The 72,089-nt window shown below is 43.6% G+C and overlaps 1 protein-coding gene across 3 annotated transcripts; it reads right to left on the bottom strand.

Annotated features, from left to right (window-relative positions):
* Positions 1-26,090: 26,090 nt before the first annotated feature.
* sox10 (SRY-box transcription factor 10) lies at positions 26,091-43,420 on the bottom strand. 3 transcript variants are annotated; one of them, XM_033013431.1, is made up of 5 exons: positions 43,374-43,420; positions 42,487-42,998; positions 32,858-33,114; positions 29,390-30,986; positions 26,091-29,293 (listed from the first exon to the last, which is right to left on the bottom strand). In XM_033013431.1, the coding sequence occupies exons 2-4, from the start codon at positions 42,876-42,878 to the stop codon at positions 30,280-30,282; spliced, it is 1,356 nt and encodes a 451-aa protein (XP_032869322.1). In that variant the 5' UTR covers positions 42,879-42,998; positions 43,374-43,420; the 3' UTR covers positions 26,091-29,293; positions 29,390-30,279. The 3 variants fall into 3 exon arrangements, with proteins under 3 accessions (XP_032869322.1, XP_032869323.1, XP_032869324.1); XM_033013432.1 differs by having other exon boundaries at positions 29,415-30,986; positions 42,487-43,409; XM_033013433.1 differs by having other exon boundaries at positions 32,870-33,114; positions 42,487-43,409.
* Positions 43,421-72,089: the final 28,669 nt, after the last annotated feature.

The following is a 72,089-nucleotide window of genomic DNA, read 5'->3' as shown; positions in this document are numbered from 1 at the left end:
ACCTCACAATATTGTTAGCTCACTCTAACAAATGCTAACCACCTGCATCCTATCTTCCACTAATCCTAGCCCATCGTGTATGAATTGGGGGTGGGTGATTGCAACCTTCACGTGGTCCGCCCTGTTTCAACGAATGCAATCAACCCGGTGTGCACAATCAAATAAGATCAAATAGAACAAGTTGTCCGACAACTTTAGGCTGTGCACGCCATATACGCAAGAAGAAGAAGATGAAAGAATTGGAGTAATATCCAGTTGTCCAGAAACATCTGCTAGTCCAGCACTACCAATGTACCAAGGGTGTTGGATTATCAGATATTTACTGTATTTAATAATAATAATAATGGATGGGATTTATATAGCGCCTTTCTAATACTCAAGGCGCTTTACATCGCATTATTCATTCACTCCTCAGTCACACTCGGTGGTGGTAAGCTACTTCTGTAGCCACAGCTGCCCTGGGGCAGACTGACGGAAGCGTGGCTGCCAATCTGCGCCTACGGCCCCTCCGACCACCACCAATCACTCACACACATTCACACACATTCACACACAGGCAAAGGTGGGTGAAGTGTCTTGCCCAAGGACACAACGACAGTATGCACTCCAAGCGGGATTCGAACCGGCTACCTTCCGGTTGCCAGCCGAACACTTAGCCCATTGTGCCATCTGTCGTCCCTACAAATAGAAGGGGGAAATGTTAACCCTGTGAGAGAGGTTGCAGCTATATTGGAGCAGTTATTATTCACAATACATAGAATTAATCTGCGAACAGGATCAAGATCTCCTGTGGAATCAAATTCCAAACTGTAAAAAAGCTACTGAGGTGGGAGTTGGGCAAATTAGTGGCAGGTCCAGTTCTGTATGGAGAAGTTTTTAATACTATGATTTGACTGAAGAACCATGTGCATTTCCTAAATACTACAGTATTAAGTAGACAGAATGAAAAAGGGACACCATCTAAGGCCATGGAAAAAAGACATTTCAATTGAGTCTCTGGAGTCTCTGGTCCACATAACCCAAATATGATATGAGGAGGTAGACAAAATTGCTGGAGAAACTCAGCGGGTGAGGCAGCATCTATGGAGCGAAGGAAAGGGCCTGATAAAAATGCTGGAGAAACTCAGCAGGTGAGGCAGCATCTATGGAGCGAAGGAAAGGGCGTGATAAAAATGCTGGAGAAACTCAGCGGGTGAGGCAGCATCTATGGAGCGAAGGAAATAGGAAATAATGAGGAGGTAGTGAAGGATTTTGCAGGATGTTAGGGATATAAAGAGACATTATATTTTGGGTCTGCCAGAGGAGGTGGTCGATGCAGATATAATACAATATTTTAAACAGGAACATGGATAGGAAATGTTGACAGGGTTTTGGACCAAATGCAGGCAAATAGGATTAGTGTAGTAAGGCATCTTGGTCACCACGGACAAGGCGGGCCAAAGGGTCTGTGTTGTATAACTCTCTGAATCTATTGTAGGATTAAAAACAAGCAGAGTTGAAAAGCTCAATTCATGCAGATGTTACCAGGGACAAGGGGCGAAGTTAAAAAGAAGCTGGAGTGTTGTTGTAGAAGGTTGTAAGGTTTGATGCAGGGAGGGGGATGGAGAAACTTCCCGATTGAGAGAAGGGTAATAGCGAGCGGATCCCTTGTACAATGAGATGGTAATGGGAGAATACTGTTGGGCTCTAGACTCATTCAGTGAGATTGGATAAGCATGTTGTGGGCAGCAAGTAAACTGATTGGGGAATAACTTCAGCAGAATGTAAATTAACAGAATGAGCAGTGGCAAGATATTCAATAATACATTTTAAAAGGCAATTGCATGAAAACTTCAATAGGAAAACAATTATATTATGACATGGAAAGAATAAAGAGAGTGGGTGATTCTATTCATGGGGTAACAGGACACCCTGGGTCACAAAGATCTCCTCTACCTTCAGATTCCATCGATTGTTGCTTGAAAATAAGTGGTCTAAGGATATTTCACGAACTACGGAGTGAGGACAGAGGAGGGCTAGCCCTGGCAGGGTGGTAAAGGGTGTGGAATTAAACTGGTGGGATATTTAAAGGGTGCAGTGATTGAAGGGAGAGTGGGATTACATTTATGGGATATTTAAAGCGTGAGGCAAGGGTTGAGTTTAGTTTGTTGTCACGTGTACCGAGGTACAGTGAAAAGCTTTTGTTGCGTGCTAACCAGTCAGTGGTCAGACAATGCATGATTACAATCGAGCCGCCCACAGTGTACAGATACATGATAGAGTGAATAACATGAAATGCAAGATAAAGCCAGCAGGAGTGAGCAAGAGTGTGACATTATTGGATTCTCGTGTGGAATGCTGAATTGGCACAAATTGAGTGGCCTGAGTTTTCGACCAACCTGAAATTTGTAAAAATGAATGCTCCTTTAATTCAGAATAAAGTGAGGCTACATTTGCACAAATAACTGGTGGATACACACTAATGGTGTGCAGTGCAAGGAATAGCACACATACAATGCACATAGTATACTAGTGATGCAAAGTGCAGACGGTAAAGCATTAAAGATGTACAATGCACCCGTGGTACACTTCAATGGCGTTACAAGGTGTAATAACAAATAGCAAGATGTTGGTTTACCAAAGAAATACACAAAATGCTGGAGTAACTCAGCGGCTCAGGCAGCATCTCCGAAGAACATGGATAGTTGATGTTTCGGGTCAGGACCCTTCTTCAGACTGACCCGAAATATCACCTAGGATCCATGTTCTCCAGAGATGCTGCCTGACTGCTGAGTTACTCCAGCACTTTGAGCCTTCCTTCGGTGTTACAGGACGAGCTGGTTGTGTTGTCTATTTCTTAATTTGTCTGTGTGGTGAAACGTACTCTGGAAGTATTCGTGGTCTTCTCTCTGTGGTTGTCTATAATCATTGCGCATTTGCTTTTTGTTGAAACTTGTATTAAAAATACACCATGTTTATTTACTGGTGGCTGAAGGTGAAGTTTTGTTAACTTGTTTCTGTGGAGCCAGTAACCACTCTGATATTTGGGATAAATTCCATCTGTTACTTCAATACAGCAAAACTTAAGGAGATTTCATAAAATAAATTAATAAAGCCAGGAAAATGTATCAAATGATTTTCTATTTCTGGAATACATGGGAAAATCAACTATTTTACGGCAACAATAATGGGTATTCATATAACATTTTTGATTGCTTCAGTTGAAATTTGATTGAAAGATACAGCATGTAAACAGGCCCTTCGGCCCATCGAGTCCATCGATCGCCCGTTCACACTAGGGGCAAGTTACAGAGGGCCAATTAACCTACATACCCTGACGTTCATGGGATGTGGGAAGAAACTAGAGGAAATTAATGTGGTCACATGGAGAATGTGCAAACTCCACACATGGACATCACCCGCGATCAGGATCGGACCCGGGTCTCTGGCGCTGTGAGGCAGCAGCTCGACAAATTACATCACAGCGCCACCCTAAATTTAACACGTTTTAATGCCTACATTTTCAATATATCAAAGATGATCCATCAGGGAATTTATATCGAAGCTAATTTGCCAAAATGCCACAGAAGGAAAAAACTGGGACAGAGGAGCAGGCTAAAGGGTAACGTTTCAAGGACTACCCTCTCTGGAGGAAAGAGCGATAGTTGGAGAGGTTTAGGGAGGAAATTTCAGAGCTTACGCCCCATCAGTCAAAGGTACGTCCTTCAAACGTGGAGCGATTGAATTCGGAGATGTCTTAAATAATGTTGAAGATGCATTGAGTATTATAGGGCTGGAGGAGCTTGTGGAGGTAGGAAGGAGTAAGGATGGCGAATGATTACAAAGCAAGGGATGTGAATTTTAAAAATGGAGGCTTTGCTTAAGTGGGAGCTAGCAATGGGCCAGCTTGTTTGGTGGGTTAATAAGACTTGTAATTAGGACACAGTTGGTGGATACTTGAAAAGCAGGCCAAGGCTAGGAGTGGGTTGGAATAGTTGAGCCTGAAGGTTTAGGTACTGAGGTACAGTGAAAAGTTCTAATTTTGCATGCTATCCGAACAGCTCAGATATACCATTCACAGATACAATCAGTTCAAACTCAAGTACAATTGATTGAACAAAGGGGAAGGTACAGAGTGCAGAATATAGTTGATACTTTATGTTTAAGAAAGAACTGCAGATGCCGGAAAAATCGAAGGTAGACAAAAATGCTGGAGAAACTCAGCGGGAGAGGCAGCATCTATGGAGCGAAGGAATTGGTGATGTTTTCGGGTCGAGACCCTTCTTCTGATACTTTATTGTCACTTCTACCTAGGTACAGTGAAAATCTTTGTTCATTGCCAAGTACACAAAAGAGTTTCCACGAAGGTGTCGACAAAGTTACAAAAAGTGGTCATCCCTTCTTCGTTATCCCCCCCCCCCCCCGGTCAGGTCCCCCTAGGTTCCCGGTGGCCGCCCCCCCCCACACTGGACCCCTCTTTGTTCTTGGCGGTGGCACGGCCTGTCCACCACGGCTGACTTCGAACTCGAGGCCCCGATCTCGGCCACACTACAACGTCCTCGGACAATGGTAGGGCATCAGTTCCTTAGAAGAAGTCCCTTGTCCTGAATGGGGTTGAGGTAAATCAAGCATACCATAGCTTATGGAAGGACCGTTACGAAGCCTGATAATGGAGGGCACCGACAAGGGTTACATCAGCGAGGATGACCATACAGGAATGGGTAGCTGAGCTGAATTTATAACCATATAACCATATAACAATTACAGCACGGAAACAGGCCATCTCGGCCCTACAAGTCCGTGCCGAACAACTTTTTTCCCTTAGACCCACCTGCCTGCACTCATACCATAACCCTCCATTCCCTTCTCACCCATATGCCTATCCAATTTATTTTTAAATGATACTAACGAACCTGCCGCCACCACTTCCACTGGAAGCTCATTCCACACAGCTACCACTCTCTGAGTAAAGAAGTTCCCCCTCATGTTACCCCTAAACTTCTGTCCATTAATTCTGAAGTAATGTCCTCTTGTTTGAATCTTCCCTATTCTCAAAGGGAAAAGCTTGATCACATCAACTCTGTCTATCCCTCTCATCATTTTAAAGACCTCTATCAAGTCCCCCCTTAACCTTCTGTGCTCCAGAGAATAAAGACCTAACTTATTCAACCTATCTCTGTAACTTAGTTGTTGAAACCCAGGCAACATTTTAGTAAATCTCCTCTGTACTCTCTCTATTTTGTTGACATCCTTCCTATAATTGGGCGACCAAAATTGTACACCATACTCCAGATTTGGTCTCACCAATGCCTTGTACAATTTTAACATTACATCCCAGCTTCTATACTCAATACTCTGATTTATAAAGGCTAGCATACCAAAAGCTTTCTTTACCACCCTATCTATATGAGATTCCACCTTCAAGGAACTATGCACGGTTATTCCCAGATCCCTCTTTATGGGTTGCAGTTGAGTTCCCTCTGGCTGAGGTGTTTGTCTTACTTGTGATCATCGTATCATCTGCCAGAGGGGCCTTGGAGTTTTTTGATATTATTGATATCCATTCTCAGGCTGCCCTCTCATCAAATTGCTGTGGTTAAGAGGTACTCCAACGACATACAGGTTTGTAGGTTAATTGGCTTTGAAAAAATTGTGAAATTGTCCCTAGTGTTGGGTAGTGTTAAGGGCCTGTCCCAGTTGGGCGTCATTTGCATGTCACGCAGGTCACTGCCTACGTCACCACGCAACATGTGCGCATCACGTGCACGGCACGATGCGCGCGCCGTGACGCCTAAATGATGTCGCGTAAATGACGCGCAAATTACGCCCGTGGGACAGGCCAATTACGTAGGGATCGCTGGTCAGCATGGACACGATGGGCCGAAGGGCCTGTTTCCACACTGTATCTCTAAAGTAAAAGTAAAGGGGTTTTGCGTAACTGGTTACAGAGATGTGAAAACTCGGGGAGCTTGGGTTATTCTCAGAGCGGAGAAGGTGAAGAGGAGATTCATAGAGGCATTCAAAATCATGAAGCATTTTGGAGGGCCATGTAAGGATTTCCCAGTGGAACAGTTCAGTTCAGTTTCATTTATTGTCACGTGAACAGTGAAAAACTCTTTGTCGAGTGCTAACCAGTCAGCGGAAAGACAATACATGCAGCTTCAATAACTCTGAGTCACCGACTGAAATGATCAACAAGAGAAACAGCAGGACAAAAAGATGGACACAAAATGCCTGAGTCAGGCAGCATCTCTGGAGGAAAATGGACGTTTTGGGTCCGGACCCTTATTCAGAGAAACAGAAAGGTTGGGGTGAATAAACATTTTGCCCAGATTTAGGAAATGCAGTCTGAGAGGATGGTGGAAGGAGATTTAATAGGAAGTTTCTAAAGAGAACTCAATGTATACTGTAAAATAGAACGTGTAGGAACAAACCAGAACCAGGGGCCACAGTTTAAGAATAAGGAGTAAGCCATTTAGAACGGAGACGAGGAAACACTTTTTCTCACAGAAAGTTGTGAGTCTGTGGAATTCTCTGCCTCGATGGAGGCAGGTTCTCTGGATGCTTTCAAGAGAGAGCTAGATAGGGCTCTTAAAAATAGCGGAGTCAAGGGATATGGGGAGAAGGCAGGAGCGGGGTACTGATTGGGGATGATCAGCCATGATCACATTGAATGGCGGTGCTGGCTCGAAGGGCCGAATGGCCTCAACTCCTGCACCTATTGTCTACTATCAAACTGCAGATGCTGGTTTCAATCAATGGTAGACACAATGGAACGTGTTGTCAGGAATCGGGGAAAAAGAGTAAATATGAGTGACTCTGAGTGAAGCCACTCCTAGACTGGCAGATGGGCCAAATGGCTTCCCTCTGTGCTCTGTGCCTATTGATGAGACACTTGCAGCTCCAAGCACGACATTGCCTCAGCAATCCGTTCCTGGCTGGCTTCCCCGCTCCTTTTGTTTATCACTTTTTCTCCCCTTGCCTGTCACAGGCAGCGCATTGTGCTCGGGAGGCCTTAAAGCGGTTGCCATGGCAACGCCCAATTTCCTCTCGGAGAGAGAGAGAGGGAGAGCGAGCGAGAAGTTGGCTCCAGGGCCTTCTCAGGGATATCAGCGCACAGCCACCATAAAACCAGCCATTGTTCCACCTTACACTGATACCAGAGCCAGCCTTTATCAAATGGAAATATCGCTTACAGCCCACATCCACGAGGGAGAGTTCAGTGTGAGGGCTGCTGTCACACGGACCACGGGCTGACTCTTCTTCAGGGCACCTATGGGCCAGTTTGTCCGCATGTTTTTATTTAACTGTTTGAGGAATAACTGGGTGAAGAGCAAGAGATTTGACATTCTGACAATCAATTTCTGGGACAAAAATTAACTTGCCCGTAGATTGGGGATGACTGAAGATTGGGCGTCTTTTGGAAAGAGAAGGCTACGAGATGGCCCAATAGAGGTCTTTAAAAGGATAAATCGGTTTGATACAATAAGTGTGGTGAAGATGTTTCCACTTCTGCGAGAAAACAAGCTGAGGGTCATCAAGTAATTAAAATAAGGTTGCTGGTTTAAACCAAAGATAGACACAAAAAGCTGTAGTTATTCAGCGGGTCAGGCAGCATCTCTGGAGAAAATGGATAGATGACGTTTCGGACCGGGATCAGGAAGTCTGAAGAAGGATCCCAACCCGAAACGTCATCTATCCATTTTCTTCAGAGATGCTGCCTGACCCACTGAGTTATTGCAGCAGTTTGTATCTATCTTTAGGAGTCTTGACCACAAGACAGTCACTAATAAATCCATTTGGGAATTTGGGAGAAATGTCTTCATCCTAAAAAACAGGGAAAATGTGGAACTTGACCCCATAGGCACTGGCAAATGTGAACAGGAGAGAGGGATTTAATAACATAAGAAAATAAGAAATAGAAGAGGCCGAGGCCATTCGGCCCCTTGCCTGCTCTACTATTCAATAAGAGTGATCTTTCTACCTCAACGTCACATTCCCACATTAATCCCATATCCTTGGATCCCAATAAACACCACTAATACCTTTCCTATGGAAAACTCTTTCCATTAGGATTCTCCAATAATAAAAAAACAGCCAATGAAGGCCCTTGAAGTGCAATTTATTTAGGAAGGTTTAACGGCAGCAGACAATTTATTATTGTCATGTGTGCCCAAGTACAGGAGAGCTTTTGTTTGCGTGTTATCCCATCAAACCAGTTAATACTATACATAAATACAATCAAGCCAAACATAAGTACGAAAGGTAGAGAAAGATACCAGAGTGCAGAATATAGGGGAGAGGGTTTGGGGCTGAAGGTGTCCTGTTTGGGTTGCTCCTGGGCCTGGCCAAGCCGGGCCATCCGCGAGTCACGGCATCCAGGCGGTGGAGGGCTTTACCCGAGCCGGCTGTCTGCCCCTTTTCCGGGGTTACGTCCGCGCCCGGGTGGGGTTAGAAAGGGAATATGCCCTGTCTACGGGCACCCTGAGGGAGTTCCGGGACCGCAGGGTGTTGAATGCATCCTCAATTGGGACGACAGATGGCACAATGGGCTAAGTGTTCGGCTGGCAACCGGAAGGTAGCTGGTTCGAATCCCGCTTGGAGTGCATACTGTCGTTGTGTCCTTGGGCAAGACACTTCACCCACCTTTGCCTGTGTGTGTGGATGTAATTATGTGAAGCACTTTGGGGTCAATGCAAGTTGACTAAAAATGTGCTATATAAATAAAGAAATTTAATTTAATTTAATTTCAATAAGGATTATAACATAGTTGTATAGCAGTTTATTAAGGATATATCATGTGATCAGCCATGATCACATTGAATGGCGGTGCTGGCTCGAAGGGCCAAATGGCCTACTCCTGCACCTATTGTCTATTGTCTATATGTTTGTATTGTATTATGGTGGTAGGTTCTGGTTTGTTTTATTGTAGTGTAATATTATTTTTTAATAATTGAATAAATTTGTTGATTAAAAAAAGAGTGCAGAATATAGTTCTCATCATTATATTTTCAGAGAAAAAGACTAATGTCTCCATAAATGCTGCCTCACCCGCTGAGTTTCTCCAGCATTTTTATCTACCTTCCATTTTTCCAGCATCTGCAGTTCCTTCTTAAACAAAATGTCGGCAATGAGATAGTTTGGAGAATAGGGACTGTAACCTAGCTTAAGGAAGGACCGTTCAGAAATCTGTAACAGAGAGGTAGAAACTGTTCCTGAGCCTGATGATATGCACTTCTTTATCTTCTGCCTGACAGGCGTGGGGAGAAGAGGAATGAGGGGGGGGTGGGAAAGGTCCTTGATTATGCTGCCTGCTGCTTTCCCCGAGGCAGCTTTAAGTGTAGATGGAGTCAACGGTGCGAAGACTGATCTGTGTGATGGACTAAATCCACAACTCTCTGCAATTTCTTGCGGTCTTGAATAGAGCTATGGTGCATCTGTGGACGTTTGCAAGACTCGTACAAACAATATTGGCTGCAGGGCAATGGAAGAATTTCCCTGGCCTTTCCTTGAAATATTGGCATTCATTTCTTACGTCAGTTTTAACATATCAGTTTGATAACAGGGAGCTGAATAAACATACAAAGATGAAGGGAAGATGAAGATGGGTGGGAGGAATCTTGTAGAGAGCATCAATACTGGCTCTTTGGGCCAAATGGCCTTTTTCTGATGTTGATGGAATGGATTGAGATGTTTTCAGGACAGGCGATCTCATGAGCAAAAGACCAACCTTTTTTCTCCACAGATGCTGACTGACCCACTAAGTTTCTTCAGCAGCTTGTTTCTGCTCCAGATTCTAGCAGCTAGCAGATATATAAACACAAGTTTGAAACAGGAAATCCTTTTTTTCTGATCTCCAGCTTAGGTTTCTTTAGGGTCTCTCCCCCCCCCCCCCCCCAACTGAGACAGTAAGAGGAAGGAGAAAAGTCTGCTAATCGGGATGCAAAGAACTGCAGGTGCTTTAATGTGGCGCAAAACAAAAAACTGCTGAAGAAACTCAGTGGGTCAATCAGCATCTGTGGAGAAAAAGTGTTGGTCTTTTGCTCGTGTTTATGCAGATCACCTGTCTTGAATACATCTCAATCAATTCCATTTCTAAACATCAGAACAAGGCCATTCGACCCAAAGAGCCAGTATTCATGCTCCCCACAAGTTTCCTCCGACCCCTCTTCATGTTTATTCAGCTTCCTGTTATTAAACTGAGATGTTAAACTGATGTCACATTTGTTGGACAAAAGAAATGAATGCCAATATTTTAAGGGTGGAGCAGGGGGCAACACAGTGGTACAGCTGCTGCCTCATGGTGGCAATGACCTGGGTTCAATCCTAACCTGTTGTCAATGTGGAGTTTGCAGTGCTCTCCCTTTGACCGTGTGGATTTCCTCCGGGTGTTCCGGTTTCCTCTCACATTCCAAAGACATGTTGCTTTGTAGGTCCATTTTCCTCTGTAATTTGTACCTAGTGTGTCGGGAGTGCATGGAAAAGTGGGATAAGATAGAACCGGTGTGAAAAGATGATCGCTGGCCGGTGTGGATTAGGTGGGCCGAAGAGCCTGTTTCCGTGCTGTAACTTTCTACCAAGGTTGGCCATTCTCCATCAATTGCTCTCGTCAGGCAAAAGGCATTACAAGCAATGAGCAAACTTCTCAGTTTAAGAAGGAACTGCAGATGCTGGAAAATCGAAGGTTTGGAGAAATGCTGGAGAAACTCAGCGGGTGAGGCAGCATCTATGGAGCGAAGGAAACAGGCAACGTTTCGGGTCGAAACCCTTCTTCAGACTGATGCCTATTTCCTTCGCTCCATAGATGTTGTCTCACCCGCTGAGTTTCTCCAGCATGTTTGTCTACAGTAAACTTCTCAGTCCTGACTCACCGGGTCTCTAAGGGTTGTGGTTTCTAGACACACAAACACAAAGATCCAGTCTGATGCTCCCAGTACACTACTAGAGCTGCATCTTTCTGATTATATGTTAAACCAAGGCCCTATCTGCCCTGTTAGCGGGACATAAAAGATCCAAGGGACATCATTTTAAATAGGAGTGGGTATAATGGTTTCTTTATTATCACGTGTACCACGGTACAGTGATAAAAAAAATGTGAATACAGACCAGCAAGCCTATCACCACATACATAAGCAGCATTCCCCAGTTAGTACAGAATGTACAGGGCAGCCCACTGAGTCCATATGCAATAGGAGCCATTTTGGTGCTATTTTACAGGCCCAGCTGCAGCTTGTAACAACGGCCCCTAGCAGCCGGCGCCTCCATTCTGATCGTCCCGTGAACCATTGTCCCTCTCTTCGCACGCCCCTCTTCAGCCCTTGTTCCCCAGGGCTACCTCCTGTAGCTGACCGTCCGGTTCTTCTTACTGGCCTCAACTCAAATCAACTCAGTGTCTGGGTTAACATCACTAAAACTACAGCATGTCATTGCTAAGTGTGAATCAGCTGCCATGTTTCCAACATTACAATAGGCAATAGACAATAGGTGCAGGAGTAGGCCATTCGGTCCTTCGAGCCAGCACCGCCATTCACTGTGATCATGGCTGATCATCCCCAATCAGTATCCCGTTCCTGCCTTCTCCCCATATCCCCTGACTCCGTTATTTTTAAGAGCCCTATCTAGCTCTCTCTTGAACGCATCCAAATCATCTCCAACTGAAACAAACCCAAGAAGCTTGCGGTTCATATCTTGCCTCCACCGCCCTCTGGGGCAGAGAATTCCACAGACTCACAACTCTCTGTGAGAAAAAGTGTTTCCTCGTCTCCGTTCTAAATGGCTTTTATTCTGAAACTGTGGCCCCTGGTTCTGGACTCCCCAAACATCAGGAACATATTTCCTGCCTCTAGCGTGTCCAAACCCGTAACAATCTTATATGTTTCAATGAGATGCCCTCTCATCCTTCTAAACTCCAGAGTGTACAAGCCCAGCTGCTCCATTCTCTCAGCATATGACAGTCCCGCCATCCCGGGAATTAACCTTGTAAACCTACGCTGCACTCCCTCAACAGCAAGAATGTCCTTCCACAAACAACAATGAACACACTTCACTAATACATTTGAATACAATAATACATCTGAAGAAGGGTTTCGGCCCGAAACGTTGCCTATTTCCTTCGCTCCATAGATGCTGCTGCACCCGCTGAGTTTCTCCAGCTTTTTTGTGTACCTTCACTAATACATTACTGGCTATAAAGTGCTTTGGTAGGGGCAAAGAAGATATGAAAGGCAAGTTTCTTGGGTTTGTTTCAGTTGGAGATGATTTCAGTGTTTTTAATCTTTTCTTTCAAGAGATAGACTCATTAGTTGGTGACAGGCTCTCAGTTGGTGTTAAGATCTCTCGACTAGTTTTTGTGTACTCTTGAATGTCTTTTGAGTTTGTACTAAAGTTAAACCAAATTCCCCCACCAAAAGATCAGGTAAATGGCCATAACAGTGATTTGTATCCCAATATTATGCTAAAATAGTATCTGTGTGCTTCCTGACAGCAGCAATGCTTGATGTGGCTCAACTCCGAACTACTCACAGAAGGACATCCAGCACTTAAAGGCACATTGTCCACAGCAAGCAAGCATCAACTAAGGGTCTCAACCTGAAATGTTGTCTGTCCATTCCCTCCACAGATGCTGCCTGACCCGCTGAGTTCCTCCAGCACTTTGTGTTGAGTGTGTTTAGCATCAAAAAGCCTTGGAGGAGAGAGGAGCTGCTGCAAGAGAGGAAGACAGCTCCCACTACAGGTGTAAGAATGCAAGTACAGGCCCTCGGACATACATGTACCACAAGCAATCAGCACAAATGGGTTGATTCTGTAATGTTTGTGATACATTTACAAATGTACCAAAAAAAATGTTACTTTCATGCCTGGCTCCCTTGAGACGATATGCAGGAGCCACTCAGTGAGATACTTGCCAAGAGGGAAATCTGGTGTCAATAGGGCCATCCCTCCAGAGTCTGAAGCAGGTTATGGCCTAATTGAGTGGTGAGGATTATTCGGGGCAGATTGTTGCTCTTGATATACAGAGAGATGCTTTATTGCAATGTCCGGAGACATGAGCAGCTCACAGTTCTTTGGGTGCAAAAGAGTGCCAGATTGGTGGTCCTCCACATTCTGCTGCAGAAGCAGTGATAGTGTATTGGGATAAATTGGCCTTTCTTCCGTATGTACGAGCAGTGCCATGAACCCAGCCCCACACATTCCAATCACTCTTCATAGTTGGCAAGGCCCCATTCAATGCTGTGCAGAGAACTGACGCTCAAGAAAAGAATTAAAGGAAAGATACACAAAATGCTGGAGTAACTCAGTGGGTCAGGCAGCATCTCCAGAGAACAGGTGATGATTCTGGTCGGAGGCATACTCCAGCACTTTGCCTTTCCTTAGTAAACCAGCATCTGCAGTTGTAGATGTAGGGGGGGGGGGGTGGAGAAGAGCTGGAGGTGAGCAGGAGGAATCACAGAGGGGGAGCAGTGAGAGGGTCTTGCAGAACTCATGTCGGAGAGTGGAAGAGAACTTCTTCAGTGCCTACTTTGAAGAAGGGTGGGTTGACTGGGGTTCTGACATAAATGCTATGTCGATTTTTCTGTTTTTTTATATGAATGATGTTGAATGAACTAGCAATGTTCAAATGCATCCTTATTAAGGACAAATAGAATAAGTGACACTGCTGTGGCAGCTGCTGGCATTATTGCAGACCCTGGAAATGCCCCACTTCACACAATTGTTAATGAAATGCTGATAGCCATGTCACCCATTGCATGAATATGTTAGCAACCAAATGATGGAGAAAGTCCTCCCGGTTCGTTTTAGGCTATTCTGTGGGCTTCTGAAGGCGTGAAACAGCCCACAGTGAGTTGGGAAGCTGCCAGTCAGGACTCCCCATATCAGTAGTGCATCCCTTCAAATAAAGATAGCAGCCTGAGGAACCCTGAGTTCAGAAGACCTCACATGGTCCACAAACACCGCCGCGCTGGTCAAGAAGGCACAGCAACGACTGTTCTTCCTGAGGACATTAAAAAAGACTGGTCTGCCCCAACAGCTGCTGACAACGTTCTACCGCTGCACCACAGAGAGCATACTAACGTATGGCATCTCTGTGTGGTATCTCAGCTGCACGGAGGCGGAGAGGAGAGCTCTTCAGCGCGTCGTCAACAGAGCGCAGCGGATCATCGGGACAGAGCTACCAGCCTTGGAGGGCATCTACCACACGCGGTGCCTCAGGAAGGCCCTCAGCATCCATAAGGACTCATCACACCCCTGCCACGGTCTGTTTCAACTACTTCCCTCCGGCAGACGTTACAAGGCCTTCTACGCCCGAACCTCCAGACTCAGGAACAGTTTCATCCCAAGAACTATAGCAGCTCTGAACCGGCCCTAATGAGTGCCCCCCCACCCACCCCTTTTGGACAGTCTCCCTCAGATGGTCACGTCAATCAATTCAGCTTGTTTATTTATGTATTGTATTTATTTACCTTTCTTGTACATCAGTGGAGCTGCACACTAAATCTCGTTGCACTGACGTGCAATGACAATAAAAGATATATTATTATTATTATTATTATTATTATTATATTGAGACTGTTTTATGAGTCGTAGATTGCACCTTTCTGTTTCAATAAGGGAGCAAATAGGCTTAGTACAAGCAGTGACATCAAAGCAGATGCATGATTCTGGGTAAACTTATATGTTGATCGTGGACAGTATGATGGACATAATATCACTACTCTGGGATAAATCAATGTTTGTGGTTTCTGCATGTAAAAAATGGGCACCAATTTATCCAATTTCTGCTCTCCTGTCCTTGGAACCTTTTGGTATTGGATATATGGCAAATCATCCCTTTAACCTGTGATCCTATACTTAATATTACCATGATTCCAATTTTCCATTGTTAGAAAAAACGCACCCTCGTTTCACTCCCAGACGGATGAATCTAATTTTAAGTTTAAGAAGGAACTGCAGATGCTGGAAAATCGAAGGTAGACAAAAGTGCTGGAGAAACTCAGCGGGTACGGCAGCATCTATGGAGCGAAACTCAGCCGGTTTTAAATCTAATTTTAAGGTTTTTTTTTCTATTGAAACATTATGCATGTGGAGTTAGTTGCCAAGAGCAGTATTATTGCCCATATCTGATTACCCTTGAGAAACTGCAGGTGAGCCACCTCCTTGATTCTGGTGAAGGTGCTCCCGTGGTTCTATTGTGTTGGGCGTTTCAAGATTTAGACCCATCGATTATGAAGGAACTACAAGATGGTGGTACCAGCTGAAGGTGGAGGCGTTCCCTTGTGGTGTTTTCTTTGTTTTACTTGGTGGTTGGGTGTGCAGGTTTGGGAGGTGTTGTTCAAGGTACCTTGGCGAGCAACTGCACTACATCTTGTAGTTGGTACACTCAGTAGCTGTAGTGCACAGTGGTGGAGGAAATTAATGTTTAGGGTGAAGTTAGACACAAAAAGCTGGAGTAACAGGGTGTCAGAGCATCCCTGGAAACAAGAAATAAGTGTCATTTCGGGTCAAGACCCTTCTTCAGATGTTTAGGGTGATGGATGGGGCACCAATCTAACGGGCTCTATCCTGTCTCCATTTGTATGCAGAAATACAAATAATTACAGCAGACTTCCAGACCTTTCAACCTGCGTCTATGCTGATCGTCCCATGCCTTTCTAACTCCCCCATCACCAAATCTTTTTATTAATTTTTCCTTGTGTATTTATCTCCTTAAACTCATTTCTGCTATTTGCCTTAGATTACATCCTGGCCCCTCTCCCCACTCTCTGCAGAGGTTTTCCTCCTGAATTCCTGATTAGATTTATTAGTGAATACATTAGATTTATTTATTCCCTGCCCACTAAGAGTAATAATTCTGTGTTCTATGCTCCAAATCCCAGACTTTCCCACCGACAGCCTCGCCTCTTTGTAAGTGGGCACGTTTCTGCCAGTTAGAATTCATCCCCGATCTGGGGGCTAGTCTTGTGTAATTGATTTCAACATCCCATGGATTGGAAGCCTCCTATCCTCGCACTGTCATTGCCATATGGACCTTGTGTGAATCCATAAGGTCTCCCACAATCGCATCACGAATTGGTGCAATCAGATGGCAAGCAGAGTCACATCAGTGGCTCCAGGAGGGTGTTAGCACTGCTGGAAAAAGAGAGATGAGAGCAAGGAATACGGGATGATACTAACTGTGAGTCCATCAAGAACCATGCAGAGCCAAAGGGTCGGGGTTTATTCCAGTTGGGGCACTGGTTGGGCTTTTGAACGAAAGAGTTAATTTGTGCCCAGGCGACACTGTATCTAACCTGGTTATTTTGAAATCCTGTAATCGTATTAGTGGTGTGGGATTTGCTGCCTGCTATAAGGGAACCCATTGTGTAGGTGCAGAGCTTAAGCTTGCAGTCAGTCCTGACCACAGTGCAGCACTCTAAATGGCCTCTTTGTTCCCCATGGTCTCAAGAGCAAGTCTGCAAATTGCAGACTCACGTTTAGCTGAGCGTCGAGGAGTCCTACCTATTGCTCCTACCTACAGTATACCCCCCACACCCCTACCACTGTAAGGCTTCATTCCTGAGAGGAAGTATGTGGCGGGGAGAGCAACGGCTCAAACATCCATCTGTCAAGATCTTCACAAGAGATGGTGTCTTAGGATTTTGACTTTGTAGCTTAAAATTGTAGTTAAATTAATTTATCATGTTAGATTTTCTCCCACACCAATCTTTATTCAACAGAAATTCTGTGTCTGGGAGTGTTATAGTGATATTCCTAAATCAATAAGCTACCTAATGAGTGTTCAAATCCTATCTAGGGTAGCTGGAGGATTTTAATTCAGGGTAAAGATTGTGGAAATGAAGAAAAAGGGTACAGGCAGATGAGATCAGTTTAACATGGCATCATGTTCGGCCAAATATTGTTGGATTAATGTAAGAATTCTGCTTACATTACATGGTTTGCTCCTAAGTATGACACTGGATCCAATATCATATCAATATCGTCACCTGAAGCAAAGTATGTGGAGTCCTGGTATTCAACATTCAATGGTACTTTATTGTCACGTGTACCTGAGTACAGTGATATTCTTTTTTTGCTTACAGTTTCGTGACAATCCTATTATACAAAAGGTACAATCATACCAAATATAAGAGTGTAAGGTAGTCCAGGTCAGTACACAAGAGTTGTCACATTTTAGGCGCCATCTTGTACCCTTCAACTTTGAATTTTTTTTTAAATGTCAGTCTCAACTTGGCCGTGGGGTGGGAAGGTTGCAATCTTCACGTAGTCCGCCCTGTTTCGACGAATGCAATCAACCTGGCGTGCACAATCAAATAGAACAATTTGTCCAACAACTTTAGGCTGTGCATGCCATACGCAAGAAGAAGAAGAACTTGGCCACAAAGGCCTGTTTAGACTAAAAACAGCCAGGTTACATTGAACCTGTATGAAACCATGGTTGGGCCAAAACTAGAGTTTGCATCCAATCCTAATCTCCACACTTTCGGAAGGATGTGAAAGGAATACTAAAAGACCTGCACGCATAATTCGGAGGATGAGGGATTCCAGTTACAAGGTTAGACTGGAGAAACGGCTGTTCTTTGAACAAAGACGTTGGGGAGGGATTCGATGGGAGTGTGGAACATCAGGACTGGTTTAGACAGAGGCATTGAGTGAAACATGTCCGATTAGATAATGATTCAAGGTCAAAGGAATGCAGACTGAAAATGAAGGGCATAGAACACTCTAGGATAACAAGGGGAACATATTTTTTATACATGGTACAGAAGCATAATCAGCTAGAGGTTTCATGAGGGAAATGGAAAAGCACTAAGAAGAAGAATTAGCAGGGCAATGAGGAAAGAGCAGGAGAGTTAGATGATTAGATTTTACTGCTGGAAGCTTGAATTGCCTGTCTTTGTGCCATAGTGATTGTATGAACCTATCAAGTGAACTGGCACAGTTAGCATCTCAAAGATAACGCCGGACAAGTCATCACTGTATTCTCTCAGACTCATGGCCTCTGAAGAACAAGGGCAGGACCAGGATGCATCATCACCTGCATGTTCTCCACCAAGTCGCACACCATCTCAATGGCAAAATGGACCAGGAGAATTAGAATAGAATTGGATCTTCAATTGATATTGACGATGTAGGGAGATTACAATATCTATTGGGACGACAGATGGCACAATGGGCTAAGTGTTCGGCTGGCAACCGGAAGGTAGCCGGTTCGAATCCCGCTTGGAGTGCATACTGTCGTTGTGTCCTTGGGCAAGACACTTCACCCACCTTTGCCTGTGTGTGAATGTGTGTGAATGTGTGTGAGTGATTGGTTGTGGTCGGAGGGGCCGTAGGCGCAGATTGGCAGCCACGCTTCCGTCAGTCTGCCCCAGGGCAGCTGTGGCTACAGAAGTAGCTTACCACCACCGAGTGTGACTGAGGAGTGAATGAATAATGCGATGTAAAGCGCCTTGAGTATTAGAAAGGCGCTATATAAATCCCATCCATTATTATTAAGCCTATTTATCTCTCTCTCTCTCTCTCTCTCCACGAAGACTGTGGTTACAATAAGACTGCATCCCAGTAAGGAGAGTAAATGGGAGAGGATATGTCATAAACTGCGTATTGCCGGAAAAGAAGAATGTGGCTTTGACATTTACATAAATGAACACATGGATGTTTGTGTATGTGTGTATTTGTAGTCTTTTGAGAAGATGTGTATGCTTTATTGCCAACTTGAATGTGTGAGGCTGTATGTGGCGAGAGTCTGTGTGTGTGTGTGTGAGACTGCATGAGTTATTGTGAATGTGTGAGCACACTTGAGTGCATGCTGTGTGGGTATTATGAATGTATATGTAAGTATAAGAGAAGGTGAGTGTTTGCGTCTGAGCCTGTACAAGAAGTGAGTGTGTAAGATTGTACAAGGTGGTGTGTGTGTGTGTGTGTGTGTGTGTGTGTGTGTGTCATTGTGTATTTATGTGAAGATATGTGAGAGAGAGTGTGTCTGTGTGTGGTGCCCTAACTGAAAACCTGAGACAGAGATTTCCACTGACTACCTTGCATGGCACTACTTCCTTGGCTCCCTGCCATGAAATATATTTTTCCAAGGAAGTTTTTGCCTGCTGCTGGGCTGATTTGAGGGCTCCCCACCTCTTCCAGTCTCGATCCCCTGCTGCACCCACCCCTTTGCGGACTCTCTCTCTCGGCCCCAGCGCTGTCTGCGTGTGTGCCTATAAAAAAATAAACCCTACAGGTTTATTAAAATAACAGACAGCATCCAAGGGAGTAACAGGCCCACAGTTCTATCTGGGTGATGTTATAGACCGCAACGGCAGTTTAGGAAAGAGCATCCAAGTCCTTGGTCTAAACTCCAGCCAGCACCCTCCCTCCCAGGTATTTACTTTACAGAACAGAGCCTCACTGTGTGGTGTCAGCTCAGGGAAAGGTTGAGAAATCACACAACCTCCAGCCCATCAAGGCCACTGTCGAGCTATGTTAGACTGGGTCGGTTTCAGTGCCATGGCTACATGGTACAGACCTCAATTTTCATTCACCACTGCACCCCCCCCCCCCCCCCCCCCACAAACATTTATCCATCAAAACTCTTTATACCCCCCTCTGTGGCCTAGTCCTTTGAGAACTGTAAAGATTTTTTTAATATAGTTGTGTGTGCAGAGGGTAGTTTTTAATCTATCCTGCTGAGAGACATTAGAGGTGGAGTGAGTGTGTGATTAAAAAGAGTGACACCTGAACAATTGGATAATGAGGGCAGGAATGTAGGCAGTGCTAGGGGAATGCGCGCTTGTAGCATCAATGTTGTAAAATTCAAGCAATTACCCTTCCTAATAAAGAGCAGGTAACTCCGGCAATTTAACCTCACATCCAGCTGAAACTTGGGCACCGGAGAAGGGACTAAGAGCAGAAATTGGCGAAGTTTCCTAAGGTGTACCTATTAACTTTGATAAAATTACATCTCGTTTCAAACAGGGAACTAAATGCAAATGTCACCAATGCCTGCTGATGATGGCCTGTCAATTTTGCAGCCTTTACTAGTCTGAATCTGGTATCTCACGTCCAACAATAAACAGTGTTAAACTGACTCCATTTTCTGGACAGTAGGGACAACCACAACTCTCGACGGGAGTCAACTCAACTTGCATGAATCTGGATAATTGGGATGAAATATATGATATATAAATGTACATGTGATATATTCTGCTTCAAATTATTTCAGCAGAATCAAATTTCAGAAGCTCATGTTACTGTATGGATCTTCAAGCACTTAACAAAGGAGACTGGACCCCAGGAGGTACAGAAATGGAGCTGTCAGAATGTGGACCACTGGGTTTGGTATCATCAAGGGACAGAATATGTCAGGTGGTACATGTTAACATTCAGAGATGCGGCATGACCTATGTAAATGGTTAGCAGTTTTGTGTAAATCAAGAAGTTGAAAGTACAAGTCTTGCTTGAGCAGGAAAATCTAGCTTTACACTCCCACTGAGTATAGTACTGAGGGGTACTGCACAGTCCAAGATGGTATCGTCAAATGAGACTTTAAAGTAAGGCCTGCTCTATCAAATGGAAAATCTCATGGACACTAATTCAATAAGATCAGGGCATGCCCTCTTATGTCCTTAGGTCAATATCGATCCCTCAATCAATCCCACTGTAAAATATTATTTGGTCATTGTTACAATGCATGTTGCACTATCAACTGCTGAGCATTTCCAGCATTAAAGCACCTGTTCTGTGTCAGACAAAGGAATTTACAACCCAAGAAAATAAGACATTTGATTGGTTGAAAGATACATCATGGAAATGGGCCCTTCAGCCCATCTGTTGGCGCCAGTTCTATGTTATCCCACTTTCGCATCCACTCCCTACACACTTGGGGCGGGCAATTTACAGAAGTCAATTAACCTACAAACCTGCACGTCTTTGGGACTGTGAGAGGGGACCGGAGTACCAAAAGGAAACCCATGCAGTCACAGGTAGAATGTTATAAAGAACAAGAGCAGGAGTGGGCTACTTGACACTTCGAGCCTGCTCTATCATTCATCACGCTTATGGCTGATCTTCCACTTCCATTTTGTCTGCACTACCCCCGTATCCCTTAATATCCAGAAATCGATCACTCGGTGTTGAATAAACTCAATATCTAAGCCTTGACAGCCCTTTCGGGCAGAGAATTCCAAGGACTCTCATCCCTTTACCAGGGAGATTTCATCTCAGTTCTAAACATCCAAACCCTCTTTCTGAAACTGTTTCAGCCTGGGGAAGCATCGTCCCTGCATCCAGAACACTAGATGGGTTTCGGCCCGAAACGTCGCCTATTTCCTTCGCTCCATAGATGCTGCTGCGCCCGCTGAGTTTCCCCAGCAATTTTGTGTACCTTCGATATTCCAGCATCTGCAGTTCCCTTTTGAACACTATATAACATTTGTATGTTTCACTGAGATCATCTCTCAGTCAGGCCTAATCTCCTAATCTCTCCACGTATGCTAAACCTGACATCCCAGGAATGAGTTTAATGAATCTTTGCCGCACTCTGTGTGGCAAGTACATCCTTCCTCAGATAAGAAGATCAAAGCTGTCTACAATATTCCAGGTGCTGTCTTATCAAGTCTCTATTTAATTAAAATAAGATAGCCTTACTCCGATTTTCAAGTTTAAGTACAAGAATTAGGACGACATGCGGCAACTGTACAATACGCGAGTGAAGACACGTTTGGAAAATTGTGTGCACATTTGGTCATCTAGCTCCAGGAAGGATGTCTTTAAACTGGAAAGTGTGCAGAAAAAATTCACAAGGATTTTACTTGGGCAGGAGGGCTGGAGTTATAAGGAGCCACTGATTAGACAGGGTTTTTTCCCTGGAGCATAGTGGGGGGTTGAATTTATATTTATAAAACTATATAAAATCATGAGAGGCAGATCTTTCTCCCAAGATACCAAAATTTAAAACTTGAAAGCATAAGGTCCAAGAAGAAAGATATGAAGGGGACCTAATGAGTAACATTACAACACAGAAGGTGGTGGTTATATGGAACAAACTGCCATAGGAAGTGGAAGAGGGTGTGTTGCAGTTACAATGTTTAAAATACACTTGGACAGATATATGGAAGATTTTACATCAAGCTTAGGGAATTGACATTAATTTAGCATCTTTTCTGAAAGACTATAACCATATAACCATATAACAATTACAGCACGGAAACAGGCCATCTCGACCCTTCTAGTCCGTGCCGAACACATAATCTCCCCTAGTCCCATCTGCCTGCACTCAGATCATAACCCCCCATTCCTTTCCCATCCATATAACTATCCAATTTATTTTTAAATGATAAAAATGAACCTGCCTCCACCACCTTCACTGGAAGCTCATTCCACACAGCTACCACTCTCTGAGTAAAGAAGTTCCCCCTCATGTTACCCCTAAACTTCAGTCCCTTAATTCTCAAGTCATGTCCCCTTGTTTGAATCTTCCCTATTCTCAGTGGGAAAAGCTTTTCCACGTCAACTCTGTCTATCCCTCTCATCATTTTAAAAACCTCTATCAAGTCCCCCCCTTAAACAATCTTAAACAATATTGAAACTCCTCAGTACTGGGAATTAGAGTTTTATGCGAGGAACTTGACTCCAAAACCTTCAGGAGTAAGAATGCAACCCACTAAACCACTGATGCTAATTGGTTTAGTCAGAGATTTTGTTCAAGAGATCACTCTTTTGTTCACTCTTGTCAAGAGTTGTTTTATTTTAACTATTGATTATTCTTTCAAGGGAATCACTTGCACTCATTACACTCTGTCATATTCAAGCACCAGTCTAAAATTATACTGCATTGAAAATAGTAAAGGTTGGTGTCAATACGTTAGATTTTGTAACCAATGAGCAATATACTGACTTCTGTGTTTCAGGCATGGGTCAGTGGTTTCCACTTGTGAGACTGCATAGGAATGTTGTGGGCTCAAGACCCAATTAACAGAGAAATACAGGATCATACTCCCAGAGCTGCCTTGAAGGTGCGTTGGAGGTGCTGTACTTTTGAATGAAGCATTGAATTAAAGCACACCTCGGATGTAAACATTTCTCCAGAGCAGTATTTATCCTTCATACTAAAAAGAACGAGTCATTATTATCATCTTTGTTATTTCTGAGAGCTTGTTATGTTAAAACTCGTAACCATGTTTCCTATGTTATAAGTAACTACCTTTCAAAAACTGTTTCACTTGATGTAAAGTGTTTCAGAACATTCTGAGGTTATGAAAGAGACGAAGAAATGTATTTTTTAAAAATATTTTTATGATGTCTTTTGATCTCATTTTGCATAGAATACATTGAGATATTATATGGGATTAAACTGATTTGAAAACATCACTTGGCTCAGAAAAGTTGACACATGACAAGTTTATAAGAATTTATCTCTAATTTTAAACAGTGACAAAAATATAGCCTTAGTCAACATTGATTTCCCCTCCCATTTTAGACCAGCTTCAGACTGCTGCAGTCTAAATAAACCCAAGGCTTTGGAAGGGAGAAGGAGAAGCAAATGGAAGCTTGTACCAGAGCAAGGAATTTATACCCAACTCTTATAAATAAATTGGGGATTAGCTGGAGCATTGCCATCAATTATGGAACCCACATTTTTTCCAGAATGACGTTAAAGGCCTTGGAGAGGTTGGGAGGTTTACCGAAATAATTCCAAGGCATTCAGTTTGGCAGAGTGACTGTTAAAGCTGGGGTTGGCCTTCTTGTAGCAGAGAGGATCTTCAAAAATCTTTTGGAATGGATTTTGATGAGAGTATATGGGGGGGAGATCAGTTCCAGTTGCAGGAGGAGATAAGAGAAAACAGAGGAGATTAGATTTTTTTTTTTAGTACAAGTCAACAGCGTTACTGTGAACTAGTGCAATGGAAGCAAATTAAATTGGAAGTTCCGAGCGGAAACTGGATAAATGGTGTAGAGGGGAGAGGAAATTGACAGGGCTGGGTTAAAAGCAAGACTCGTATCCTCAAAATGGAAGTGGTGAAAGAGGGGAAATGACAAACGGTAGAATGGAATGGCCTCCTTTAGGTTTGAAAATTTTAAACAATTAGGAAAGCAATTGATAAAATTGGCCTTCACTGCAAGGACCTTGGAGCACATCTGGGCAGAATCTGGAGAGATTACATCTGGATTATAGTATGGAGTTTTAGTCATTCTTTTTAAGAAAGGACACACATATTGCACAAATGGTACAGTGATGGTATAGGATTAATTTGGGAAGAGGGGAGGGGGAGGAGGAGTTGTCCTGCAAGGAAAGATTGAGCAAGGCACCAAGACTCATGGAAGTCTGGAAATTTGTGAGGTGGTACAAGATTCATAAATGGATTGACACAGGTTTCCTCAGGCTGGATGATCTAAAACATGGTCATGGTCTCACCAAATCAAAGCGGAGACATTTATTTCCTCAAATGATTGAGAGAGTTTGGAATTTTCTATCCCAGAGGCTATGGATGTTCAGTGAACAGCTATTCAAGATTGAGATTAAAAGATATTTGGACACTAAGGTAATCAGAGGATATGGGGATCAGCAGGAAAGCGGACTCAAAGCAAATGCTGGTAAGTGGGATTAACATAGAGGTACACAAGGCAGCATGGACATGGTAGGCTGAAAAGCCTGTTTTATGACTCGCCCAGCAGACCATGTTAGTATTTATGGCCTACTCGAGCTTCCTACCACCTTTCCTTGTCCTTTAAAGCAATCACAACAACCCTCTTTTCCCTTCACTGAATATATTCAAGGCTGAGACCGAGAGTTTTCAGACACTAATGGAACAAGGAGTAGGAGTAAACGGGTCCTTTTCACAATGGCAGGCAGTGACTAGTGGGGTACCGCAAGGCTCAGTGCTGGGACCCCAGCTATTTACAATATATATTAATGATCTGGATGAGGGAATTGAAGGCAATATCTCCAAGTTTGCGGATGACACTAAGCTGGGGGGCAGTGTTAGCTGTGAGGAGGATGCTAGGAGACTGCAAGGTGACTTGGATAGGCTGGGTGAGTGGGCAAATGTTTGGCAGATGCAGTATAATGTGGATAAATGTGAGGTTATCCATTTTGGTGGCAAAAACAGGAAAGCAGACTATTATCTAAATGGTGGCCGACTAGGAAAAGGGGAGATGCAGCGAGACCTGGGTGTCATGGTACACCAGTCATTGAAAGTGGGCATGCAGGTGCAGCAGGCAGTGAAGAAAGCGAATGGTATGTTAGCTTTCATAGCAAAAGGATTTGAGTACAGGAGCAGGGAGGTTCTACTGCAGTTGTACAGAGTCTTGGTGAGACCACACCTGGAGTATTGCGTACAGTTTTGGTCTCCAAATCTGAGGAAGGACATTATTGCCATAGAGGGAGTGCAGAGAAGGTTCACCAGACTGATTCCTGGGATGTCAGGACTGTCTTATGAAGAAAGACTGGATAGACTTGGTTTATACTCTCTAGAATTTAGGAGATTGAGAGGGGATCTTATAGAAACTTACAAAATTCTTAAGGGATTGGACAGGCTAGATGCAGGAAGATTGCTCCCGATGTTGGGGAAGTCCAGGACAAGGGGTCACAGCTTAAGGATAAGGGGGAAATCCTTTAAAACCGAGATGAGAAGAACTTTTTTTCACACAGAGAGTGGTGAATCTCTGGAACTCCCTGCCACAGAGGGTAGTCGAGGCCAGTTCATTGGCTATAGTTAAGTGGGAGTTAGATGTGGACCTTGTGGCTAAGGGGATCAGAGGGTATGGAGAGAAGGCAGGTACGGGATACTGAGTTGGATGATCAGCCATGATCATATTGAATGGCGGTGCAGGCTCGAAGGGCCGAATGGTCTACTCCTGCACCTAATTTCTATGTTTCTATGTTTCTAAGGGGATGTTGAGCAAGAAAGTGAAGATATTGTTGACGTAATAGTCGTGATCTTTTGAGGTTTTGAGATGCTGAATGCCAATCCTATTTCTTGGGACTTTTTGCAGAAAGTAGTGTTAAAAAATGATTCTACTAACATATTCAAGGAAGGTCAGAGATGAGGAATCAACAGACACAAAGCACTCAGCACAATCTAACGAAAGTTTTGTCCAAGCAGCACAAACAATGGCTTGTCTATCTTTATACATTTATTTTTTTTGAAAGCACAGTTACAACGTAATAAACCTAGTAATAATAAAAACAAGCTATGGTACTCACACAATGTAAATATTCTATAATACAATTTCAGACCTGCACAACAGGGTATAAATACTCCAGTTTACATCATTACCACAAGATGAGGATGGATTTGGACTGGCCATTGTTTTCCACGGAGTTGTGTCCTGCGACACGGTCTAGGTGAGTACTTGCCCCTCCTTCAGCCAAACAGGCTGGAATTCATTAATAACAGCTCTCAGGCAAACCTCCCATGTCTTCATCCTCTCACCCTGATCATGCACCTTTGAGGAAACCAAAGGGCAGCATCTGCTTCCAGTTATTCCAGGAATATGGAAAGAAAGAACTCCCAGTGGGAAAACTACATTCCCCCCTTCTTTCCATGGAGTGCATTGGGTGGGGGAGGAGTTTGGGTATTTCCAAACCATCAGCCCAATACGCAAATATTAACAAATCATCCCTCCAGCCCACCCGTTGGAAAGAACCTTCTGACAGAGAGCGTTCCCTAACTTCCCTGGGCCCGACACCATGGGTGCAGAAACAGTAATAAATAATGTTAGAAATCCCGTGATATCATAGACCTACTCCCCATCCCTTCCCTCCCCCCACCCCTCCCCCCCCCCCACACCTCCCCATTGAAGATCCGCTCGCAGATCCTCCCTCCCTCCCTCCCTCCCATTGTCAGGACCCCATGCAGCCCTGAGATCTGCAGGAGGAAGCCCGCTTGGTATCTTTCGGGAAAGCAAAAGCAGAAAAAAAGGGACAATAGGTTCTAGGCAAAAAGAATCCCTTAAAACAAAAACAAAAAAGATGGGCTTTTCAAAATCAAATCAAGATCTGAAGAATAAAATTCAACATGCACATGCAGACACCAACACAAGATCGGGGTCTAATGGCCTCAATGAAACATCGTTCAGAGATTTCAGCTTGCCTGTATCAATATTCCCCCAAATTGGATAAAGAAATATATACACTGATCCTGAAATGTTCCCTGCTCTCTCCTCTTCCCCAAACATACTTGGTAGTTCATCCAAGTGGCCATTCTTTCCATTTGAACTGAGGCTACGGACATCTGCAGTGCAGCACCAACCATAGCACTGCAACCCTAAATTTGGAGGAGAGAAGATCCAGACCCATTTCAAAACCCCTCTGCATAATGGCAGACTTTGGTTATGAGGAGAGCCTGGAGAATGTAGCGTTGTTCACTTCAGAGCAGAGGAGGTTATGAGGAGATTTGATAGAGGCACTCAGAATGAAGAGCTTTTTCCAATGGCAGGAATATTAGGAATGAAATGGGACAAGTTAAAGTTGACGGAGCACACCATTAGAGGGTAGATGGAATTTTTTTTTATCCCCCACTTCCATGCAGCAAGTTGCTGTAATCTGGTACACACCGTCTGAAAAGACAACTGAACCAGTTTTATTAATGAATTGCATAAATGCCTGCCATAGGAAACGCTTGCAAGATCATGAAATATGAACTTACAAACTTGTGGGACTAATTGAAAGGCTCTTTCGGGGAGCCTTACACACTGAATTGGTTTCTCCTGTAATATGAGCATGTCAATTCTTCCACATATCAGCCTGAAGCACTTGGAGATGTATCCAGCTGAGTTTATCCAATTCAATGCCAGACCAAAGGTTGGAATTATAAGGGATCTGTCTGGGTGGTGGTTTTCAATGATTATTCCCACTCCTTAGAGAGCTACCCCAATGAGGATGAGGTCCCAAAAACAATTGATCAGCAACCTTCACCAAAACACCAATATCGATCTCTGTCACAGGTTCCAAATGGCTGCCAAATGTGTAGGGATTGAGGCGAGAAGAATCCTGCCATTAAAATTAGGATAATTAAATAAAATATATTCAACAAAATAAGCAACAATGTTCTTTAAAAGCTACAAAAAATATATATCCCTTACCACAACTGCCAAGATTTCCAACCATTGGACCATGGGGGCAACCAGCACAGTCCCCATAGCAATGGTAATCTGGTCTAATTCTTGTACAGTTATGGAGTGGAAGAAGCTTAATCTGATTTGTCCCACTTGTTGGAAAAGAGGGCACCCACTTTGAGGAACTGCTCAAAGTTTCTCTTTAAGATCTATGGGCTCGGGATACATGGGCTATTCTAATAAGCCCCAAGGGCAGTTTGGCAGGAGGAGGAGAACCAACAATTTTTTTACCATTATTTCTGCTTTTTCCAATTCCTCAAATGACTTCTGGGAGGCAAGCTAGAAAATTGACAGGTTGAGCAATATAATTAGAGGTGGATCAACAGAGCCTAGGCGAAGCTACCTTGAGCTGAGTCCTACATTCATTCAACTCCGGCAAGGTTGACATTTATTGCCCATCCCAATAGAAGTATAACTTTAAGTCAACATTTGGTGCGGAGCTGAAGTCACTTAACCAGCAGACTTCGTGCCCCAAAAGGCAGATTGATGTTAAAAACAAAACTCACACAGATTATTTAGTGATCACTGAAATAAACTTTACATTTCTGGTTCTCAAAATCAGCATGGTAGGATTTGGGCTCTCAATCTTTCGGTCATTAATCCAAAATCACTTTGCATATATATTAAAAAGTGTTAAATAAATTAAGGAGTACTTTGTTCAACTTGTGAAGGTTCTACATGCCTCCCTGCACTTAGTTTCTCAAAGAGATGTGTGATCTGTTGTTTGCACCTAGATAATGACTCCAACTACTTGCGTCTCCACTTCACCAGATGTCACAGTACAAACCAGGTCTATTCAGGCCTAATCCAAAATGCCAAGAGTCACAGAGTACCTTGTTGCATTTTCCTCGGGGCCAATTGTTCGTCTTGATTCGACAAGTCTTGAATGTCAGTCAGAGAGGCTTCCTCCTCCATTTCCCACCCTATCTCCAATATTTGTGTGATAACAAAACTTACAAACAAAAAAATCCATATTGCTGTTTAAACATCCCTATAATGTTTCTCCCAGATTTGCTGAAAGCACTTGGGAGATCTACCTTCAGTCCTTGGGTTTACCAGGAAGGGTTGCCAAACCTAAGATAAGGCCTCCTGCAAGTCTTAAATGGCCAAGAGTTCATCGCAGGAGCGGGTTCTCACGGAGGCGAAACAAAATAAAAGGCTAATCAATAATCATCCGTTTACACCTAGCTAAAATGGACAGTCAAACCTCCTCCACCCTCCACAAATGAACAGTCAAACCTCCTCCACCCTCCACAAATGGACAGTCAAACCTCCTCCACCCTCCACAAATGGACAGTCAAACCTCCTCCACAAATGGACAGTCAAACCTCCTCCACCCTCCACAAATTGACCAGAACAGACGGCATTGAATCTACAGGAAGAGTCTTGCTCTGTGCATTTTACACTGTGGATTCTGCTACACCTCGGAGAACAAAATAACGAGGCAGAAAGTCTCTTAAAACCTATGTACAGGTTCTCCACCCCACCAGGTCGGCATGGCGAGCATACACAACACACACACAATGTTAGCAACGGTGAACACTTTTCATGCCCCCTGGTTAAACCAAGCGGCAAGCCTGCGAGAGTTAAGCAGGGTTAAGAAAACGAACTAAAACGACATTTACTCGCATGTTGAAGCAATAAAGCAGGCTTGAAGGGCTTCCCGGGTTGGAGCGTGGAGAGTTGGCGGGGTGGACATGTTGAGCGGGCGACGGGTTCCAGTCACCGCGCCCACGCGATCATCGACACCTCGAGCACGATAGAAACGGTCTCTTTTTTTGTTTTTTGTTTCATATTTGGAAAGCTTGTCTTTGTTTGTTAATTTTTGCGAGACTTTATAATGGGGATGGGGATTGGGGGGGGGAAGAAGGGAGACCTATGGCCGAACGTCTTCACATAACCGTCGCTTGACGGACGGACGAACATGGCGCCGGCTCGGCCTCGTCCCTCTTGTCCATGGGCGGGAAAAACCTCTGCTCCATCCAGACACGCGGGGGGGAATATTCGCGAGCCGCTCGTCGGAACCGTACGTCCAGTTTGTTATTGTGTATGTGTGTTTTTGTTGTTTTATTTAGTTTAAGTCGCGTATTTCTGATTTATTTTTTCGTTGAGTGCTTCAGGTGCAAAATTAAAATGGCGGGCGGGCCCCCGTGGTGGGTGGGGATGGATGGATGGATGGTGATGGGGGTTGGTTTATGGGCGTGTGAGCGTTGTGTAAACGGGCTGCTCCCAATGGGTAGGGCTGCGGGACTGGGGAACCGACTGGGGGTCGCTGATGGACGTGTAGAGGGGGCGCTGAGAGGCGCCCATGTAGGAGAAGGCGGTGTAGAGTCCTGGGGTCTGGGCGGACGGGCTGTAGTAAGGGCCGGTGGCCTGGTGCTCGGGGTACTCGAACTGGGACCTGGTGATGCTGGGGAAGGCTGTGCCGTAGTGTGGGAGGCTGAGGGAAGTGTAAGTGATCTGTGCCGAGGCGTGTTGCTGCTCCGAGTAATGGCTCGGGTGGGACTGCTCCGTCTTGATCTGGGTTTTGGATTCGGCCGAGGCGGTGGGCGGGCCCGAGGAAGCCGAGGAGCCAGCGTGTTGCTTGGAGATCCAGGCGGAATGGCCGCCGGCTAGTGCTCCCCCCAGCCCGTAGTTTCCACCATAAGCCCCGGCGCCCAGGGCTTGCCCGTGGCTGGGATGCCCGTTGGGCGGCAGGTACTGGTCGAACTCATGGACATCGAAGGTCTCCATGTTGGACATAACGTCGTGGCTGAGATCCCCGATGTCCATGTTGCCGAAATCGATGTGAGGTTTGCCTCCCTCTACCAACGGGCGTCCCTCCCGTTTCCCCTCAGCTTTTCCGGGCTGCATCTCCGTCTTGGGGGTGGTGGGGGGAGTTGGGGGGCCGTGGTTCTGGCCTGTTGAAGAGAAGCAAATGAACAAAACCTTCAGACCCTGGAACAAAATATAGGGAAATCAAGATGACATGCGAGCGGTTTGGAAATAATTCATGCTACATTTGTGCATAGTCCTGGTTGCACAAGAAGCATGCCAGGAAGAAAGAATTGGAGAAGGGTCAGAGCGTTACTCCGATTCCAGAAATTATAGTTTAAACAACATCTTGTATCTTCAGGAATTTAGGTTAACGGGTAATTTGATCAAGTCCCGAAGATCTGATGGCGCTGGTTGGAGAATGAAAATTAGAGCCAAGCTTTACAGGGCAAAGATAAAAAATATATACATTTGGATCTCTTTCATGGACTATCAATGTTAGTTTAATTGCAACTTTTAATTCTCAGATTGATAGCTTTTAACTAAATATAAGGGAATGGGAAAGGTGGGCCAAAACAGTTCATCACAGTTCGGCCATTATTGAATAGGTTTGTGCAGCTAAGTTACATCATAAGTGTGAAGAATGGGCAGATGTGTGGCAAATGTAGTTTCACACCACCTACACATTTATTTTATGTGGGACAACAACAAAATACCCAAGCATAAATATTTCTTAAGGCAAATCTAATGTATTTTTCGGAAAGAAAGTTAGTGAAGGGTGATTCATAATAGGAGGGAGATTAAAGAGCACAGATTCCTCATTTGATACAAGGAGGATTAAAATAATGTCCAGAGCACTGGCAAAATGTCACAGTTGGCAAAAGAAGAAGAAGAATGGGCAACCCATAATGGAAACCGTATTAAAGCAATGGAAAAAAAAGTAGTTTAGATTCACTGGATTCATACCAAGCGTCAACATTTTGGTCATAGTCGGGTACCTTGCAATAGTAAAAAGCTTCCCAAAGTCTTTCACAAGGTACTAATAAGGAGCCTTTCACTTGTTTGTTTGAGGGCAGCTCCAACAACACAAAGTTGAACACCATCCAAGAAAGCAGAGTCTTGATTGGTATCTCACTCACCAACCTAAACATGCAGTCTCTCTACTGCCAGCACACAATGGTTGTAGTGTATGTCTACAAAATTGTACTGCAGTTACTCACCTAAGCTACTCCAACATCACCTCCTGATTCAGTGACCCATACTGCCATGAAGGACAGAATAGCAGGCACAGGGAAAGACCATCAGCTAGCTGCAGGTTTCCCTTCAAGTTAAGTACCATCCCCACTCAGAACTATCCTTGCTACATTGTTGCTGGGCCTAAATCCTGGAATTACCTATCCATCAGCAGATGGGAGAAGCAGTCCACACTTTTTCCAAGGGGCAGTTAGAGATGGGCAACAGTTGCTGGCCCTGCCAGGATGCCAACATTCCAAGAGTAAATTAAAAATAAAATCAACAGGGAAGGCAATTCAAGGTATAAAAATGTGAAGCAGCACATTCTTTCAGCATCATAAGGTTTCTGCAGCTGAGTTACTCACGTTGAAAGAGGGAATTTAACAAATGTCATTGAGTATATAACTAGATAAATGGGCATGGGGTGAGAGTTGAGACTACCATGGAGCTAGGACCATGAGCCAAATGCACTCCATAAAAGAAAGACTAAATTTATATTCATTGACAAGTGTCCTTAACTTTACCACAAATAAGATGTCACTTTTCATGACAAATATTAGAATGTTTGATGGCTAGATATACCTTCACGGTTGGGCAGACAATAGGAATTAAATATTGGGTGTAAGGTCTTCAGATGGGCCATAAATGCCAAGAAGAGATTGATGCTCCTACCCTCAGGACCTTGACTGCTTGTAATAATTTGTGACCAGTGCAGGTTTTTTTTAAAGAATCAGGTTCAGGAATGTGGCCAGAGCCACAGTAACACCAAAAGAGAAAGCATCACCTGCGTGCTCACCATGGCCCTCTGCAAGTGGGGAGCCCCCAGCTGTGCGCCCACGGTCTTGAGGCACAGCCTTGAAGTGGGGCTGGACAGAGGAGATGTGGCTGTCCTCTGGGTGGGCATCAGCGTCACCTTGGCCAGGTTTCATGTTCTTTCGTCGACGTGGCTGGTACTTGTAATCAGGGTGGTCTTTCTTATGCTGGGATCGCAGTCGTTCTGCCTCTTCCACAAAGGGTCTTTTGTCGTTCTCATTTAGTAACCTGCAGCAAACAGTGGAAAAGAAATAGTTTTGAGGCTCTTCAAGTAAGGCACGGGAGGATACCATTCAATACATTGTACATTCATTTCACTTGCACTTTATGTGCAATGTGACGAATAGAACCGTATTGTGTTGTATGCTGGCAATATGTTAGATGTCACTTTTATCACATTTCACCTTGCTCTTTCCTATTACCACTGAAATTGTCTCTCCAAATACTTGTGCATGTTGAAACCATGAGGAACAAGTGGCTTGCACTTTTGTCAGAGTCAAAAGGTTCTGGTTTCAAATCCCACTCCTGAGGTTTGCGCACCATAATCCAGGCTAACACTTCTAGTAGCGGTGTAATATTGCAGGCGAGACATTCTAAGGACTTTTCTAACCTCAGATGGTTTGTCAAAAATCCTACGGCTGCTATTCAAAGAGCAGGAGTTCACCTCCAACTTTTTTTGGGACAATATGTATTACTAATGCAGTGTCACTGCCTAATATTCTATGTTAGTGATTTAGAATATGTTGAAATTTGATGTAGAAATGCAGGTCCTCTTTCCACTTTCACCGGCCTTTCAGTTAGTAGACATCACTGACACCATCATCCTCTTCATCCTCTGTCTCCACCCCCCCCTCCACCCCCCCAGTTATATTGTTTTAATAAAAGACAGGACTTCTTCAGTTAGAGTATTATTCATGTTGTTCTCATTACAGATCAGTTTAAAATGGGTCAATTTTGATATTATAAATGAGGAGAAGCTTTTGCCAATGGCAGGAGTTAGGAAATATACGGATTTAGGGAAACTGGCAGAAGAACCAGCCTGGAAGATGAAGAGAAATATTTTCATTCAACAAGTTGTAGTGATCTGAAATACATTGCAAGCAGTTTAATCGGAACTAGCAAAAGGGAACGGATGAATAACTGAAAAGAAAATAAACATGACTGTAGGAAATGGAAAATGGGCTAAATTATGGAGGTTTTTTTTTAATGGGGCAATTCCGACATGATGGGCTGAACAACCTTCTGTGATCCCAGTTATACAGTGAACCTCCCTTCTCTTTCAGAAAATGATTACTATTTTACATGCGTGCAACAAAGAAAATGCAGCGGGACAGACAGTTGTCAGAATTCACGAACCAACTCTTCTGATTCCCATTAGTATCAAAGAGTAGGGTTGCAACCCGAACAAGAAGCAGGAGGATCTTTAATCTGAGCTGTGGCTCACGTCAGAAGGTGGCATGTTTAATTCACCACATGATACTGCACTGCTGGAGTGCCCTGCTCTGGAGGAGACACCAATCCAAGGCTCGGGTTTGGTTGTATATTAAATATTCTGGAGTGCCATTTTAAATAGCAGGGCAGTTCTCACTGTCCTAGCCAACTTTTATTCTTCAGCCAACTTCACTAGAAGGGGTTACCTAATCATGCTATTTTTTTATCTTGCCGAGCATAAATTGAATGGTTCAATGGTTTCTTTACTACCACGTGTACCAATGTACAGTGAAATGCTTTTTTTGCATACAGCTCAGCAAGACTATCACCATACATAAGCACCATCCCTAGTCTGCAGCATTTCAAACATTAATACTGACTAGACTTAAAGAAATACCTCAGACAATTAATGCAAGTTGTCCTCCTAACTCAAACATTTAGCCTAGATTCAGGCCAGGCCTAGTACCCAAGACCATGGGTTGGAATTCAGACCAGGAGCACACCCAACAAGTTACTCAGAATGATCTCATACACATTGGAATTAAGCATTATTAAAGCTACATAACCAAACTTCCTGAAACTGGGTGGGTTAGGCCAGCCCAGTTTTGCCTGGTAGACAATATAAACAGTGAGCTACATAGGCAGGTCTGTGTTATCCAAAAGGGCAATGTGGCTAATGCAAGGAACATGTTCATTTAGGAAATTTCACAAAATAGTCTATTTATATCCACAAGAAGGTAGACACCTCCCACACTCACTGGAGTTTCTGAGATCCTCTAGGTGAGAGTGATAGCAAAACAATGACGAGCCCCCCCCCCACCAGAGTCCTCGTTCCATCAGATGCATCCTAGTTCCTTCTTACTCAGGAAGATTAACTGTTCACCATTTGGTATTTCCAACCTTTAAGAAGTCTCTCCCTCTCCGAGATTCAGACACCAGTGTCTCCCTTTATACTCTCCTGGAAATAAATAATGTACTGATTGGATTCTTGGTCTTTCTCTTGGGAAAATGCCTGTACATTGATAGCTGTCTCTCAGACCCTTTAATTCAGGGATTTACAATGCCATTTATAATTTAGCTAATGTGCAACATTAAATCCAATTTTGATGCATGTGAGAAAGATCCACAGGTTATTCAATAAGGAGAAACAACCAGGAGGAGCAGACGGGGTAAATAGGCGTGACAACAGTAGAGGCAGCAAAGTTGTAAGAATGTTCTTAAAATGCTTAAGGAACTGCAGATTAGAGGGAGTGCAGTGTGGGGTTAAATAATCTGATAATTGAAACAAGAGAGAGAAAGATAAAGGCGACCAAGGATGGAGTGGCAACTATAACAGAGGACAGACCAACTCTTCACCTATGCACTTAGAATGATTTAAAAAGAAAAGCGATTTGTACAATACCTTACACAATCTGTCTCAAATTGCTTTACCATTAATAAAGCACATCTGAAATGGAATTTAGGTGCATAGCAAGATCCCATAAGATGTAAAGTGACCTTGTCTAAATGATAAGTATCAGCCAAGGGAGAACTCCCAAGAAATATTCTGCTGAGAGAGTGGATGGGGTCTTGGTTTAATATTGCATCCGAGTGCAGATCTCAGTTAGTACAGGCTCCGGGAGAATAGGCTGGATTATAGACAGGAGTATTTGGAGGAAGTCAGTGATGTCTCTGGGAGGGGAGGGGTACTGAGCAGTTATCCCACCCAGTACTAGAAATCACAATATTTTTGCTTTGGAGATACAGAAAAGGGGCCAGGCAAAAAAGGAACATTATGGGCACATGCCAATGATTTGTCCTTATGTTAAGCCTTCAATTTTCTGCCCTTTTTTGCACAGGACCAGTTCTTACATTTGGTCATCTGTTATCCTTCTGATTTTAGCATTTAACTGCTTTCTTGAAGGGGTATTATTTACATTGCTGCTCATTGATAAGATTTAAACCCTGAAATAACCCTAACATTTTGTGCTCTGCTTGGTTAGCAATATCCTCCACCCCGAGGAGTCATGCATCAAAAATAATATATTGTTTATTGTGTTCCCAAATTTTAAAATTCCAAACTAAAATTTCAGAGAGTAATTATGAATGTGGGTGAGAACTAGCTTTCAAGGATGTCTTGGAGGAGGAGAGTGCGCTAGATGGGTTTGGGGGCCTGTTGGCAAATTCCAAAAGTTAGGGCTCAGTCGGCTGAAGTTTCGGCTGCCTGTGGTGGAAGGTTTTAAAATCAGGGGTTGCTCAGGAGGCCAGAGGAATGCAAGAATTTTGGATTTTAAATCCAAAGGAGCCAGTGTTAAACCAACTGTGCTGGTAAGTTGGGCAAGACAAGTTAACAAATGAGTCACTGAGCATTTTTTTTTCCGTCCAGACACCTTTCTCCGAGCCATTCCATTTAAAGTTATAAACGTTTCTAATACTATCCAACATGTTAAAGAGAAGTGGACGCGTGAGAGAAAAATTGCATGTGCGCAGGAGTATGCCCTGGGGTGAGTGAGTGAGACCATGCCCGTGGATGCGCACAGGTGTGATTTTATCACAAGTGGCGCTGGCTACCCCACTGTTGCTGGACTCTCTGCTTTGATCTAACCATTCCACTGCCGAGGTCTGAGGGAGAATAAAAAAGAAAAGTTTTATTTGAATGATGTTCTTGCAAGGAGATCTGTGACCCTGAACTGGCGCCAGAGCCGAGAATTCTTATCCCATCACTCCTACACTCCTTTTCTCTGTAAATTAATATCAGCAAAAGTAGCCACTTTCTGACATATCCAAAATCTTTGAGACTACAACCAATAAAAATTACACTGACCTTTAACCCTTTCCTGCCTCCTGAAAATCAAAGTTTGATGGCCCCAATATCTCACCCTGACTCTGGTTACTAGAAGTTACAATTTTAAATTTGAAAATACAGGGGGAGGGATCAGTGAAAGGTGACTCTGAAGATTTTGCCTTTGGTTCACTTACATTGTAGGGGAATGGAATTTGCTGTCCCTTTCTAGTCTGGGCCGCTATACGACTCTCGCCTCCATAAACTGCTCTGAAATTATTCATTTAAATTATACCAGTACAATACATTGCAAATACTCGCTTTCAATTTATGACAAAATGGTGCTGGGCAGAGGTGTGAGTGCCCATACCAGAAGGACTGGAGCAGTTTAAGTTAACTCATTACCTTTTCACTGGGTAAGTACGAATGTTGGCTTTGCCACAATAGTTCACATCCTGACGAATACAAGAAAATAGATCCCCATCTACTCTCTGAGATACACTTTTGCTTCTTTGAATGAATACGCTGGACAGTGGGAGGATTTGTCCTGTGTCTAAGCAGCATTCCTGTGACGACAGATGGCACAATGGGCTAAGTGTTCGGCTGGCAACCGGAAGGTAGCCGGTTCGAATCCCGCTTGGAGTGCATACTGTCGTTGTGTCCTTGGGCAAGACACTTCACCCACCTTTGCCTGTGTGTGAATGTGTGTGAGTGATTGGTGGTGGTCGGAGGGGCCGTAGGCGCAGATTGGCAGCCACGCTTCCGTCAGTCTGCCCCAGGGCAGCTGTGGCTACAGAAGTAGCTTACCACCACCGAGTGTGACTGAGGAGTGAATGAATAATGCGATGTAAAGTGCCTTGAGTATTAGAAAGGCGCTATATAAATCCCATCCATTATTATTATTATTATACACTGAGATGACATTGAAGGCAAGGGTTTAAAAAAAAAAAAATCATGCCAGCACCCACATCCCCATTGTTCTGGTCTCCCTCGCCCATCCCACCTCACACTGCTAAACCCACCCAGTCAACAGCTCCAACTAGTACCAGATGGAGTCGGTAAATGCATCATATGCTCCCTCAATTTCTGGGTAAAAAGTAGGTGGCAAACAGTTGGCACAGAGTTCGCAAGCACAATCAGTAAAAAGTACACGGGGACTTTACCACAGACGGCAATATGTAAAAGGCCATGAGTATATCTGTGTGTTGTAAATACCCACCAACACCTTAACAAATAACATGTATTGACAGATACAGGAACATTCGCAAAAAAACAGACACTGAACAACAACATCAGAATGTGGACAAAAAGTGTGGTCAGAGTTAGGTTTAAGTACAAAAAGTAGAGCAGGTGGAAAGGTTCCAAGACCCAGGGTCTCGGCAGCTGAAGGCACAACTGCTAGCGGAAGAGTAGTGATGTTTGGTGATGATCAAAAATTCAAGTAACTCAAAAGATCTCGGATTTGGATGAGTTCAAATTTATGGAGATTGGAATGTGGGACGGCAACCAGGAGAATTCTGGAATAGTTACGACTGGAGGTAACAAAGGCCTTCTCTCTAATTGGGGCTGAGGGAATTTTATTTGGGGGGGGGGGGGGGGGGGGAGGGGGAAATAAATATTTTCCCCCCCGCTGTTGGACAGAATCCCGTTGCCTGTAGACGAAATAAAGAACCCTTGTCAAAATTTACATTGGAGATTATATTGGCTTTTTGCAGTCTCACAGTTTAGGCAATTGGTAAACCGCTCAGTTCCGCATTCAATGATGTTCTGCTTAGGTCATCCACCTCTCCAACCCAGAATAAAACTCCCAGAATGAAAAAGATGGAGAAGAAATGTGACTGCTGGATTAATGCGACTGGACTCCTTCTTTGCCCCAACACCCTCCCTCTTCCTGTGTACCTTTCCTGGTCACGCCCATCTCGCCACATGTACTTGGCCCATCCCAGCCAGGAGACACAAGGCAGCAATTCAATCCCTGACGACATCACCGACCGCGAAAGGTTTCAGGAATTGTCAGCACGAGCCAGAGATCGGATTTCTGTCTCCAGCTCGCTGCCAGACGCCAGTTGCACTTTCCCCGATTATAAATAGCTTCAAGTTTATTTTTCAACTGGAGGTTTAATTTCACTAGTGAGCAATTCATATCCCACCCTAAAACCCCCCCCCCCCCATTTTTTTTTTACCCCTACCCTGTGGTTTTCTCTTGCAAATCAGGAAGCTGGGTGGTCATCTTGCTCTACGTTCCACAGTGCAGGCCAATTCCCTGCCTGAGCCCAGGTGGGTAGTTGGGGAAGGAAGGATAGGAAAGAGGTTGGCTGGTGGGTTGAAGGCTGTTCCGAGAAGATCAACTGGCTGGATTCCTTCACCCACCCCACAGGGAGGTATTTCGTTCACACTCTGCACCCCCATCCATCTCAACAGCTTTCCTCAGAACCATGCAACCTCATGGGAACCATACTACGTGTGGCAACGAGAATTTAGTGACAGCTAGCAGTGCAGAGGTGAGAATGTGTTGCTTCATTGCAACACACCAGTGTGCCATTAGGCAGTTATTGTGAAACAAGTCTGCATTTTATACAGCATCTTTGCTGTTGAATGCTATTCCCAGGTGTTTCAAAAGTAATTAATCTAAAAAAATAAGGTCAGAAATGCATTGGGAGATTTTAAAGCAGAAAACCAAAAGTTGAATCAAAGGTAGACACAAAATGCTGGAGTTACTCAGTGGGACAGGCAGAATGTTCGGAGAGAAGGAATGGGTGACGTTTCGGGTCGAGACTCTTCTTCCCGACCCGAAACGTCACCCATTCCTTCTCCCCAGAGATGCTGCCTGTCCCGCTGAGTTACTCCTGCATTTTGTGTCTACCTTCGATTTAAACCAGCAACTGCAGATCTTTCCTACAGCTGAATCAAAGAGTTGATTGTTAAGTGGTATCTTAAAGGGAGGCACATGGTTTTTTGGGAGGGAATTATTGAGCTTTGGGGCCAGGCGGCAGAAGGCGGGGCCATTAATGAAGGAGCAATTACATTCTAAAACGATCAAGGGTGCAGAATTGAAGCAGAGATCTCAGAGGGCTGAAGATACTGAGATAGGGAGGGGCACGATAGTGGCAGATGCGAAAAGGATGAAAACTTTTAAATTGTTACATTGGTTAGCTTGGCACGATTGCAATAGACGAACTGCACTTGGTGGCAAGTTAGGACACGGGCAGCAATTTTGGACAAGTTGGGGTTTCTGGAGTTTGGAACATGGGAGGCCAGATGAGATGCAACGGACCTGATGACTTGGAGAGACACTGCAGATCCGTCGTGAGCAGAAAGAACAAACTTCTTCAGATCTCAAGTAAGGAGCCAGCATCCGAACTGAACAAATGTGCCTTTTTTATTTTGAATTTTGAAATACCTTTCATACCTTCAAAGAGCTTTACAGCCAATGAAGTTCTGAAGAAATGTAGGAAACACAGCAGCAATTTTTTCCCCCTCAGAAACCAGCAATGTACTTTACAAGAGGATTGCTTGACGGTTAAGGACAGTATCGATTTCCTTGTTTCTCTGAATAATACAGCAAGATATTTTACCACTACAAAGGCGATAGATGGAATCTATCTAAACGACAAATCTCCAGCAACACAGTACTCCCTCAGCACTACGCTGGTAAGGTAACTTAGTCAAGTGGAGACAAATCTGCCAAGGAAGAGAACTAACCCTTGAACCATGGCTTACATCGTGTAGACAGCAGCACGTACAAATGAGAATAGAAAGGCAAGAAGGTAAAAGACCATTAGCTGATTGAACCAGTCACAAACATTTGGTTCTTCACTATCAGAATTGGCAGAACATAATGCAATACTCATCAAGAACTCTCAATGGATTTTTATCAGCCGAAAATGACAGATCAACGGCAAAGACCTCCTCTGCATCAACAAGACCACCAGCTCCTCTGAGCACCTCCAATATGTACCGCTCAGTGTCCCGGGTCGAGGGAGCAAGCAGCCGAGTTTGTGGCCACTTGCACAAACCCTATGAAACCAGCCACACCACAACCTCCCAGTGTCCAGACAACCTTTATCTCCCCTTGAAGCTGGAATCTTCCCCATCCACAACATCTGCTGCTAATGGGACATTACTCAAATGAGTTGGCATTGCCACCATTGAATTCACAACCAATTTATACAGAGTGATGGAACCAAGGGGTGATCTTCACCATGTCTTGCAGTATTCATAGTATTCATATCTTCAACACATTATCCACCTCGCCCTCATATCAAACCCGTTTCTTTCTTAGCCGTTCTTTCTCTATATACAATTAAGTTTTTCTTGCGCTGATATTTCCATCTGTTACTCTACCCTGTGCGTTTCGGACTACTCCCCCCCCCCCCCCATCCCAGTATTCACTAATTATTTTCCTAATAATTCGCTCTTTGCTCTTCCTCACATCATTTTTTTTCTTCCACACAGTCAAGGTCTTGTTATACTCCTTGCTCTCCCATACATTTCAAGTTCTGTCCATCTCTTTAACCCAATCTGCCAACATAAATTTTGAACTTGTCATTTTTCCAATGTCTCCAGATTCTCTGTTTCCCCATACATCCTCTCCTATTTCTCCCTCATTCCTATCTACCGCTTTAATCAACTAATGCCCCAGTATCTCACTCGGTCCATCCTTAGTTATCTTTCCCATTTTGTCTCCCGCACATCTAAATCCAAGCGTTGAAAGCAAAGATTGTCACCAGATCTTTTCCCTGAAATTTTGTCACCCTGGAAAAATTGTAAGGGGGGGAATTTTCACAGCTTGAAAGAGACAAGAGCATTCGCAACCAATAGCTTTTCCTTCCAAATACAGTACCATCCAGCGATTCAAAATTAACTTGCAACTCTTTTGTCCAACTTATTTTATTGAACAGTAAGTAATTCTTTCACCAACCAGTTAAAGCATTCAAAAACAGCAAGTCAACAGTTCTTGAAAAATGAATTAGCACACGCAGATAGGCAAGAGAGAGGGGAAAAAACAGGGATTGTAAGAGACATTTCTTTGTATCTTTGTATTTCCATCGATTGCATCTTTTACATTTACATACCGGAGTCAGTAGATAGACCGACTGAATTTAAAGAATTTCGATAAAACCAGGCCGAATATTTTAACTCCTACTCCCCCTCCAAGTCATGGTTTTCACATATTTTATGTGCCTTAACAATATACAGCAGAAAAATATGATACTAAATCCAGGATTAAAAAACCGTCATGAAAATAAGGGAAGATATTTATTATTGTAACAGTGCAACAAGTGCGTAATAGCGTCTGATTTTTAGTTGAGATTTTGTTAATGATGGTGGATCGGTGTGTTAAGTCAATTGCGATTCTCAGGGGGGGGGAAGTGAGGGTTTGTTTTTATACACACTCAAGGACTCACCTCCAGAGTTTGCCTAGTGTTTTGCTGAGCTCTGCATTGTGTAGATGTGGGTACTGATCTGCCAACTTTCTCCGTGCCGCCTGAGCCCATACCATGAACGCATTCATGGGTCTCTTCACATGAGGTTTGCTCTTGGAGGATCCGTTGACTCTGACAGGCATGGGAACCAGAGTCCAATCGTAGCCTTCCAAGACTTGGCTCACAGCCTCTCTGATGCACAGGGGAAACTTGTCTTCGTCGCTCTCTCGCTTCCCACTCCCCTCCTCGTTGCCAGCCTGAAATTGAGACTTCTCTTCCCCATCCGCAGCAAAGGATGAGCTGGGGGATAGGACCGAGTCACTCTCAGAGCCTCTCGGGCTAGCCACGTCTGATACACTGCGATCATCCGTCATTCTTTTTTTCCAATTTTCCCCCTCTCTTTGAAAACAAAACCCGGAATTTTATGATTGCTAATGATAAACAAAAAGGAAACAATGATTGTTCGCTCTTCCAGGTTCACACACAAAAAAAGTCTGCAGACACACAGAACGGGGGTGGGGAGATGGGGGGGAAAGAGAAAAAAAAAGCGCTTTTTAAAGTTGTCAAACTTGTTTTTGCGAGTTAAGATTTGTCAAAAGTTAGATCGTAACGCATCCACAAAATTCTCCGACAAAAAACTTCTCAGGAAAACTTTTTTTTTTTTTTTTTAAGTTTGTTTTCCCTGATTTACATTGAGGCTTTTTTTTTAATTAATTTTTTTTAAAAAGGTTTTTGTTTAATTTACAAAAAAGAAAGCCGTGCAAATGATTCTGCTGCAGTAACTCTCCGCTCGGTTGGAGATCCGTGGTGTTTGCACAACCATACAACAAGCAAAGAAAAAATAATCAGCGCTGCTGCCTGAAACTCACGTGAAATATGACCAAAGGAAACTTTGGAACACTCTGCGCCCTTCCTTTAAATATGATGCTCGACTCCAAGGCACAACTTCTCACTTCCATTGGCCAAACTCTCTGATAGACCTCTACATCCATTGGCTTCTCTCCCCCTGACTGGGAGGGACTCATGCCCGACTCCTCCCGTGGGATGAAAGGCGTTGATCTGGAGGAATTAGCACAAAAAAAAAGTTTTAAGGAAGCTTTGGGATTTAGGGAGAAAAAAAACCGAGAGGGAGAGAGAGAGAAAAAAATAAATGCCTAAAGCATGCAGTGCAAACATTTGGTGTTTTTTAAACAGTTTCTATAAAGATCTGAACTATTAAGTTAGCAGGTGAATCTGCTGCTAATTGGATTTGAAGTGATCTTTTGGACTGGTGCACCCAGACCCAGTGTATTCTATAGTCCTCGGATCCTATAGTCCTTGCAATCACAGCATGATCTCCATTCCTGCTCTTTTCTGGAACGTCAGATGGTTTAAAGGGGACTAAAGCTTTGGGAGATCTAACTTCAAGCCTGATATTTGCAATATATATTTGATGATAAGGCAAGGTTGGTGGGCACGATATCAGTACAAACTTGTTATAGTGACAGATGGCTAGAGATATACAGTAGGGAAACATGCTCTTTGACTCCCAGAGTCTGTGCCTGCCATCAAACACACATTTGCACAAATCTAACTTAATTCCCCCAACAATTCCCATCAACTCCACACCATTCTACCACTCACCTGCACTCTAGAGGCAATTTACAGTGACCAATGAACCATACCATTCAGCACTACAATGGGCTGTGCGAGGGAACCAGAGAAAAATCACATAGTCACAGGCAGAACATGCAAACTCCACACTCCAAACTCCGTCAGCTCTGGGAGGTCAGGATTTAACCTGGTCATGCGAGCTGTGAGGCAAGAGATCTGATAACTGTACCTCTGTGCTTCTCCAAAAAATGTGCCTTTGTGAATGCGAGAAAATGATGTCTGCTCATGGGTTCATCTGCTCTGGTTTGGATCTCATTGTGTTTCTTCAGTCAAAAGCCAGTGGGTTGAGGCTCACTCACTGTTGTCAACCATATCAATAATAATAATGCAACATACAGAAAAGAGATTGGAAGCTTTGCGTCATGATGTCAGAACAACTCTTCACATCAGCCAGGGGAAAGAGTTGTTTGTTGACTGAAAGAAGCAGGAAGGTGAACACAACCCTGTCACCATCAGCAGAGCTGCTGTAGAGATGGTTAACAGCTTCAGATTCCATGGCATCCATATCACCAGCAACCTAACTGGTCCCTTCTTTCTAATGTGCGATCAAGAAAGCACATCAGCATAATTATATTCTTGGGTTCCTGAGAAGATTGGGCATGTTCATGAGTCTTCTCTTGAACGTCTGCAAATGGGCTATAGAAAATATCCTGACAAGATCAGCCTAGTATGGCAACAGATCTGCTCTTGACCATCTAAACCTGCAGAGACTGGGAAACACCTACCAGTCCATTGCAGACTCATCACCTCCTTCCATCCAGCCCATCTTAACTGTGCAATGCATCAAGAAGGCTGGAAGTATCATCAAAGGTGTCTGCCACCCTGACCATTCCTTTTTCTCTCTTCAACTTTATGGGTGACGATACAGAAGCTTGAACGCCCGGTTGTCCAGATTTAAGAACAGGTTCTTCCCCACTGCCATCGGACTCCTGAACCAATCATTTATTTCACGCCCCCTTTGGTGTACTCCAACATACTTTGGTATACTCCAACATACTTTGGTGTACTCCAACATACTTTGGTGTACTCCAACATACTTTGGTGTACTCCAACATACTTTGGTATACTCCAACATACTTTGGTGTACTCCAACATACTTTGGTGTACTCCAACATACTTTGGTATACTCCAACATGCCACACACTCTTACTCTTAACTCTACATCATTCAGTTATTCTATTGTTGTACTTTAATACTTTTGTGCCTTGCTCAGATTTTACACTACAATCTATGTACCTCTCAGCTGTTTTGTATTTATTGTTATACCTATCATTATGTATACTGAACATGAGTTTTATGCAAAAAAAATGAATTTATGCTATATATGACTAATCTGAATCAAGTTGGTCATTCCAGTACAGTGTTGCTGGAATGTTGCACTGTCTAAAGTACTGTTTTTGGAATGGGCTGTGAAACCAAGGACCTGCCTGTGCTCTGGGGTGGATGTTAAACATCTCATAGCACTTGGGGTGCAGTGGTTAGTGCTGTTGTCTCACAGTTCCAGAGACCCAGGTTTGACCGTTGCATTGGGTGGTGCATCTGTGGTGTTTGCATGCTCTCCCCAATGACTACATGGGTTTCTTTGGGTACTTTGGTATACTCCAACATGCCACAGATGTGCTGGTTGCTAGGTGTTTTGGCCACTGTACATTGTCTCTAGCGTTTGTATTGGTAGATCAGTTAGGGTGCGGGATGCAAGAGGAATAATTGGGATTAGTCCAGAAGGGTTCTTGATGGCATGGATGCTGTGGGCTGAAGCATTTGTTTCTGTGCTGTGATTTTATGACTATGTTGAAGAAAAGCAGGAAACTACTCTTTGGCATCCTAGCTAATTGTTATCCCTTGACCAATGTCTCTTAAAAAAGCTACCATGATGCTATTGGTTGAATCGTGGTGTCATGTATCGTACAGCTCAAAGTGACTAATTCAGAAATATTATTGTCATGAACTGCTTCCAGAGGTAGAAACATAGAAAATAGGTGGAGGAGGAGGCCATTCGGCCCTTCGAGCCAGCACCGCCATTCATTGTGATCATGGCTGATCGTCCCCAATCAATCCCCCATGCCTGCCTTCTCCCCATATCCCTTGACTCCACTAGCCCCTAGAGCTCTATCTAACTCTCTCTTAAATCCTTTGCAGAGATTTGGCCTCCACTGCCCTCTGTGGCAGGGAATTCCACAAATTCACAACTCTCTAGGTGAAAAAGTTTTTTCTCACTGCAGTCTTAAATGGCCTCCCCTTTATTCTAAGACTGTGGCCTCTGGCTCTGGTTCTGGTAGTCACAGTTGCTGCAGAAATGTATGTCTTTACCTTTGTATTAAACTGTCCTAAATTGCATGCACACCCTTCTCTCCAATCCATTCTCCACTATTGTTGCAATACAGAAGGAAGCCCACTGAGTCTATAGCAAAGCCATCCAATCTATCTCATTCCTCTTTTTCCACGAAGTAGGGATGGTTGAAAACTTCAAATTCCTAGGAGTCAATATCACCAACAACTTCTCCTGGACCACCCATATTGAAGCAACGACCAAGAATGCACACCAATGCCTCTACTTCCTTAGGAGGCTTAAGAAGTTTTGCATGTCCCCTACAACTCTCACCAACTTCTACATAGAAATAATTTTATCAGGATGCATCATAGCTTGCATTGGGAACAGCTCCATCCAAGATCGCACGAAATTTCTGCGAATTGTGGACGCAGCCCAGGCCATTACACAAACCAACCTCCCTTCTATTGACTCCATTTACACCTCACGCTGACTCAGCAAGATCAGCAGCATCATCAAGGATGAGTCACACCCTGGCCACTCCCTCTTCTACCCTCTCCCATCAGGCAAAAGCTATAGAAGTGTGAAAACGCACACCACCAGATTCAGGGACAGTTTCTTCCCAGCTGTTATCAGGCAACTGAATCATCCTACCACAACCAGAAAGCAGTTCTGAACTACTATCTATCTCTTTGGTGACCCTCGGACTATCCTTGATCGGACTTTGCTGCCTTTACCTTGCACTATACATTATTCTCTTATCATGTATGTATACACTGTAAATGGTTCGATTGTAATCATGCTGACTGGCTGGTGTGCCGACAGGTTAGCACACAACATAAGCTTTTCACTGTACTTCGGTACACGTGACAATAAACTGAATTGTACTGATGGTTTTTTAAGGATTCACTCAATGGTTAATCAAATCGTGTTTTTTCATTCTATTTCCACCACCTTTGCCACTTTCATGACTATCTACAGTATGTTGAAAAAGATTTCTCATAATCGCCCCCTTTATTTTAACCAAACTTCTAAATGTGTGTTCTTTAGTCTTTGGAGAATATTCTAATGGAACACCATCCCTTCGAAGTACTCTTTCTAACCCAGTCCTGATTTTCTACAGGAACTGAAAAGCATAAAACTGCATTTATATTGGTAGTATGAGTGTAAGTGGCATGGAAGAAGTTGGCAGGCCAATAAAGGTTCCAGTGAAAGGTTAAAAAAAAAACTGCTGGAGGTACTCAACAGGTCAGGCAACATCTGCGGAGGGCCAAATAGACCTGGCCCTTCTTCAAGGCTGAGGTAGAGGGCAAATAGCTGGTGGAGAGGTGTGGAGAAGGGCTGGGGCAAGACATGCATGTGATAACTTGTAGCTAAGATTGGGTTGATTGGCGGATGAGTTCGGTGGTAGAGAAGGGTGAAGATAGTCCTTAAGGCTGGAAGTGATACGTAGAGAAGACAGGGTTGCAGATGGTGGAATCTGATGAGAAATGAAGGTGAGGGGTTAAATGTAAAACCACCAAGAGGAATTGTAGGTAGATAGGATGGGGAGGGGGGTGGGGTGGGGGAGTGATGAGAGTGGACTTTGAGGGGATAGAGGTGGGTGATAAGCAGAAAGTGGAGGGGAAAATAAACTGAGTGATAGGTGGCGATGAGTGGAACGGAGGTGTGTCTGAGAGAACTGGGTAGATCAGAAGAGTGAAGGGGGAAAGCTTGGATTTATCTGAAATTGGAGAATTTGAAGTTCTCCATGTTGGGTTGCAGGTTGCCTAAGGCGTTAGTCTTCCGGTTTACAAGTGGCCTGACTCCGGCAATGGAGGAGGCCAAGGACAGACAAGTCAGCATAGAAATGGGAAGGGGAATTGAAGAGGCTAATAATAATAATAATAATAATAATAATAATGGATGGGATTTATATAGCGCCTTTCTAGAATACTCAAGGCGCTTTACATCGCATTATTCATACATTCCTCAGTCACACTCGGTGGTGGTAAGCTACTTCTGTAGCCACAGCTGCCCTGGGGCAGACTGACGGAAGCGTGGCTGCCAATCTGCGCCTACGGCCCCTCCGACCACCACCAATCACTCACACACATTCACACACAGGCAAAGGTGGGTGAAGTGTCTTGCCCAAGGACACAACGACAGTATGCACTCCAAGCGGGATTCGAACCGGCTACCTTCCGGTCGCCAGCCGAGCACTTAGCCCATTGTGCCATCTGTCGTCCCTGTCCCTAATGACCGACAGCTCCAGCTGGCCCTGGAATAGAGAGTGCAAGTGTTCAACAGAGTGGTTGTCTCGACTATGCTTGGTCTCATCAACACAGGGGAGGGCAGATTGAGAGCACTGAATACTATGAATGAGGTTGGCGGAGATGCATGGAAACATCTGTCTCTCCTGGAAGGGCTGTTTAGGTCCCTGAATGGAGATGAGAAAGTAGGTGTAGGGACAGGTGATGATTATCCTGAGGTAGCAGGGCAAAATACGTCACGAAGGGTATGGGTGGATGGGAGGGATGATTGAACCCTGGTATTAATAGTTGCTGTACTTAATCAAATTGATGAGTTTTAGACAATAAACAGTAGACAATAGGTGCAGGAGTAGGCCATTCGGCCCTTCGAGCCAGCACCGCCATTCAATGTGATCATGGCTGATCATTCCCAATCAGTACCCCGTTCCTGCCTCCTCCCCATATCCCCTGACCGCTATTTTTAAGAGCCCTATCTAGCTCTCTCTTGAAAGCATCCGGAGAACCTGCATCCACCGCCCTCTGCACGAGACCAGGTGGCAACCCTTATACCATCGTCAATATAGCAGAGAAAGAGTTGGATAGTGGTGCTTGGGCACTTTTTATAACCAAGAATGCTCAACGTAGCCATTGAAGACAGGCACAGCTGGGACATATGTGAGTGTCCATGGCCACACCTTTGATTTGAAGAAAGAGGAACCAAAATGAAAGTTATTGAGGTTGAGAACAAGTTCCACCAGGCAGTGGAGAGTGTTAGTTTGGGCCTCTGTCCTAGGAAGAAACCAAGGGCCCTGAGGCCTTCCTGAAAACAGAATGGAAGTGAAAAGGGAACTGGAAAAAGAATCTCATATTCTACTTGGATGGGCTATAACCAAATGACATGAACACCAAATTTTCCAATTTCTGGTACCCCACCCCAACTCTGCTCTCTTGTTCTATATTTTACTCCTCGTGTTATAAGGTTCAACCATTGTTGCCCTTTGTCTTCTCTAGCCTTGCCAACCTTCTTTCTCCCCCCTTGACTTATCTACGAATCAACCCCTCCTTATCTGGAACCACCTATCACTGGCCAGGTCTTAACCCACCACTTCTTCTCGCCTCCTTTTAGCAGTTATCTCCCATCTAGGTCCTGATCTAACATGTCATCTGTCTATTTCCTTCTAAATATGCAGCCTGACTTGCTGAGTTCCTATTTTAATTTCTCCAGCATCTCTTGTCATTCGGAGCATAACCAACCATTTTATACAGGTTTACTGTAACACCCCTGTTGTTGTATCCTGCATCTGTATTAGACCATAAGACATTGGAGCAGAGTTAGGCCATTTGGCCTATTGGGCCTGCTCTGCCATTCGATCATGACTGATATATCTTTCCATCTCATCCCCATTCTCCTGCCTTCTATTCAAATCCAATGACATGCTTACTAATCAAGAACCTAACAATCTTAGTTTAAAAAAAATACCCAATGACTTGGCCTCCACCATAGTCTGTGGCAATGAATTCCACAGATGCACCACCTTCTGTCTAAAGGAATTCCTCCTCATCTCCATTCTAAAGGTGCATCTTTTTATTCTGAGGCTGTGCCCTCTAGTCCTGGATCTCCCACTAGTGGAAACACCCTTTCTACATCCACTCTATCCTAGCCTTTAATTATTCGGTAGCTTTCAATTAGATCGCCCCTCATCCTTCTAAACTAATACAGGCCCAGAGCCTTCAAACACTATTGATGTGTTAAAATGGGGATGAAGCCTTGGATCCTAGGTACACAAAATTGCTGGGGAAACTCAGCGGGTGCAGCAGCATCTATGGAGCGAAGGAAATAGGCGACGTTTCGGGCCAAAACCCTTCTTCAGACTGATGGGGGGTGGGGGGGGGAGAAAGAAGGAAAAGGGGAGGAGGAGGAGGAGCCAGAGGGCGGGCGGATGGGAGGGTGGGAGGAGACAGCTAGAGGGTTAAGGAAGGGGAGGAGACAGCAAGGGCTAGCAAAATTGGGAGAATTCAATGTTAATGGCATACGGACGCAAGGTCCCCAGACGGAATATGAGGTGCTGTTCCTCCAATTTCCGCTGTTGCTCACTCTGGCAATGGAGAAGACCCAGGACAGAGAGGTCGGATTGGGAATGGGAGGGGGAGTTGAAGTGCTGAGCCACCGGGAGTTCAGGTAGGTTATTGCGGACTGAGCGGAGGTGTTCGGCGAAACGATCGCCCAACGATCGCCCAAACGATAGCCTTGGATCCTATATGGTTTTCAATCTACTCATGTCAACATGTCCTTCTAGTTTTACCCAATTAGGCACATATACATCCAGATTCCTCTGATGCGGAACACAGTTCAGAATTGTGTCGTTTGGTCTATACTGTTATTATTCCATCCAAATTGTATCACTCATATTTCTCCATATTAAATTTCACCTGCCAGTTACCTTCCCAGTCTGCCAGCTATACACACTCTTCCAGTCCATTACAATGTTCTTACAATTTACCCAATCGTCTTCAAAATTTGAAGTATTAGTCTCCACGCCCATAACCAAATATTAACGTCAATGAAAATGAATGGCCTCAATACTCATCTCTGTGGAATATCACTTCCCTACAACCCTCTAAGACTGAGATACAAGCATTCACGTGACTCTGCTTCCAATCCTTAAAGAAATATATTCTTCCCTGGTATCTCTGACCCTGTTTTCACTTGGTACTCAATTTTGCTAAACAACCACTTTGTTAAAGGCCTTCTGAAAATCTCTATAGATGATATGTATTGCATTTCCTTCACCAACCGCCTCTGTTGTCTAATCAAAATGTTTAAACAGGGCAGTCAAACATGATTTGCCTTCAGCAAATCTGTGCTGCTGCCCATTGTTAACTCAAAATATTCCTAAGGTCTTTTGAATTTTTCCTTTGATTGCTGCTTCTAAAATCTTCCCCTTTACATTAAACTAACCTCTGTAATGTTCAGAGTTCAGACGTAGAGTGTGGAAACAGGCGCACCGAATCCACGGCAACTTACGATCACCCATACATTAGATTCTATGTTATCCTAATTTCACATCCTACACACTAGGGGCAATTTACAGAAGCTAATTAACCTACAAACCTGCCATCATTTGGCATGTGGAACAGTCTAGAACGAGAGGTCATAGCCTCAAAAATGAAAGGACGTTCTTTTAGGAAGGAGATGAGGAGAAATTTCTTTAGTCAGTGAGTGGTGAATCTGTGGAATTCTTTGCCACAGAAGGCTGTGGAGGCAAAGTCAGTGGATATATTTATCACAGAGATAGCTAGATTCTTGATTAGTGCGGGTGTCAGAGGTTATGGGGAGGGTAGGAGAATGGGGTTAGGAGGGTGAGATAGATCAGCCATGATTGAATGGCGGAGTAGACTTGATGGGTCGAATGGCCTAATTCTACTACTCCTTATGACCTTATAAGACTGGAGCATTCGGAGAAAACCCACGTGGTCACTGTGAGAACGCCCAAATTCCATACAGACTGTACCCGTAGTCAGAAACACAATCGGGTCTCTGGGGCTATAAGGTTCAAAGGTAAGTTTATTGTCACGTGTACCAATTAAGATACAGTGAAACTCAAATTACCATACAGCCATACTAAAATGAACAACAAGACACACAACTACATAAAAGTTTTTTTTTTTTGTTTTGTTTTTTTATTTTTATTTTTTTTATTTTATTAGAAGTTAATACAATACAAAACAATACAGTGGCACCTAATTTTAGGTGCCAACTATGTCATACCGTAATCCATTCTATGTACAACCTCTAGTTTTATGTTATGAGTAGGCAAGACAAGAAAAAGAAAACAATAGAAAGGGGAAAGAGTGGAAAAATAGATGGTAGAGAGTAGAAAAATGTGAAGTGTGGATATAAAAAATAAAAATAAAAAAATAAAATAAAAAAGAAAAGGTGGAAAGTAGAAATAGAAGAAAAGGCCCCTTAAAAGAGAATTTTTCAAATCTATATTCGGAGATGTAGATCTATCCACGTCATGAACTGAAATCAGCAATCCTTATGGTACCGCTGCATCACATGATTCCAAAAAGTCGATGAAAGGAGACCAACTCCTTAAGAATTGGTCATATTTATCTATTAGTCGGAGTCTCATTTCTTCAAGGCGTGCTATGTCCATCATATTCCTAATCCACATTTTAACAGTTGGTATGGTTGTATTTTTCCAAAAGTTAAGTATCAATTTCTTTCCAATTATTAACCCATAATTAAAAAAAACATTTTGGTCTTTATTTAAATTGGTATCTTCTCCTATTATTCCAAATATAATCCATTCCATTTTGGGTTCTATTCTTGACTTGAAGAGCTTTGTAAATATATCAAATATATCACTCCAAAATTTATTCAACTTTGTACATCCTACAAATGAATACAACTACATAAAAGTTAACATAAACATCCATCACAGCGGATTCCCCACGTTCCTCACTGTGATGGAAGGCAATAAAGTGTAAGCTTCTTTATTATCCCATGGTCGGGGCAGTCGAACCATCCGCAGTCGGGGCGATCGATGCTCCTGCAGCCGGCGATCGAAGCACCCACGTCAGGGTGATCGAAGCTCCTGCGGCTTGGAGCTCCCGAATTTGGTCTCTAACCAGGGACCGCGAGCTCCACGATGTTTAAGTCCGTAGTCTCCCGTGGTTGGAGCCCCAAGATCAATCCCCAACATGGATCGCAAGCTCCACGATGTTAAGTCCATAGTCTCCCGCGGTTGGAGCTCCCGACGTCGGTCTCCGGCAAAGACGCCAACTCCACGATGTTAGGCCGCAGTGCGGACGGAGATACGATACAGAAAAAAATCGCATCTCCGTCGAGGCAAGAGATTTTTTAAAAGTTTCCCCCAACCCCCCACCCCCCACATAACATACATTTAACACAAAGTAAATAAACAACAAAGAAGGAAGAGGCAAGACAGACCGTTGGCGAGGCAGCCATTGCTGGCGCCAACCAGAGGAAGCAACTCTACCGCTGCGCCACTTTGCTGCCCCTAAGTGCTAGGAATATTTTGCATTTCTTTTGAACAAACTCCAGCTGATTCCCCGAACCTGCTGCCTTTTGCAGAAGAGAATTCTGGACATAATTAACAGATGGAGATACAAATCAGGAGCAGGAATAGGTGGCCTTGTCCCTCGAAAGTGTTTATTATGAACTGTAACTTCAATTCTGCATTCCCTGAGGTAAACCTTCGCCCTTGCTTATCAAAGAATCTGTCCACCTCGGCTAAAAAATATTCAAGGACTTCGTATCTACCACCCTCTTGAGGAAGAAAGCCTCACAACCTCTGGGTGAAAACGTTTTACCACACCACTCCCTTGAATGGGTGATTCATTATTTTTAAACAGTGTCTCTAGTTCTTGATAGTCACACAAGAGGATTTATCTTCTCCACATCCTTTCTCAAACACCCTCCGAATTCTGATGTTTTAATGATCCTATTGATCGCAACACAATATAATCAAAACATTATCAAACTGTCAGATCACCCTCCAATTGTTGTATCTCAGTTGTGCTTTGTTGTCTTTTGAATGGAGCTGAAGGCAAACCTCAGGCCAGATTCAGAAGGGAAGCCAAAATGGATACTGTGTAGGAAGGAACTGCAGATGCTGGTTTAAACCGAAAATAGACACAAAAAGCTGGATAAACTCAGCGGGTCAGATAGCATCTCTGGAGAAATGGAATAGATGACGTTTCGGGTCGAGACCCTTCTTCAGTCTCAGCCCAAAATGTCACCTATTCCTTTTCTACTAAAATGAACACTGTTCAGCTCGTTGATTTAAATTTCCTGCATTCCTTTTTCTAGAATATTCCCCTGACGTACAATTAGGAGTGCGTGTGAATTATAGGAACAGAAAAAAACCTGAAACGCTACTGATGTAATGGCACTCAGTCATATCCGGCCACAGTGATTGTTAAGTCATTACTTTCTCTGAAGGCACTGCCCGTGTGTGTTACTGAGACCATGTTGTGTGCAGGCTGGCTACTCCATTTATCTAGATGGCAAAAGTTAGAGAATGTATTTTTTTTTTTCCTGTACATGGATTAGATATAAAGTCTATAGTGTCCCATCAAACTTTCAGGAAAGGTTCAAGCAGGGGTTGGATATACAATAAAACTCCCCTTACCCAGATCCATCAAATAGTCTCAGGGTGCATATACTACAGGTTACAAGATAAAGCTTATTGTACATATTTTCCCTTCCGCAAACTCCCAAAGCAGATACATCATATTAGATAAAGAGTAAATCTTCATCTATGGTGTTCCATCAAACACTCCACAGGAAGATATAACACAGGTTAGAAAGAGAATATAGTTCACTCTGTCTCGTCAAACTCTTCCAAGTGGGGACGGATGTGTTGTAAAAAACCTCCCTAAATGCTGTCTGATCAGACTCTGCCAAGGCAGATATTCCATGAGTTAGAATACAGAGTAATGCTCACTGTACGTTGACCAATTCAACTCTCCCATGGTATGTGTTGGATATAGCAGCCATTCTCAACCAGTTTTTGGCCACAGCCCCCTTAGGAGCTCTTCTCAGTTTCCAGGCCCCCCTGTCAAACAGGGATAGACATTTATTATAACAGGAAATCATTTATTATTAGACACCAAGAAAACGTGAACATCCGACACACTGGATTTAAAAAAAAAAAAGACTATGAAATGAAACACATATCAGGCCTAATGCGATCCTTGAGCTTGGTGCTTTTCTGCAAGTTTCAAGATATCAGGCTCCAAATTAGACAATGACACCTCTTGTATCAATTCCGTTTCTAGATTTTGTCACGGAAACTACCTTGCTGAATCCGCACTCAACCAAATATGTTGAAGGAAAGGCAATAAAAAAAATCTTTGGGCTTTTTCCCACAGTATTGGAAATTTATTCAGCGGGTCACTCTTGATCCAAAAATCTTTTTGAAACTGACTGACTCCAATTAAGGTTGCTGCTTGGTATTTATTTGTTTCAGTTACCAGGGACCCCATTAACCCTTGGGGATCCCATTCTCACAGTTTTCAGTCTGTGGCCCCCTTCAAATGTGCCAGGGCCCCGTTGGGAGCCATATGGCCCCCCCGTTGAGAGTGGCTGCTATATAGGATGAAGCTCCATTCATAAACAAACAAATTAGCGAATTGACTTCCTTCTTGCAGCAGTTGTAATCTCTTGGTTTTATAATGTAGGCCGTAAAGTGTAGGGATGGGGCGACTACTGGTTTTACTGAAAACTGAGTTAGTAGCTGAAAATAAGGAAATTGAAGACACAAGGAACTGCAGATGCCGGTTTAATAGCAAAGATAGACATGTGCTGGAGTAACGCAGCGGTCAGGCAGTACCTGGAGAAAAAGGATGTGACGTTTCGGGTCGGGACCCTTCTTCAGACAGAAAGATGTGTCTAAGTCAATGAATTAAGATGGGCTCCATGTTTTTCATTGTGCAATTAATTTGCTCCATTTCTCGAGCAACTTGAAGCTTACTCTGGACACTCCTTCCTCATTCTATACCACAGTGGCCAATTAACAAGAACAGTCGCCCACCCATAAAATGGAGTTATAATTTGGGAAGCAAGACGCGCAATTTTTTTACAGGTTGAAGAAGAATTCACGAACAGATGGACTCCAAAAAGTTTTGATAGTTTTATAAATCAATTTCCTCCCCAATATTCCCAGTCAAAAACGGCTCAATCCTCGGAAGGTGAAGTTCCCCTTTAATAAGTAAGGGCGACACGATAATGTAAGCGGGGGCAGCTCGCTCCCAACACAGTCAAATCAATTGTGTGCCGGGTCCATTGCACCCTCCCCCCTTGTAGTGTCGATGAAAAGGGATCATTAGACGGACTGCCCCTGGAGTGGGCGGATCAGTGGGAAGGATACAATAAAGGGCTACAGTCTAGTCCTTTGTTCGCCCCTCATTCCCACAATCAGTAGGGTAATGGCCGAATTATGGCTGGAGCTCTCACAGGCCGCAGTCTGTCAGGATTAGGAGATGAATTGTGTAGCCACTCCCAATGTCAGCATTAACCCCTGCACCTCAAGGCCAGCACAGCACCCCAGGTGCCTCATCCTTTATTTTGGGAGCAGAAAATTGCAATTCTTCTTCATCTTTCAATCGATCGAGAATATTAACAAATTGGCCATACTGGAATATGCGCGGAACGTCCTTCGTTGAATTGAAATGTAATTTTTCCTTTTTTTTGACAAAAAAAGAAGCAAGGCTTTCAGAGGCCATCGAAGATCCAAACAAGTCCAGGGTAAAGATGCCTCTAGTGTGTTAGCATGTTGTCTCACAGTGTGCAGATTTCCCTTTCTATCCAAGAATCGGGCAAAGCCGCAAAACCCGTTGGAGAATTGGGATCCCCCATTTTGCCTTATCAGCCAAAGTAAATGTAATGCCTGAAAATGTTTTTTTTTTACCATCATAGCTAAGAAATGCAGGTCAGCATATCCATTGCCACTTTTGGGAACTAGAAGCTGTGGCAGGGCTGAGAGATTCAAGGGCCTGTCCCACTTAAGCGATTTGTTGGGGCGACTATAGGCGACTGCTGCAAAATTTTCAACTTGTTGAACATTTTTAGACGACTGTGGAGACAATTTTTGCTGTCGTAGGTGAATTCCATTAAAACTAGTCACTGGCAGTGGCCTAAAGAGTCGCCTAAGTGAGACAGGCCCATCAGGGGTTTGCGATAGACATTGCTATCATGACAGATATACAATAATGGCTAATAATGGAATGTTGGGTCGTATGTCATGAGGTTGGAATGTTAAGTACCGGGAATCACTTTATTTTTATTTATTTCTGAGATCCAGCTGGCAAAACCAATGGGGTGAACCATTATCTTGAAGCACGGCAGTTCTGGTGCAGATGTTTCCATAGTGCTATTGGGTAGTGAATTATTGGATTTAAACCCAGTGGCAATGAAGGAATGGCAATATATTTCAAAATGTATAAATTGGAGGATCATCGGCAGGTGCTGGTTCTTCCTTGCCTCTGCTGCCCTTGTCCTTTGTAGATAGTTGAGTTTGGGGAGGGCGGTGTCGGAGAAACCTGAGGCAGCTTTACTCTGAATCTGTTCAATGTTTTTTTGTCTGAGAAACACATTCTTTTATATTTTTGAGGAAAGGGAAGCGCTGCAGCATGTTTACAAAGTTTCATTCCATTATAGCCCAATTTTGAATATCGCGACCAATTGGAGAGACTAAAATTCTTGGTTTCTTGGTCCCCCAAAATATTCCAAATGGAATTTAAAATGGAGGTTTAATTAAACAAATTAAATAAAATAAGAATTAAATAAAAACATATTGCCGCTCCCGGGAAAATTAGGGACATCGGGCCTCCGTAGAGGCAATTGCGGTGGCCTCAATAGGCCTGACTTTGGGGTGAACATGGGGTGGGGACTGGACATTGTGCCTTCCTCCACAGTGGTAACCATTGTAGGGGGATGATTTTTTTTTGTCTAATTGTAGTCCTGTAGGTCTGTGTCCAAGATGGCTGCCGTGAAGAGAGAGTGGACGCTGGCGCGCTTTGGCTGCCGCTGCTCTCTCTTCACACTGTGTTTTTGATTTTCTGTTTTTGGATTGAATTCTGTTTTTAATTTGTGTCTCTGTGATGTCTTTATTACTTGTTATATTCCGATTATATGTTTTTATTCCGATTACTATGTAAGGTGTCCTTGAGATGTCTGAAAGGCGCCCATTAAATAAAATTTATTATTATTATTATTATTATTCCTTGCCCTAATGGACCAGTGAATTGTAATACAGGTATATAGATCTGTTCGGTTGAATGATGGTTACATTGCCATTAATATCAGAAGAAAATGAGGTATTTGGTGAGTTTTCTTGGTCCAACGGTGCAAGGGGGGTTGGTGCATTTTAGTACATAGGTGTAAGATCTGTAGAAACAAAGTCCTCCCTCCACCACACCCAGATTAAATTCCATTTGGAATATTTTGGAGGACCAAGAAACAAGAAGAAAGAACTGCAGATGATGATTTATACCAAAGATCGACACAAAGTGCTGGAGTAACTCGGTGGGTCAGGCAGCATCGCTGGAGAAAAAGGATAGGTGACGTTTCCGGTCGGTCCGAAGAAAGGTCCCGACTTGAAATGTCACCTATCCTTTTTCTACAGCGATGCTGTCTGAACCGCTATTGCTCCAGCACTTTGGATCTATCTTTGGTGTAAAAATCTGCTCAGGCGTCCTATGGAGTGATGGTTAAATTGCCACTCGTATACCAGCAGCCTTGGTTATTAACCCAGAAATCCAAGAAATCCGGCAGTATTGGTAATAAAATGTACAGATTGCAAAATTGCATCTGATTCACTTTTGCCCTTCAGAGTTGGAGATCTGGGTCTTACCTTGTGTGGGACTATATGTGATCTCCAACCTGAAGCAATGCTGTTGTCCCATAACTGCCCACTGAAATGGCCCAACACGCCATTCCGTTCAAGAATTTAACAGAGTAATGCCCCTGTCCCACTTATGCCCCTGTCCCACTTAGAAAACCTGGACAGAAACCCTTGGAGACTTTGCGCCCCACCCAAGGTTTCCGTGCGGTTCCCGGAGGTTGCAGGTGGTTGCCGGAGGTTGCAGGTAGTGGAAGCAGGTAGGGTGACAGACAAAAACCTCCGGGAACCGCACGGAAACCTTGGGTGGGGCGCAAAGTCTCCAGAGGTTTCCGTTCAGGTTTCCTAAGTGGGACAGGGGCATAATTATTTTTGGGGATGAGCTCATCACTGCAATTCTTGTCCACCATAAATGACCTTGAGTACAAGGTGTGATGAGCGTTCACTATTCCTTGAGTACGGGATGTTGCAGAGAGCAGGCATTGTAGGCTGGATGCTGGACAATCCCACCCAATGATGATCTAAGTTAAGTTGATGAAATAATAGTAGTAACAATACATACATAAACTGTTTACAGTGCCCCATTAGAGGGGCTCAAAAACGCTTGGGAGTAGAAATAGGTTTTGAGTCGTGACTTAAAGGAGTCGATGGTGGGGGCAGTTCTGTTGAGGAGAGGGATGCTCTTCCACAGTTTAGTTGCTGCAACCGCAAAAGCGCGGTTATCCCTGAGCTTAAACCTGGACCGCGGGATAGTCAGTAGCCCCAAGTCAGCCGACCTGAGGGACCTGGAGGTAGAATGGTTGGTTAGAAGATTTTTGATATTGGGGGGGGGGGGGGGGGGGGGGGGGGGCAAGCCCGTTAAGGGCTTTGTAAATGATTAAGAGGAGCTTGAAGTCGATTCTATACCGTACTGGGAGCCACTGGAGAGAGGTCAGGATCGGGGTGATGTGGTCCCTTTTACGGGTACCCGTCAGAAGTCGTGCTGCGGCGTTTTGGACCAATTGCAGACGGGACAGGGATGATTGGCTGATGCCAGTGTATAGGGAGTTGCAGTAGTCAAGGCGGGAAAAGATGGATGCGTGGATGATCTTTTCAAGATCGTCGAATTTGAGGAAACATAGAAACATAGAAACATAGAAATTAGGTGCAGGAGTAGGCCATTCGGCCCTTCGAGCCTGCACCGCCATTCAATATGATCATGGCTGATCATCCAACTCAGTATCCCGTACCTGCCTTCTCTCCATACCCTCTGATCCCCTTAGCCACAAGGGCCACATCTAACTCCCTCTTAAATATAGCCAATGAACTGGCCTCGACTACCCTCTGTGGCAGAGAGTTCCAGAGATTCACCACTCTCTGTGTGAAAAAAGTTCTTCTCATCTCGGTTTGAAAGGATTTCCCCCTTATCCTTAAGCTGTGACCCCTTGTCCTGGACTTCCCCAACATCGGGAGCAATCTTCCTGCATCTAGCCTGTCCAACCCCTTAAGAATTTTGTAAGTTTCTATAAGATCCCCTCTCAATCTCCTAAATTCTAGAGAGTATAAACCAAGTCTATCCAGTCTTTCTTCATAAGACAGTCCTGACATCCCAGGAATCAGTCTGGTGAACCTTCTCTGCACTCCCTCTAGGCAATAATGTCCTTCCTCAGATTTGGAGACCAAAACTGTACGCAATACTCCAGGTGTGGTCTCACCAAGACCCTGTACAACTGCAGTAGAACCTCCCTGCTCCTATACTCAAATCCTTTTGCTATGAAAGCTAACATACCATTCGCTTTCTTCACTGCCTGCTGCACCTGCATGCCTACTTTCAATGACTGGTGTACCATGACACCCAGGTCTCGCTGCATCTCCCCTTTTCCTAGTCGGCCACCATTTAGATAATAGTCTGCTTTCCTGTTTTTGCCACCAAAATGGATAACCTCACATTTATCCACATTATACTGCATCTGCCAAACATTTGCCCACTCACCCAGCCTATCCAAGTCACCTTGCAGTCTCCTAGCATCCTCCTCACAGCTAGGAATGATAGGTAGGGCAGAGAGAAAGATAAAATAATTCCTCTGGTGGGAGGTGGAGTCTAATATAGGAGGCATTACCCTAAAACAAAGTGCTGGAGTAACTCAGCGGGTCAGGCAGCATCCCTGGAGAACATGGCTAGGTGATGTTTCGGGTTGGGACTCTTCTTCAGACTGTGAGTTGAGTCTGAAGAAGTGTTCCGATCTGAAATGTCACCTATCCGTGTTCTCCCAGGATGCTGGCTGACCGGCTGAGTTACTCCAGCACTTTGTGTCTTTTTTTTGGTAAACCGGCATCTGCAATTCCTTGTTTCTACATTCAGGAGTGATGTTAGGAAGCACTGTGAAAAAAAGGCTGTTGATAGGTGGAACATCCTCCCCTATATGCCTTTCCTGACGTCCTCTGAGGGAGGGCTATATGTATGTATTTATGTATGTACTTAATCTATGAACCACTGTTGCATAACGCTAGTACCTCCACCAATGTAAAGCACTTTGGTCAACGAGAGTTGTTTTTTAAATGTGCTATAGAAATAAAAGTGACTTGACTTGTCTTGACTATAACATTGTGGTTACTGAGAGCCGCTTGGAACATTTGAGATTAAGAATTTTATAAATAATACTTTTGTAGGATATGGAACAAAGAAAAGCAATTGGCATTGCAATATAGTGACCAGACGTAATCAGTTGAATGACCTCTTGTTCACAATGGCCCTGCCTTGTTGTAAAGTAGACTCATAGACTGATACAGTGTGGAAACAGGCCCTTCGGCCCAACTTGCCCACACCGGCCAACATGTCCCAGCTACACTAGTCCCACTTGCCTGCATTTGGTCCATATCCCTCCAAACCTGTCCTATCCACAAAGTACATTTATTTGTTTAGTGGTTGTGCATGGGGAAATATAATTGGCAGAAAAATCTTTTTTTTTTATATTGAGGAACTGGTTATGTTATAGATCCACAAGGAGTAGTTCTAGGTTCCACAACCCCTTGGAGCTAGTGTGGTGGAGATTACAGAACGCATGGACCAGAATCATCCATGAACTCCAAGGGTTAAGACATAGAAAAAATTGCTCTTCTTGGAATTTAAAATGAACAATCAGGATATACGGAGGAACTAATTGGGTAACGAGGGTGATGCTATTGGCACAGGTTGGGGAATCTAGGACTGGAGGCTTTTTGGAAATGAAGTTAGACACATATCTACATGCAATGGAATGGTTGCAATTTGGAACTCTGGCTTCCAAGGCAACCAATCGTTAACTTTAAATCTGAGGTTGATATTATTTTGTTAACCAAAGATCTTAAGGGATATTGCATGAGGACAGTTGTGGCAGCCGTTGAACAGTTAAAGAGTCAAATGCCTTCTCTTGTGTTCAAAAGGGAACTGCAGATGCTGGAATATCGAAGGTACACAAAATTGCTGGAGAAACTCAGCGGGTGCAGCAGCATCTATGGAGCGAAGGAAATAAATGCCTTCTCTTGTTCTGCTGTTCCTAAACTTTACATTTTTTCAGGTGTCAATAAATGTTCATCATTTGGATAAACAGACATTACCCTCATCCCAACCCCGTATCTGTTTTCATTAGTTTGAGAAGGTAGCAGCAACCTGGGTTATTGCTATGAATAAACCTTTTTTTTTTAAATGCTCACGGTATGTATATGCTTCTTTTGTAGAAACCCTCCCTGGATGAAGAGGAGTTTTGGCATTCTTTCGGGAGTTGGCTGTTGAGGTTTCAGGACGACCTGAGGAGGCAGTAAAATGGTCTCTGTGACAAGACAGCCTCCGAATACCTGGGGCAGCCCCAGCAAACCACTGCTGAACACAGGGTGGTTTTTATACATGGCCTGATGTCCGATATAAAACTGGTATTGTGCTGGTCTGGCTTGGTTTTCAACCCAGGGCTACAACAATGAATTTAATTTACAGTGAGGTCTTTTAGAAGCAACAGAGGCCTAGAACAATCCGACTTGTGTTTCCAATTTTGCAGTATGAATGGTAAGCTAGATAAGACATTGGGGCCTGGTTGTGTATCCCCTTTGTTCAGGCCCAGGTGAACTGAAATCATGTGATCAAAAATGTAAAAACTTGCTAAACTGAAAAGCTGCCGGGACAGAGTCACAGAGCGACAGCATGTTTCCAGTCTGGTTGCTGTCCGTCTCCCTTTGATTGCCGCGAATGTGCCAGAAGCCAGTAAGTTTGCCTCATGGGGTGGTTGGAATTTGGGGCCTAAGTAACATCCAATCAAGTGGAACCCACTGCCGGGATGAGAGAGAGCAATCAATCCTCATGTCTGGAACGGAAAGGTAGGTGCGAGTGTATCACATGTTTGACAACGGAGAAAATTGTCTTCCTTTCTTTTTTTAAAATAGCGAGGAAATTAATTACAGTTTTGGTTTACGGTCTTTGTTTCTCACAATTTGAGCCGGTCCTTGTTTATTCATCGGTCAGAGTGAGGGTTAATTAAAACTTTGGTGAAAGAGAAGTCAAATTCCCACCAGAGAGGGGAACTGGAAAAGAACATGGGAGATAAAGTAGAGATTACACCTCACTGTGAATAAAACTCATCCTTTCTCCGAATATTAGTTGAGGAAACTTCCCTCACTTCTGCCTCCCTGCTAGTGATATCTTCAGAGAATATATTTGGAGGCCAGACATGGCAATTGATGTTGATATGAAAGTCCTTGCTGGAGGAGCTCTAAATACGACTTTGTGGGGGGAAGGGATGCTTCTCAGTCATTACTTAGCGACTAGCCCACCTCGCCTCAAGGTCATGGGTCAGGAATAATCTAGATATATGAGTGCATAATCCAGGCTGATGCTCTCGGTGCAGTTCTGAGGGAGAGCTGCACTGCCTTTCACAGCAGTAGAAACAAGGAACTGCAGATACTGGCTTACACAAAAGGACACTAAGTGCTGGAGTAACTCAGCGGGTGCGGCAGCACTTCTGGAGTAACATGGATAGGTGGCGCTTTGGGTCGGGACCCTTCTTCAGACCCTGAAGAAGGGTCCCGACCCGAAATGTCACCTATGCACATTACGCCAGAGAAGCTGCCCAGCTTGCAGAGTTACCCCATCACTTTGTGTCCTTCCATCTTTCAGCAGGTTCCACAAACTTTCTGAAGTGAACTGACTGGACTATGAGTGGGGAAGGTATCCTGGTGTCCCAACTAGTATTGATTACTTAACCAATGACAATCTTAAAATCTTATTCATTACATGCTCATTATTATATTGCTATTTGTAAAGTCTGGCTGGGCACAAATTGGTTGCTGCATTCTCTATATAACTGTATGTATAACTTTAAAAATGCTTGATTATCTATCAAATATTTTAGTATGTCCCAAGGTTGTAGAAATAGAAAAGTCTTAAAATCGGTTGTACAAAATGTTGGGACTGAGAGACCACTGGTCGCACATGTTAATGATTTTTGATCGGAAGTGGGCAGGAGTTGGGGTGCTGGTGGGGTGGGGGGGGAGAAAGGTGGGGAGGTTGCAAATCACAGTCTGTGGGGGAAGTTGAGTTGAAAACACAAACTAACCTTTGAACGCCTGTGACGTTTTGTTTGCTGAAGAGCGACACTCTAAATTCTGAATGTTGCACTTTAATCAGAGAGTTTAGCAGAATGCTCTGCTAGTGTGCCTCACAGCTACATTTCCAGGTAATCAGCTGCCTTCTGTTACTCGATGTGCTTCCCTGCTCACAGCAGAGTTACGCCGTTCCCACACATCACTGTTTCAGAGCTCAGAGGCTTCCTCGCTGCGGCAGATTGACATGAGAAAGCTCAAGAACCACTGAACTATTAAAAAGCTGTTCACAATCTCACCTGAAGTCCCAGGCTGTACCTTATTCCAAAGCACCTGTTCCATATACCCCCCACCCAACCCACTAACCAAAGCCTTGAAACCATCTCAGCCAAACTCCCTCGATTAGATTCCAGCCGGTAACTTACTCTCTGGCACCTGTTAGTTCACATATACACCTCCTTCATCATCTCTTCATTACATTCCCTGGCTTTGATTCACTCCTGAGTATCTGTTACTCCATTTAAACTCCACAAAATCCTCAATTGAATTCCAGTATAACTCACTTCCAGGTCCTGTTCTTCTGTACAAAGCCTCTCCAAAACTCCTTGGTTATATCCAAATCTGTATCTCTGTGTCTATTATTCTCAATATAAATCCCCTCAAAACCTTTGATTGGATTCTAGCCTATATTCCCTTTTGAGGTTTTGGGTATCTCAGATTGTGTGCATCTGTGCATATATATATATATATATATATGTGTGTGTGTGTGTGTGTGTGTGTATGCGTATGTATGTATATGTATTGTTTATGTATATATATATATATATGTATTGTGTGCGTATGTATATGTATTGTTTATGTATATATATATATATGCATTGTGTATGTATATGTATTGCGTGCGTATGTATATGTATTGCGTGTGTGTATCTATATGTATTGTGTAGATAGATATAAATATAAATAAATAATTTTGATTCCGTCTTCGATATCTATTATTCCCTTTATAATCTCCCTAAAACGCAAGACAAGACTCCATTCTGTAACTCACTCCAGCAGGTCTCTCACGTCTCAACTAGATTCCAGCTTACCCCCGGGTACTGCAACCCTCCAAAACCTTTGACTAGACTCCAGCCCGTGTCTGTTTTTCAACATATAAAACACCATGAAACTCTCAATTAGATTTCATCCTATACCCTGTTATTCAAGCGTGGTGGAGCATCTGGGAATCAGTGTAAACATTTGACGGGTTCTGGGAAAGACCTCGAAGTGAGGTAGATCGTAGTATGGCAAGAAAACAGGGAATGAGGGATGACATACATTACCTAATAGAGCATCGTACATTGGTGTAACATGTATGTATAAATTACATAATAATACTGCCTGTTACTGAGTATAATTATTAACACACCTATATCACAGAATTTAACACGTATTTCAGAATAATATACTGTGCCTTACAGGCAATGAAAGGTGCCTTGTATCAATGGACCTAGTTCACACCTCACAGTTCCTTGTCAATCTGACATCTCCATTTAATCATTTGTAGCCATGTGGCTACAAGCTGCTCAAAACTTCACCGTGGCTGCTGTTTAGCAAAGCAGAGTGGGTCTCGAACTACATTTAGTGCTCACACAGTCGATCCCAAAGACATGCCCACACTGGCTTTCTGGTAGTGTGTGATTTATATAACATGTTTACATCATCATACTGTTACCGATTAACCACGTGTCACTGGGAATAATACCTCGATGCAATACATAATAACGCACTATGCTTGACTGAATGTAACACCTCTGTGTACATTGCAGATTGAAACATACCACGCGGTGTAACATTCTCGCATGTAACACACAGTGTATTAGTGTGAATGACACAAATAATAGCACTCATTTTTATAACTGAGCACACACGTCTGAATATACTGCATATGCATATATTGCATATAACACACGGTTTGCTGGCTTAACATTCCTGTACATATATTACATAACATACGGCGCATTACTGAGTATGATATTTATGTTGCATACAAGGTACTCTGTGTTACTGGTTGTAACATTCTTGTGTATATTAGATTAGATTAGATTAGATTAGATTATTTAATGACCACACAGTCAAGCTGGTGGAATTCAGGTTCAGTACAGGATGTTACAAGGTAGGCTGATTCCCGTCAATCATAACATAAAACACAACATCATACAATATACAGTACATGCATGGGGAGGATATGTGCTGTTATCATAGTGTGTTCAAAATTCGGATTGCGTGTGGGTAAAAACTGTTTTTAAATCGAGATGTCTTGGCGGACAGTGAGCTGTAGCGCCTTCCTGATGGCAGCAGGTGGAAGATGTGGTGAGCTGGGTGGGAGGGATCAGAGATGATTTTCTTCACCCTTGACACAGACCGTTTGTGATGGAATGATTCTATTGATGGAAGGGGAGTGCTGATGATTTTGGATGCTTTGTTAATTATGCGTTGTAATTTATTACGGGAGTGAGTGTCTAAACTGCTGAACCAGACTGTGATTGATGAAGATAATAGTACACTTTGCATTTCTGAGTATAACACTTCCAAATATATTGTATAATCGTCCATACGTTACTGGGTTAACTTTCCTGGATATGTCAAATAATATTTCAGCTTACACTACTGACTATAACGCTGCAGTTTTAAATCTGATACGCCTGTAAATGTTTAATAGTAACAGCCTGAACACTACTTAATATAAAATTACTCTGCATAACATATAACACACTGCACTTCACTGTGTATAATCCTCCTGAATATATCACACAATAGCACACTGCATTACTGGGTCGTGTACTCTCATGTGTAATATATAATAACACTCTTAATTATTGCGCATAGGGTTCTGTATATGTCATAAAACAATAGAAAATAGACTACAAAGTATGCCACACTCCGATAATATAATATGTAGTAGAAAAAATGTTCAAGAAGGAACTGCAGATGCTGGAAAACCGAAGGTAGACAAAAGTGCTGGAGAAACTCAGCGGGTGCTACCGCACCCGCTGAGTTTCTCCGGCACTTTTGTCTACCATCTAATATGTAGTGCTAGTGGATACCATCTAGTGCTACCATCTAATATCTGTGTGTCAATGGATATTAAACTGTACATAAAGCATAAATCTGTTTTATTGGTCTTAGCACTCCAATTACTGGATCGAATCTAATATATTTGAATATATATTTGAATCTATAATATATTCGAATCTATGTATTTTTATTTGTATAATGTGAGGTGATGAATATAAATGATATAGTGGAATATTACATGCATATAAATCACAATAAACCCCATTGTATTACCAGGCCAGTGTAGATCTGTGCAGACTGGGAGGTGGGTTTTGGGGGTACCTGTTATTTTGGCCCAGCGGTGCGGGCTGTGGCTAAGTGTGGAATCAGCGACTCTTCCCATTGCCAAGCCCTGCATCCTCTGTGTTTGGCTCGGGCTGATGTGATAATGGGACTGTCATTTATGTAATTCCATAACTGGCTTTATTCGAGTAGGAGGCAGCACACAAGGCGGCTTTATTCACAAAGTGTCTCACTATTCATGGGCAATAAGACAGGACTGACTGTGGTGGCTGTCCTCTTGTACTGCTTTGTACGTTCCTTTCTTCATTTTGTAAGGAAATAACCTTTTAAACATGCTGACCTCTGACCTTTCTGAATTGCAGAGGGTTTGAGTGTGGTTCAGCAGCTGCGCGACCTTGACAGCCTTCCCAGTGTTGAGTCGAATGAATCCCATCTTTGTGTTCCCACTTGTTTTGGTTCCTGCGTCAGGATGGCAGGTTGCTGGCATAGACTGGGATGTGTTTGAGGCGCCTGAAAGGGAATTCCTTGTTCAACAAGTGTTAAGAGGGGGAAAAAAACTGGTAGGGAGGGCAGATTTTTTTTTTTTGTGTGTAAACTTGAGGGGGGTTTGTTGAATGCTCACCATTAGCCATGGCTTTGTAATTGTAACTGTGTCAGGATAACAAAACCTGGCCAAATTTTGGTCCACTACTCATGAGAAGCCACTTTCTTCCTGGGATGTGAGTTTTAGCGACTGTCTATTTTATAGGCTGGCAACTTATTGAGGATCAGGACAGACAGCTTTTTGGATGCTGACCACCAGATAAAGGGATTGGAGGAAAAGTTGGAAGATTGAATTTCACAGATCTTACTGGTGAGCAAGCAGCCTGACACAGCCAAACCCCCATCAGTCTGAAGAAGGGTTTCGGCCCGAAACGTCGCCTATTTCCTTCGCTCCATAGATGCTGCTGCACCCGCTGAGTTTCTCCAGCAATTTTGTGTACCTACAGCCAAAAGGCTTCTTAGTTTAGTTCAGAGATATAGTGTGGAAACAGGCCCTTCGTCCCACCGAGTCCACGTTGTAACATTCTTGTGTATATTAGATCATAGTACACTTTGCATTACTGAGTCAATATGTTGACTGGTTGCATCATGGCCTGGTTCGGCAACTTGAACGTCCAGGAGCGGAAAAGACTGCCAAAAAGTTGTGACCACTGCCCAGTCCATCATCGGCTCTGACCTCCCCACCATTGAAGGGATCTATCAGAGTCGCTGCCTCAAAAAGGTAGCTAACATCATCAGAGACACACACCATTGGGGATGATCAGCCATGATCACATTGAATGGCGGTGCTGGCTCAAAGGGCCGAATGGCCTACTCCTGCACCTATTGTCTATTGTCTATTGTCACCCTATTGCCACACACTCATTTCACCACTGCTATCGGGAAGAAGGTACAGGAGCCTGAAACTGTAATGTCCAGGTTCAGGAATAGCTGCTTCCCTACAGCCGTCAGGCTATTAAACATGACAACAAATAAGCTCTGAACTACAACAGACTATTATTAGTATTGCATTATAATTGTTTGTATTTTGAGTATGTGTGTATGTGTATATATACACACTGCACTTTTTTTCCCTCTTGTTTATGTACTATGTTGACATATTCTGTTGCTGCAGCAAGTAAGAATTTCATTGTTCTATCTGGAACACATGACAATAAAACACTCTTGACTCTCCTGGCTCTTGATCACCCGTACATTAGTTCTATCCCACACACTGAGGACAATTTACAGGAGAAAATCAACCTACAAATCAGCGCGTCTTTGGAATGTGGGAGGAAACCGAAGAAGCCCACACACTCACAGGAAGAACGTTCAAACTCCGTACAGACAGCATCCATAGTCAGGATCGAACCCAGGTCTCTACTGCTGCTCCACCCATTCCTATTCATCTAGTTCTACTGCACAGCTGGAATTTACCATCATTTAAATCAATAACAAGCCGTGGCTATCTGTTAGAATCCTGTACTATCAAGAGAAGTTGCCTGTAAAACATATGCAAGATGGTGCATTCCAACTGCTAATGGACATCAACTCTCCACTTATTATTATCACAAATCTTAGAGGCATGCTATGTGGTCCATATTCTGTCTGCCAGATGTTTAAATCCTACATGAGTCTTCTCCCAAACTCTCCTCTCACCATCTCCTCCCTTTCCTTTCCTCCTTGAGTGTTTGCCCAACTTCCTCACTCAACCGCTCATTGCAAAGTGGATCAGCTATTAAAGCTGCTTCTGCACAGCTTTTGGTGACCTAGGTTCAATCCTGACCTTTGGTGCTGTCTGGGTGAAGTTTTCACATTTTCCTGCGACTACGTTTTTTTTTTTTGCCAAGTTCTCCTGTTTTCCGACCGCATCTCGAAACCACGAGGATTGATAAGTCCATTCACTGTTGTTAGTTGTCCCCACGTGTGGAGGTGAGTGGTAGAACCTGGGAGGAGTTGTGGAAAATGTGGCGAGAATAGGTAATGGGAAATTAGATTGTTGACATGGGCACAATGGGCCAAAATGGCTTCCTTCTATGTCGTAAGGAGATAATGGAAGAAATTAAATCCCTGTGGGAGAGTAAGTTCCATTTGAACGGCACCCATTGGAACAATCTGCCACAGGCAATGATTGCCCAATTCTATACGGCCATCGTAAAGTCTATCCTCACCTTCTCCATCGTGGTCTGGTTTGGTACAGCCACCAAGCACGACATCCGGAGGCTGCAGCGAATTGTCCGATCAGCTGAGAAGGTTATTGGCTGCAACCATATAACAATTACAGCAAGGAAACAGGCCATCTCGGCCCTTCAAGTCCGTGCCGAACACTTATTTTCCCCTAGTCCCATCTACCTGCACTCAGACCATAACCTTCCATTCCTTTCCCGTCCATATACCTATCCAATTTATTTTTAAATGATAAAATCGAACCTGCCTCCACCACTTCCACTGGAAGCTCATTCCACACAGCTACCACTCTCTGAGTAAAGAAGTTCCCCCTCATGTTACCCCTAAACTTCTGTCCCTTAATTCTCAAGCAATCTTCCCTCCAATGACGAACTGTACACTGCAAGGGCCAGGAAGCGAGCGGGTAAGATCATCTCTGACCCTGGCCACAAACACTTTGAATCACTTCTCTCTGGAAGGCGACTCCGGACTGTCAAAGCTGCCACAGCCAGACAGAAAAACAGTTTTTTTTCCATGAGTAGTAGCTCTTGTCAATAACCAAAAATCTGTAGCCTCCTTTTGCTCTGGTATTTTATTTAATTCACATGTTTAATCGATAATGTTTTATTATTAATGCTTTATGTGTCATTCCTAACTGTCACTATGTCATGTTGTCACTTGCGGGCGGAGCACCAAGGCAAATTCCTTGTATGTGAATGCTTGGCCAATAAACTTATTCATTCATTCATTAGTGACTACTTTATATTTACACCTACTCATTCTGTTACTGACCATGTCAACGCATTCTATCTTCATTCACCCTATTGTGATTTAAAAGATCTTTATCGGGCCAAATATTAGTCCTCTTGTGAAGAGAAGTGCATGTGCTTATTCCATTTTTCCTTATTGGTGTAATCTCTCAGTTCTGGGCTCAGTCTTATAACTCTTTTCTGCACCTTCACTGGTACCTGTATTAAATAGTGACCAGAGTAGTTGCAAGTATAATCTTAACTAAGATTTGGTGTAAGTTTAAATAACATCTATCTCTACTCTCTGATTTGGAAATGAACCAGAGTACTTGTGTGTGGCCCCACTTTGAAAGTTTAGTGTTTCTGGATCACTACATTCCATTGCTCATCCACCCCATTAATATTCTTATTGTCTCAGTGTCAACCTTTCATTAATTTGCATGCTGAATCATCATTAGATTGAGTGGAATTCCTCCGCCACAGCGGTCTCTGTCCAAAGACACAGGAAGTGAATGACATTAACTGCATTCTAAAATTATGAGCAATGGAAAGTGGTGGGGGTGGTTATCTATTATGTGGCGACTGAAGTCAAACTTCCTCCTTCACCTCTTAGTACTTTAACAAGCTCGCTTGATGCCTCACTGATCGATGACCCCACTGAGCACATTGATACTGAGATTCAATTCCATTTCCCTATCCCAATTAGCGTTTACATTGACCACGGGGCGGCACG

Source organism: Amblyraja radiata, chromosome 38 (genome assembly GCF_010909765.2).
Source record: "Amblyraja radiata isolate CabotCenter1 chromosome 38, sAmbRad1.1.pri, whole genome shotgun sequence".
NCBI classification, from domain to species: Eukaryota; Metazoa; Chordata; class Chondrichthyes; order Rajiformes; family Rajidae; genus Amblyraja; species Amblyraja radiata.
Note: the sequence above shows the minus strand (reverse complement) of the source record. Positions and strands in the feature narration are given on the sequence as shown.

Coding starts and splice junctions, on each gene's coding strand:
- sox10 (XM_033013431.1), bottom strand. CDS start 42,878: ATGACGGATGATCGCAGTGTATCAGACGTGGCTAGCCCGAGAGGCTCT. Junction 33,115..42,486: donor ACACTAGGCAAACTCTGGAG/GTGAGTCCTTGA, acceptor TGTTTGCTGCAG/GTTACTAAATGAGAACGACA. Junction 30,987..32,857: donor GGGCCATGGTGAGCACGCAG/GTGATGCTTTCT, acceptor TCTCTTCAACAG/GCCAGAACCACGGCCCCCCA.